At 42.8% G+C, this 71,804-nt stretch overlaps 3 protein-coding genes across 4 annotated transcripts; 1 reads left to right on the top strand and 2 right to left on the bottom strand.

Moving 5' to 3' along the window:
* Positions 1-20,885: 20,885 nt before the first annotated feature.
* On the bottom strand, positions 20,886-24,937 carry LOC120021453 (isotocin-neurophysin IT 1). The gene is made up of 4 exons (XM_038965229.1): positions 24,923-24,937; positions 24,583-24,710; positions 21,419-21,623; positions 20,886-21,041 (listed from the first exon to the last, which is right to left on the bottom strand). Coding segments are annotated over exons 1-4 (480 nt in total). The 5' UTR covers positions 24,924-24,937; the 3' UTR covers positions 20,886-20,895.
* A 4,227-nt stretch (positions 24,938-29,164) lies between these two features.
* LOC120021452 (ATP-dependent RNA helicase DQX1-like) lies at positions 29,165-61,650 on the top strand. 2 transcript variants are annotated; one of them, XM_038965227.1, is made up of 12 exons: positions 29,165-29,531; positions 46,105-46,478; positions 46,811-47,004; positions 47,332-47,773; positions 50,790-51,098; positions 54,723-54,822; positions 54,948-55,106; positions 55,676-55,867; positions 56,042-56,167; positions 56,297-56,487; positions 56,774-56,964; positions 60,560-61,650. In XM_038965227.1, exons 2-12 carry the CDS (start codon positions 46,161-46,163, stop codon positions 60,774-60,776), a joined length of 2,439 nt encoding a protein of 812 aa, XP_038821155.1. In that variant the 5' UTR covers positions 29,165-29,531; positions 46,105-46,160; the 3' UTR covers positions 60,777-61,650. The 2 variants fall into 2 exon arrangements, with proteins under 2 accessions (XP_038821155.1, XP_038821156.1); XM_038965228.1 differs by lacking the exon at positions 29,165-29,531 and adding an exon at positions 34,584-34,635.
* Positions 61,651-64,059: 2,409 nt separating this feature from the next.
* On the bottom strand, positions 64,060-70,016 carry LOC120021713 (endothelial differentiation-related factor 1 homolog). Its single transcript, XM_038965558.1, has 5 exons — positions 69,723-70,016; positions 69,222-69,273; positions 68,916-69,076; positions 64,793-64,886; positions 64,060-64,636 (listed from the first exon to the last, which is right to left on the bottom strand). The coding sequence occupies exons 1-5, from the start codon at positions 69,798-69,800 to the stop codon at positions 64,575-64,577; spliced, it is 447 nt and encodes a 148-aa protein (XP_038821486.1). The 5' UTR covers positions 69,801-70,016; the 3' UTR covers positions 64,060-64,574.
* Between the last annotated feature and the right edge of the window lie 1,788 nt (positions 70,017-71,804).

Here is a 71,804-nt window from a genome sequence, read left to right as displayed (position 1 = left end):
CTTGATCGTGGAATTGAACAGTTAACGCCATTGGACGGATTGGAGGCAGAGATTGCATGCACGGAGGATTACAAAGAGCGAGTTATCATGCTGAAGAGCCGTGCACAACGAGTGATAAAGAAAAACCAGGATCTCAATCCACTACCAGCACGGGTGAGTGACGCTAACGCCAACAGATCACAGAGACAATCAGTAAGGCTACCAAAGTTGATTATTGAGACATTCTACGGAGATGTCAGTATGTGGCAGGAGTTTTGGAGCCAGTATGAGACCGCTATTCACAACAATGATTCACTGTGTAATAAAGAGAAGTTTACCTATCTGAAAACATATCTCACTGGACCAGCTGCAAAGGCAGTAGCAGGACTGATGTTAACAGACAGTAACTATGATGATGCAATCGCTCTACTCAAGAGCAGATTTGGAAGGAAAGATCTTGTGATTAGTGCTCATATGTCAAAGCTGTTGAATCTCACCCCTGTGAAGAAATCCTCTGATCTAAATGCATTGAGGCAGCTATATGATGAATGTGAAATTCAGATTAGGAGCTTGGAATCACTGGGTGTAGTGTCAGAAACCTATGGAAGCCTACTATGCCCAATCTTACTGCAGATGATTCCAGAGGACATAGCTCTTGACTATAGTCGTCAGAGGGGAGTAGATGATGAATGGAAAGTGTCTGAGATTGTCAGTTTCCTACAGAAGGAGGTTCAGAGCAGGGAGAGAGCGCTACAAATGACAAGATCATGCAACCAACAGAAAGAGAGCAAACCATGGAACAAGTCATGCTTCTCCAATGAAATGAAAACAAAAAGACCCAACATGCCCTCTGCTGCAGCACTGCATACAGCCAGCCAGAAGGAACAAAACTGTCTATTCTGTGACAGTGCAGACCACAAATCAGAAAACTGCCCTGACCACAATATTGCTGCACGCAAAGAGAAACTAAAGAAAATGGGAAGATGCTTTGTATGTTTAGGACAGAGACACATAGCAAAATTCTGTAAAGTCAAAGATGTGTCATGTGCAACATGTGGAAGCAGACATCACATTGCTGTGTGTACCGGTAAGAGGAGTGAGGTGCAACCCCCTACTGTTTCTGCAGATGCTGTTGTTTCCTCAGTTATTCCCCATTCAGTGAAGATGAAACCAGATGGACAGAACACTGTGTTGCTACAAACGGCAAAGGCATGGGTAGAAGGCCCATCGGGCAGGAAGATAGCTCGTTGCTTACTAGATGGAGGCAGTCAGAGAAGCTTCATACATGAAAACCTTGTGAAGGGCTTGAAGCTACCAGTAATCAGACAAGAGGCACTCACTCTTCACACGTGTGGCTCCTCTGCCCCAGCAACATCCCAACGCAACACAGTGAAAGTCATCTTGGAGAATGTCTGGGACAAACAGCAGAGAATAGAGATAGAGGCAATTGAAACCCCACAAGTGTGCACAGCTGTGATGAAGGTTCCTGGTGAACAGATTCGACATGAGCTCAATAGAAAAGGACTGCAGCTCGCAGACTTTCCAGGAGATGACAATGATCCTGAACTCTCTGTCCTGATAGGAGCAGACTACTACTGGCAGATAGTATCAGGCAGAGTGGAGCGACTGACGGAGACGCTGGTTGCTTTAGAGAGCACCTTTGGATGGTCGGTGCAGGGACCCGTGTTCATGTCAAGTGTCGCCGAGGCAACTTGCATGTTCATCCCACTTGATGAAGACACACTAGTCTCCAAACAACTGCATACATTCTGGGAGCTTGAGTCTCTGGGTATTATAAGCGAGAAAACACAGAACCCAGAGGAAACTGAGGCTCTACAGAGGTTCGAGGAAACAACCACCTTCAAAGATGGTCGATACCACGTGGAGTTGCCATGGAAACGAGAAATGCCAGAACTCAAAGACAACTATAGAATCGCCAAGAAACGGTTTGAAGGTCTGAAGAAAAGACTGAAGAAGGATGTGACGTTGTACAGCAGATACAATGAAGTGGTAGAGGACTACTTACAACAGGATATGGCAGAGGACGTGCCCAAGGACAACGCATCAAGTGCAGACAACGTAAAATACTACTTACCTCACCATGCAGTACTCCGAGAAGATAAGGTGACAACAAAACTGAGAGTGGTGTTTGATGCCTCGTCCCATGAAGATGGCTGTCCATCCCTCAATGACTGTCTACTCACAGGACCGAACCTGAATCCGGATCTGCTCAGCGTTCTGATAAAGTTCAGACTACATGAGATCGCATTCATGGCAGACATCAAGAAAGCTTTCCTGCAGATATCCCTAGCAGAGAGAGACAGAGACGCCGTGAGATTTCTATGGCTCACAGGCCCACCAAGGGGAGAAAATGAAGAGGAGCTGCGTGTGCTGAGGATGAAAAGAGTGGTATTTGGAGCTTCCCCAAGTCCAATTTTGCTGGCAGCTACAATCAGGAAGCACCTGAAACAATATGAAACAGAACAACCAGAAGTTGTAGAGATACTGAGAGAGTCACTCTATGTAGATGATTTCATTGCAAGTTCACGCAATGTTGAAGAGGCTTACCTTGTGACAACAACTGCAAAGCGAATGTTGTCGATTGCAGGCATGGACCTCTGCAAGTGGATGACCAACTCTCCTGAATTAAAAACAAAATGGGAGGAGAGTACGACAACTGACCACCCGTTGACGCTAGAAACACAAGGATTAGTGCTGAAGGTTTTAGGTTTAGTATGGAGACCGGAAACGGATGACTTTGTGTTTGATCTCAGGCCGCTACTGAGCATTCTAAAGCAAAAGGAAAACACAAAGAGAAGTGTTCTACAGTCGACTGCACGTATCTTCGACCCTCTTGGTTTCTTAACTCCCTTCACCATCAGGATCAAGTGCATGTTCCAGGAAATGTGGGAGAGGGGACTCAGCTGGGACGAAGAATTACCACCTGATCTGACACGAGAATGGCAACAGTGGTGTTCAGAACTAACCCAGTTACACCAGCTCACCATACCAAGGTGGTACAGAACAGACATGCGGCCACAGAATAGCCACACTCTGAAACTACACGTGTTCTGTGATGCAAGTGAAAGGGCTTACAGTGCAGTAGCTTACTTGCAAGGTGAATCCCAAGACAGGGAAACAACAAGTCTAGTCGCATCCAAGTCCAGGGTAGCCCCACTCAAGAAAATGACGCTGCCACGCCTGGAGCTCATGGGAGCTGTGATTGGAGCGAGACTCGCAAACAACTTGATGACCACACTGAAATTGGAAGAAAAACAGATCCAAATGTGGACAGACTCGATGATCGTGCTGCATTGGATTTGCAGCTCAGCTCAGAAATGGAAACAGTTTGTTGCGAACAGAGTGACGGAGATCCAGTCCTTGACCAATCCAGAGTCATGGTCACATATTGAAGGGAAAACTAATCCAGCTGACCTCCCTACAAGAGGACAAACTGTTCGAAACTTGACACAGAGCGAGCTATGGTGGAATGGACCCAGAATTCTGATATCACCCAATCAGTCCGAAGAGACTGATGATAACAAGGTTCCGGAAGAGGTGAATATAGAACTCAAGTCCAGCTGCCAGGTTACTGTACAACTCGCAGCAAACAGCACAGCAATCACTGAACCTGTGTTGGAGCTTGAAAGGTACAGCAAACTGAAAAGAGTGTTCAGAGTCACCGCCTGGATAAAGAGATTCATAGCCAATGCTCATACAACCATAAAGATACAAGGTGAACTGACTGCTGACGAACTGTTCGATGCAGAAAAGTACTGGATTAAGGTAACACAACAACAGAGTTTTGGACAGGAGATCAAACTACTGAAGGCAGGAAAAAGCCTAAACAATGACTGTAAAATCAGAGAACTGAAACCGTTCCTGGACGAACACGAACTACTCAGTGTAGGAGGAAGACTGCAACAGTCCAGCTTCACATTCAGAGAGCAGCACCCATGGGTTCTGCCCAACAAGTACAGATACTCAGACAATGCAAAAACGTTCAAGAGAGCTGACCAGGACTTGAAAGAGCTGTGGAAGGCAATCGAAGAGCCCCAACTCTTGGCTTTTTTCTCAGAAAGGGGCATCACCTGGAGGTTCATCGCCGAGCGAGCAGCCTGGTGGGGCGGATTCTGGGAAAGACTTGTCAGGTCAGTGAAAACATGCCTGCGAAAGGTTCTTGGGAGAGCTTCACTCAACTTTGAAGAGATGTGCACAGTCCTGACAGAGGTTGAAGCAATTCTAAATTCTAGGCCTCTGACCTTCGTGCACAATGAAGTGGATGAACCACAACCCCTGACCCCAGCACACTTCCTGGTGGGTAAACGACTAACCTCTTTGCCTCCAAAGCCATTTCCAGCTGACACTCAGCACCCAACGCTAAACAAGGAGGACATGACACGCAGATGGAAGTACAGGCAGAGACTTGTGACCAGCTTCTGGAACAGTTGGCGAAGAGACTACTTGCTGGATCTAAAGTCAGCACACCGCTGTGATACACCACAGCCCACCCCACTGAAAGCGGGTGACGTTGTACTCATAGGAGAAGATAACACACCCAGACAAACCTGGAAACTAGGAAAGATTGAGGAACTGTTTCCAGGCCGAGATGGCCTAGTTAGATCATGTTCAGTTCGTACTGCTTCAGGGACTTTGTTGAGGAGACCTATTCAGTTGATATACTGCCTAGAGATCTAGATGAACACAGTTGTTCATCGGGGGGGGAGGATGTTGTAACTTTAATGTGTTACAGAGTTAATGTTTAAGTTAATTCATTGAGCTGTATCTAAAGATATTTCTTTACAGTTATTTACATATGTAATTGTATTGGTTAGTATTGAATTACGCTTTTGACTGCAAGTTCCAGAATGCCTTGCGACAGGAAGTAGAGAGTGAACGCGCTAGTTAAGTGCAATTAACAGGTGATTATTTGGCCACTTTACGCTAGCATCTTACTGGCATTGCTCTGTAGAATCTAAAATTGTTAAATGTAACGTGATCAAGAATTATTACTAAAAGAAGCTTTCATATCAAACCCGACGTCCCGAGTCATTACTTTGAAGATAGTTATTCTATAACGACTGATATATAGCTAACTAAATGGCTCCACGGACTGAGTTGACCTTGTATCTTTATTGACCTTTTATTTCAATATTGCACTGTCTATGCACAATCACAGGGCCCTACACACACAAACACTCCATCATTTGCTCAATCACACATAATATGTACATACATTTACATTTAAGTCATTTAGCAGACGCTCTTATCCAGAGCGACTTACAAATTGGTGCATTCACCTTATGATATCCACACATGGTATTGCATTTTTTTAATTTTTTTTATTCAACTAGGCAAGTCAGTTAAGAACAAATTCTTATTTTCAATGACGGCCTAGGAACAGTGGGTTAACTGCCTGTTCAGGGGCAGAACGACAGATTTGTACCTTGTCAGCTCGGGGATTTGAACTTGCAACCTTTCGGTTACTAGTCCAACGCTCTAACCACTAGGCTACCCTGCCGCCCCGTACATTTAGATTGACTCTACAAACCCGCACACCCACTCACATGCAAACTGCTACTACTCTGTTTATCTTATATCCTGTTGCCTAGTTCCTTTACCGCATACATATCTACCTCCATCACTCCAGTATCCCTGCACAAGTAAATATGGTATTGGATCTGACTTTTTAAATATTTCCTGTATATAGTATGCTTACTTACTTACTTTGTGTATTTCATATTCTTATTTCTTGTGCTTTTTTCTGGTAATACATTTGTGACGGCCCCTCCCTGCTCTGTCTGCTGGGTTTTGCTGTGCTTACCCCCTGCAGGAGATTGGTGGGTGGAGTAGGAGAGGTGGGCGGAGCTGGGAGGGTCGTCAGTGCTGATGGGGCACACCTGTGAAAGCTCAGCTGTGGCATAAAGCCACTGTTTACCCATTCAGCAAGAGATTCCTCTCTCTATGCATGCCTTTGTTTGTTTTGGCAGTTGACACTTAATTTCCTGACCTTCATGCCTCATCTATTGTTGTGTTTACTTTATTTATGGAATAAATCAATTTTGTTATTCCTTTACTCAGTGTGTGGTTTCCCATTGTTTGTTACAATCTTGAGCCAGGTTGTAACACAATGTTATTGATTATTCCATTGTTGGGTTTTGAGTTAGCAAGAAAGGCATTTCACTGTACCTGTTACATGTGCCATTGAAATTTGAACAGCTCTCATGCTTGCCCTGCTCCGGAACTACAGCGCAGGCGAAGTAGTCCCAGTAAATCCGGAACTAGCAAGATGGTGGCAGCCACGGATCAGTGTATGTGACCGTGAGTAAATTATGTTGAAAACAACGGTCGCCCATTTGAGGCTGTCTGTAGTTCTTATTACAGCTCAGTTATCGGCGCACTGCTTCAAAGTTGGCTGCTTAGCCATTGCGAAGCATGACTCAGAGCTCCAGTATCAAACATAACATAATACTGACGGCTATAAAATTAAACAGTCGCACACTAGAAATAATCTCCCACCAACGTTTCGCCACCACAGTGCCCTTTTCAGGGTCTTCAGCAAATTGCCTCTTTCAGCAACAACAATAAATAATTTGCTTCTCAGTTGTGTTAGGATTTATGTTTATGCACTATAGCCTGTTAGCATATTGTTTGAAGATGAATATTGTTTTGTTACACACAAACAATACAGATGGGTAGGTGTGTAAGGACTGACCAACACAGGCCATAAAAGCTGTGGTCAGTCTGGAGAGGGGAGGGGTGCATCACTCTAGGCCAACCAGGGTGGTTGGGAGACTGTTCAGTACCATATTAGGAATTGTGTGAGTGAAGAATCAAGGGGAGACACAAGACGGAGCTAATCTACCCAGCAACCAGATGTGGACAAAGGGCCAGCAAAGGCGGGGCAAAGTCTAAACCGCGCCCAGCCTCTACTGTGATAGGTCAACAGACGCGTTGGAACCACGTCATCACGGTATAAGAACAGCTGTTTACGTACTTCCTGCCAGTTCCCTGTTTACCCTGCGCGGTGATACAGCGAACCCGTATATACGAAAATTGCATTTGCCATTCATTGTTTGCGGTAATTAAACATAATTAAAGAAAGTTAGTAGACCTTGCTTTTTATTTATCCTGACACCGGATGTGTTACACGCAGCGTTCACAGTTGCCTAATATAATATTAGATGCGTCTTTAAACTCTGTAATCAATGTCACATTTGATTGATTTTACTTGAAGGAAAAAGTAGCTACACTTTGAAATGGCAGTGATATGTGAATGCCTCAATGACGCCGTTACACAATAGGTAAAGCATAACACTGAGAATTTTGGACCAACCTTTACTTGGCGCTACTTCCTCAATTCCCGACTTGGAAGACAACACCTTTTTCTAAATTTCAATTTCTAGTTGCAGGGGATTCATTTGAAATTAGAAAATGCTTTGTTGTTAAAGGCTAGAAAGCATGGGTTTTTACTCAAAGTACCAACACAGTGTGATAAAAGACTTATTAACGATCTGGTTACCTACAAACATAGTTACGTTTTGGGTTTTTTACATATTTGTTCACTTATTTCCGGATATCTTCTAAACTACCCACAATGCACTATTTCTCAACCTCATTTGGAGAATTTACCCTGCCTTACGGTACTTTCAAGACAGCTGGTGCCGTGTTCAAAACAACTGGGAAATCTCTGACTTCCGACTTCAGTGCATTCAAGACACGAAATCGGTGAACTTCAGGTCGGAAAGTCAGAGTTCTAGAAAGATGCCCGAGTCCCCGACTTGGAATTTCGAGTTGGATGACCTTTCAAAACGATTTTTCCCTGTCGGAGCTCGTTTTTTTCCCAGGGTTTCCAGTTATCTTGAACGCACTTTGTAGGAAGTCTCAGAGTTCCACGTTGTTTTGAACGCGGCATTAGCTAGCTTGAGCTGGCTAACATTAGCCACTAGCCATGCAGACAGAGTGTTGGCGGTCGTGAGCTACAATCGACCAATCACGAGGAGGTGTGATGTAGGGCGGCCTTTCCCCCCCCCTTTTTTTCCCAGGGGGTGGATCAGCTTTAATATTATGGATAGATTGTTGCTTCCATCAATGTAATTGTCTGCATCATTTCCAATCCCCCATATATTTTTGGGGGTAAATATATATCTATATACATACAAATACAGACATACATACATATACACACTTTTTTTTGAATATACCTTTATTATTCCCCACGAACCCTACCACCCCTCCCCCAATTGGAGTAAACTAATAAACAATAACACTTAGGCTTCTACCTTCAGTTTATACATATTATACACATTTTACAGACACAATCTATTTTACAATAGTTATATTTTGTTTGTTTTTAGTCCTTCCTCTATTTCTGATGTCCATCCAGTTTGATTTCTATTTGTAACTCTGCTATTTCACAACATTTCTGAACCTATATACATTTTACAGACCCCGTATGTTTTACATTGGTTATCTTGTTGTTATTAGTCCCACCCTTCAGCTCCATTCAACCCCTCCCATCTATCTCTTAACACCATCCATTTTGGATTTCTATTTGCCATATATTTTTCAACTGTGCTGTGATGCTTCACAAAAGTACTGAACTTTTCAATTCTCATAGCTTCTACAGATTGTAACTGAAAGATAAACATTTTTGCTAAAATAATTATTATATTATTGATCGATTGACTATGACTTTTCAAATCACCCAATATTGCTATCTGCAGTGTTAGTTCTAGGTAAATGTTGCAATTCTTCAGCCATTCCTGGACCTGTGACCAAAAACGAGCTACATATGGACAGTACCAAAATAAAGGAGGGCGGCCTTAATCGACGTCCATGACATCCACGCTCAAGTGCAGAAAGGCAGATTTTTCCCCATTGATGCGTATACTAATTCAGATACATATGTTACATGTGGTTACATTTAGGCTACCTACCCTTTAAATAAAATACATTTTTTAATCCATTTAGTAATCATAAAATGTGTACGCTGCCTTCTTGTCTATTTCAAATCTTCTCTCATTGATTGAGACAGGTGGGTGTCCATTTAACCCAACCCCTCTGAATCAGAGAGGTGGGGGTGGCTGCCTTCATCCACGTCATCAGCACCCAGGGAGCAGTTATTGTTGGTTGTTAACTGCCTTACTCCAGGACAGCATGGCAGATTTTTCCACCATGGTGCGTATACTAATACAAATCCATATGTTACATGTGGTTACGTTTATGCTACCTACCCTTTAGTGCTTCAATATGTAACTTTTTGGGCGACCCCCCCAGCAAATTCACATAGAAATATCAGTTATAGATCTGTCATTGAAGGCAAGTCTAAGAATCGGTAAATCGGTTCTATGTGCACTATTTCTATGCTTCCCGTTCAGTTTACTTTTTGCGTCTTTTACTTTTGTAAAATCAGCTGAAAATACAATATTTTTGGTTATGGAAAATATATTTTACAGCGGTTTAGATGGTACAATGATTCTCTACACTATACTTGTTTATTTAGTCACAAAATGAAATTTGGCGAACTATTAGAATTTTAGCAACCAGGAAATGCCGGAGTGATTTCTGCATAGTGCATCTTTAAATTAAATGAATGTTTTATCCATTTAGTAATCCAACAATATGTACGCCGCCATATTGTCTATTTGAAATATTCTCTCATTGATTGAGACAGGTGGCTGTACACCCCAAAGTGCCGCATGACACTCACCTGTCTCCGTCAATGAGAAGATTTGAAATTAACAACATGGTGGCGTACACATTTTTGGATTAATTCATGGAGAGAAACAAGACATGGAAGTTTAGAAGACGTGTTGACTTCCAAGTCAGGAATTGAGAAAGTATCGCCAAGTAAAGGTTGGTCGTAAATTCTCTGTGCTATGCTACACTACCTATTGTGTAACGGCTGTATGGAAGTATTCACATATCACCGCCGTTTCAAAGTGTAGCTAAGGAAGAATATTATTATTGCACATGCAATAGCTTAGTAGGCTACAATTTATTCATGGCACACAGCCTACAGGGAGCAACATTTTATCAAGTTCAGTGTCAAGCATGATACATTTTTTAAAACCACTCTTATTCATGTTATGAATTTATAGTTATATTTTAAAATATGCCTAGATTACCTTTTGCCTAATGTCGTTGTGTCAACTTGTCCCTCAACGTTCTATGCAGTTTTTGCATTGACCAGTAGGTGACGCTCTCAAGTAGATATTTGGAAATGTTAGGCACCCCAAAGATTGTCTTTTATATTGACAAGATATTCGAGTGACAGCTCTAACAATGGAAATGCATCTCTTTAAAGATGATGGAAGGCAGTCGGGAGGAGGCAAGATCAGGTGGGACCATTCTAGACAATAAGAGGGCAGCTATCTGTGTGAAAAACTGGCCATAGAGATAGAGGACTCATCTTTGTATCTGTGCCATTTATAGTGTGTAACAGCATCTCCATGTTAAAGTAGTACATTTTCTTATTTTTTGGGGGCTGATTTTGCCCAACTCAAAGCTATCCCCGCCCAGTTGAATACTTTAAAATAGTGGAAGCCCTCAATGGCCATGCTAAAACGTGTTATATCCATAATGAGTCCTCTATATATCTCTATGACAACAGGCACAACTCCAAAAAAGTATTTTTTGCGTAAATTGCTGAAATGCCACTTGAGTACACGTATATCAGTGCATTCGTAACAAACTAACTAGTACGAAACTTCTATTCGATCAAATAAGCATCATGTAGAAATTCATTTTTTTTGTTAACCAAATTCAACACTTTCTCATTGACCTCCAAACAAAAATTCCTTATTTATTTTATTTTATTTCACCTTTATCAAACCAGGTAGGCCAGTTGAGAACAAGTTCTCATTTACAACTGCGACCTGGCCAAGATAAAGCAAAGCACTACGACAAAAAACAACAACACAGAGTTAAAAGTGGGATAAACAAAAGTACTGTACAGTCAATAACACAATGAAAAAATCTATACACAGTGTGTGCAAATGGAGTAAAGAGGTAAGGCAATACATAGCCCATAGTAGCGAAGTAATTACAATTTAGCAAATTAACCATGGCGTGATAGATGAGCAGATGATGATATGCAAGTAGAAATACTGGTGTGCAAAAGAGCAACAAAAAAAGTAAATAAAAACAATATGGGGATGAGGTAGGTAGTCGGATGGGCTATTTACAGATGGGCTGTGTACAGCTGCAGCGATAAGTAAGCTGCTCAGATAGCTGATGCTTAAAGTTAGTGAGGGAGATATAAGTCTCCAGCTTCAGCTATTTTTTTTTTTTTGCAATTCGTTCCAGTCATTGGCAGCAGAGAACTGGAAGGAAAGGCGGCCAAAGGAGGTGTTGGCTTTGGGGATGACCAGTGAGATATACCTGCTGGAGCGCGTGTTGTTATGGTGACCAGTGAGCTGAGATAAGGCGGAGCTTTACCTAGCAAAGACTTATAGATGACCTGGAGCCAGTGGGTTTGGCGACGAATATGTAGCTGACGAGAGCATACAGGTCGCAGTGGTGGGTGGTATATGGGGCTTTGGTGACAAAACGGATGGCACTGTGATAAACTGCATCCAGTTTTCTGAGTAGAGTGTTGGAGGCTATTTTGTAAATGATATCGCCGAAGTCGAGGATTGGTAGGATAGTCAGTTTTACGAGGGAATGTTTGGCAGCATGAGTGAAGGAGGCTTTGTTGCAAAATAGGAAGCTGATTCTAGATTGAATTTTGGATTGGAGATGCTTAATATGAGTCTGGAAGGACTGTTTACAGTCTAGCCAGACACCTAGGTATTTGTAGTTGTCCACATATTCTAAGTCAGAACCGTCCAGAGTAGTGATGCTAGTCGGGCGGGAGGGTGCGGGCAGCGATCGGTTGAAGAGCATGCATTTAGTTTTACTAGCGTTTAAGAGCAGTTGGAGGCCACGGAGGAGTGTTGTATGGCGTTGAAGCTCGTTTGGAGGTTTGTTAGCATAGTGTCCAAAGAACGGCCAGATGTATACAGAATGGTGTCGTCTGCATAGAGGTGGATTGAGGAATCACCCGCAGCAAGAGCGACATCGTTGATATATACAGAGAAAAGAGTCGGCCCGAGAATTGAACCCTGTGGCACCCCCATAGAGACTGCCAGAGGTCCGCACAACATGCCCTCAGAGTTCAGTGTGTCAAATCGATCTGAGAAGTAGTTGGTGAACCAGGCGAGGCAGTCATTTGAGAAACCAAGGCTGTTGAGTCTGCCGATAAGAATACGGTGATTGACAGAGTTGAAAGCCTTGGCCAGGTCGATGAAGACGGCTTCACAGTACTGTCTTTTATTGATGGCGGTTATGATATCGTTTAGTACCTTGAGCGTGGCTGAGGTGCACCCGTGACCAGCTCGGAAACCAGATTGCACAGCGGAGAAGGTACGGTGGGATTCTAAATGGTCAGTGATCTGTTTGTTAACTTGGCTTTCGAGGACTTTAGAAAGGCAGGGCAGGATGGATATAGGTCTGTAACAGTTTGGGTCTAGAGTGTCACCCCCTTTGAAGAGGGGGATGACCGCGGCAGCTTTCCAATCTTTAGGAATCTCGGACGATACAAAAGAGAGATTGAATAGACTGGTAATAGGGGTTGAAACATTGGTGGCGGATCATTTTAGAAAGAGAGGGTCCAGATTGTCTAGCCCAGCTGATTTGTATGGGTCCAGGTTTTGCAGCTCTTTCAGAACATCTGCTGTCTGGATTTGGGTGAAGGAGAAGGGGAGGCTTGGGTAAGTAGCTGTAGGGGGTGCGGAGCTGTTGGCCGGGGTTGGGGTAGCCAGAAGGAAAGCATGGCCAGCCGTAGAGAAATGGTTATTGAAATTCTCTTATCTTGGATTTATCGGTGGTGACAGTGTTTTCTAGTGCAGTGGGCAGCTGGGAGGAGGTGCTCTTATTCTCCATGGACTTTACAGTGTCCCAAACATTTTGGGAGTTAGAGGTACAGGATGCAAATTTCTGTTTGAAAAAGCTAGCCTTTGCTTTCCTGACTGACTGCGTGTATTGGTTCCTGACTTCCCTGAAAAGTTGCATATCGCGGGGACTATTCGATGCTAGTGCAGATTTTGGGGCGGAGGAAAACATCTTGCTTTGACTCTTCCTCTTTGGGCACCCCATTGGCCATAGGTGAACCACTCTTTCACACCACTTCGAAATACAAAAAATACCTCTTTACTTCGAACTCCAGTGTTGCCAATAGACTAAATGCGATAGTCAGTGGCATTGAATTTACCAGAATTTCTATCAAACAAATAGGATATAAATGTGTTTTTTGCAACAGTAACTTATTGTAAGCTTACTGTTATTTTTTTTATCATGCTACGTATTAATATTGTCATAACCCATAATGAAAAACATAAACATGAACACGTTTTTGCAACTGCTTACTGTTGCATTATAATATTGTTATTACATTATAGTCCAATTAAAATTATTAAATTAAAGGATTACATTTATTTTATCATCAATTAGCCTATACCCAAGTTCAAACCAAAATGTTACTTCTGCTTTTAACCCAAGGCTGAAGGCAGGGTTGTGTGTGCTAGAGCTCTTCCACTTTGACCTTGGCCTTCAAGGACCTGGCCATGACCTGCACCTTGCGCTGCCTTGACTACTTCCTTGGCAAAGAAAGCTGACGCGTCATAGTCGTGGGTGAGAAGGGGCACTTTGGGCAGCATTTGGTGTGTTTACGTGTTTAGTTACATTCATGGCCTGTCTATTACGCTTACAGTGCCTTCAGAAAGTATTCACAACCCTTGACTTTTTCTACATTTTGTTGTGTTACAAGGTTGGATTAAAATGGATTTAGTTTTAATTTTTCGGTCAAAGATCTACACAAAATACTCTAATGTGAAAGTGGACGAAAAGTTCTAATATTTTATTTTAAAAATCATGAAGAAATAAAACACTAATATATCTTGATTACATAAGTATTCAACCTCCCTGAGTCAATACCTGCTAGAATCACCTTTGGTAGCGATTACAGCTGTGTCTTTTTGGTTACGTCTCTTAGAGTAACTGGATTGTACAATATTTGCACATTTATAATTTTTTTAATTCTTCAAGCTCTGTCAAGTTGGTTGTTGATCATTGCTAGACAGCCATTTTAAAGTATTGCCATAGATTTTCAAATCAAGTCAATTGTAACTAGGCCACTCGGGAACATTCAATGTCGTCTTTTTAAGCAACTCCGGTGTGTATTTGGCCTTGTGTTTTAGATTATTGTCCTGCTGAAAGTAGTCCTTCCTGATGACAAGATGCAGTCACCACCATACTTGAAAATATGAATAGTGGTACTCCGTGATGTGTTGGATTTGCCCCAAACATAACACTATTCAGGACATAAAGTTAATTTATTTTCCACATTTCTTGCAGTTTTACTTTAGTGCCTTACTGCAAACAGGATGTGCAAAACTGAAAGCGTGAACCAACGCATTTAACCATGGGAAGGTGACTGGGAATATGGTCGAACACACACAGTGTAGTTATTTCCTCCATAAGGCAGTCAAACAGGTAAAATGTCAGTAGAGAGAAAGTGGAGTCGCAATTCAAAGGCTCAGACACGAGGCGTATGTGGCAGGGTCTACAGACAATCACAGATTACAAAGGGAAAACCAGCCTCGTCGTGGATTGCTCCCGGACAAGCTGAACACAATCTTTGCTGCTTTGAGGATAACACAGTGCCACCGACTCGGCCCGCTCCCAAGGTTTGTGGGCTCTCGTTCTACGTGGCCGACATGAGTAAGACATTTTCAGCGTGTTAATCCTTGCAAGGCTGCCGGCCCAGATGGCATCCCTAGCCGCATCCTCAGAGCATAAGTAGACCAGCTGGCTGGAGTGTTTACAGACATATTCAATCTCTCCCTATCCCCACTTGTTTCAAGATGTCCACCATTGTTGCTGTACCCAAGGAAGCAAAGGTAACTGAACTAAATGACTATCGCCCCGTAGCACTCACTTCTGTCATCATGAAGTGCTTTGAGAGGCTAGTTAAGGATCATATCACGTCTACCTTACCTGACACCCTAGACCCACATCAATTTGCATACCGCCCCAATAGATCCACAGATGATGCAATTGCCATCACACTGCACACTGCCCTATCCCATCTGGACAAGAGGAATAACTTATGTAAGGCTGCTGTTCATTCACTGTAGCTCAGCCTTCAACGCCATAGTACCCTCCAAGCTCATCTTAAGCTCGGGCCCTGGGTCTGAACCCCAGCCTGTGCAACTGGGTCTTGGACTTCCTGACGGGCTGCCCCCAGGTGGTGAAGGTAGGAAACCACACTTCCACTTCGCTGATCCTTAACACAGGGGCCCCACAAGGGTACGTCCTCAGCCCCCTCCTGTACTCCCTGTTCACCCATGACTGCGTGGCCATGCACGCCTCCAACTCAATCATCAAGTTTTCAGACGACACAACAGTAGTAGGCCTGATTACCAACAATGACAAGACTGCCAGGGCCCTCACCTCCTCCATGTAGGCTGAGTGGTGCCAGTTAAATAACCTCTCCCTCAGTGTCAACAAAATGAAGGAGCTGATCGTGGACTTCAGGAAACAACAGAGTGAGCCCGCCTCTATCCACATCGACAGGACCGCAGTGGAGAAGGTGGAAAGCTTCAAGTTCCTCGGCGTACACATCAATGGCAATCTGAAATGGTCCACCCACACAGACAGTGTGGTGAAGAAGGCACAACAGCGCCTCTTCAACCTCAGGGGGCTGAGGAAATTCGGATTGTCCCATAAGACCCTCACAAACTTTTACAGATGCACAATTGAGAGCATCTTGTCGGGCTGTATCACCGCCTGGTACGGCAAAAGCACCGCCCGCAACCGCAGGGCTCTCCAGAGGGTGGTGCGGTCTGCCCAATGCATCACAGAAGGCACACTGCCTGCCCTCCTGGACACCTACAGCACCTGATGTCAGCACTTATTTGTCTTACAACTGCATTGCTGGTTAAGGGCTTGTAAGTATGCATTTCACTGTAAGGTCTACACCTGTTGTATTCGGCACATGTGACAAATGCAATTTGATTTGATGTCACAGGAAGGCCAAAAAGATCATCAAGGACATCAACCATCCGAACCACGGCCTGTTCACCCCGTTACCATCCAGAAGGCGAGGTCAGTACAGGTGCATCAAAGCTGGGACAGAGAGAGAGAAAAACAGCTTCTATCTCAAGGCAATCAGACTGTTAAATAGCCTGCTGATGCATATACATAGACATGGAATCACTGGTTACTTTATTAATAGAACATTAGTCACTTTAATAATATTTATATACTGCTTTACTAATTTCATATGTATATACTGTATTTTATTCTACTGTATTTTAGTCAATGTCACTCCGACATTGCTCCTCCTAATATTTATATATTTCTTAATTCCATTCTTTTACTTTTAGATTTGTGTGTATTGTTGTTACTTGTTAGATATTACTGCATTGTTGGAGCTAGGAACACAAGCATTTCGCGACACCCGCAATAACATCTGCTAAATATGTGTATGTGACCAATAAGATTTTATTTGATGTTTTGGAATATTTGTATTCTGTACATGCTTCCTTCTTATCACTCTGTCATTTAGGTTAGTATTGTGGAGTAACTACAATGTTGTAGATCCATCCTCAGTCTTCTCCAATCACAGCCATTAAAGTCTGTAACTGTTTTAAAGTGACCATTGGCCTCATAGTGAAATCTCTGTTTCCTTCCTCCCCGGCAACTGAGTTAGAAAGGACGCCTGTATCTTTGTAGTGACTGAGTGTATTGATACACCATCCAAAGTGTAATTAATAACTTCACCATGCTCAAAAGGATGTTCAATGTCAGCTTTTGGTTTTACACATCTACCAATAGTTGCCTTTCTTTGCAAGGCATTGCAAAACCTCCCTGGACTTTGTGGTTGAATCTAGAGTAAAGTGATTGAAATTCACTGCTCAACTGAGGGACCTTACAATTATCTGTATGTGTGAGGTACAGAGATGAGGTAGGCATTAAAAAATCATGTTAAACGTTATTATTGTACACAGTGAATCCATGCAACTTATTATGTGACTTGTTTACTCCTGAACTTATTTAGGCTTGCCACAACAAAGGGGTTGAATTCTTATTGACTCAAGACATTTCAGCTTATCATTTTTAATGAATTTGTAAAAATGTCTAAAAACATAATTCCACGTTGACATTATCGGGTATTGTGTGTAGGCTCAATAAAAAATGAAAATAAATAATTACAAAAATGAGTGGCGACTTTTCCATGGCAACTAATGTCATGCAGACCTTGGCCCAGGCTATAGACATTCAGGTGCTATGCATGATGGCTCGCCACTTTGTTTAAGGTTTAAGAAGTGTGTGTATGCCGTGGCTAACACTGTGCTCTCTCCCCAGCACCCCTATAAAATGGAGCGTGTTTTCTGGCTGCTATCTGGTAGAGATGGAGCCCTGGTAAAGGGCATATGGGAGGAGTTTCTGCACTCTCACAGACACACTCTGCCTGAAGCTCTCAACAAACACATAGATAGGTGCCCATTACCATTGGTTGTTTAATGCACAATACAGCAGTATATTGACACATCAAGTGGTTTGTGATGATGTGAATTGAGGCTCAGTTGGTAGAGCGTGACACTTGCAATGCTAGGTTTGTGGGTTTGATTCCCATGGGGGACCAGTACAAACATTTTGAAAATGTATCCACTCACTACTCATGCATCTACTAAACTGTTTTGTACAGATAATTATCAGACTCCAGTTACAAATGCTGGTAAACACTCCAATAGATTTTGTTGAATTTTTTCACAAAAGTAGTGCACTGGGCCTTTACTAGTTCTGTATTAGTGGACCAATATAGACGTCTTCAGCACAAGCACATTTTTTTTCTGCATCCCCACCTCCGGTAACAAAATCACAGCACCCCCAAACTACTTTCCGCAGCTATGGCATTGCAGTTCAGCCACTCTAAAAAGAAAAGGTTCCTTGAGTATCCTTTAGGGGTTCTTCAAATTGAAAATGTGGGGGAACCCCTATAAGTTATTCGAAGAACCCTTTAAAAGGGTTCTTCAAAGAACCCCTTTTGATGGATCCTCAGAACCTTTTGAAGAACCTTTTGGGGTTCATTTTTGAACTATCCCCCCTCCCCTAATTATTATTATTATTATTATGCATAACAATAACAACAACAACACATTTTAGTTCTCAGTGTTTATTATGATTTTAGTGGCAAAGCAGAATAAATTTTTTAAATATGAGGTAAAGTCCAAGCAGAGCCCCAAGTCCAATGGGTATATCCTCTGGCGTGTTGATGTTAATGTGTTGATGTTCTCTGTATCCATAGCCAAAATGATTTTGCAGTGCATGGTGATCTAACAGGTTTCCTGTTTTATTCATCAGAGGTGGAGGGAGGGTGAAGTCTGTGAATCCAAAAAATATTAATTATACAGATGATTAACAAAACGTGCACAGGACAGAATTCATACCTTGGTTTTTGAGGTGAATGTGAATGAAAAAATAATGTTTTGATAATGGTTTTCATAAACATATCTTGTCCATAATGTAGAGGCCTATGAGATATTCATTGAAGAGGTCAGGGAGGAGGATGGTTAATGTGATCAGCATAACATACCAATTGACATACCAATTGACATACATACAATTGCAGATACAGACACAAAAGTGAGCAGTTCAGTCATCTGCACCCAATACAGCTAGCCTTTAACATATTCTTATAGCCTACATAGTCTTACCTCTTTGTTGGTTGATATCCATTGAATTGTGTCCATTTTCTGTTTTAGAAAGATTGGCACAAAAATTTAAATACAGATGGTATCATCATAAAACAATATCAATTTAGTTCATGCAAAGGACAAACCTTACCTTAAATTGAGTAAATCTTTACATTTTTCAGTTAAGTGCCTGCACCTGCTGTCTTATCAAACTTTGAGGATCTTAGAAGAATCCTTGTTGAACCCCTAATTGTTAGAGTGTGGTTTGTGTCATGCTCCTGGCACCTACTACCATACCCTGTTCGAGGGCACTTTAAATATTTTGTTTTGCACATTCATCCTCTGAATGGCACACATAGACAATCCATGTCACTATGGTCTCAAAGCTTAAAAATCATTCTTTAACCTGTCTCCTCCCCTTCATCTACACTGATTGAAGTGGATTTAACATCAATAAGGGATCATAGCTTTCAACTGGATTTACCTGGTCAGTCTATGTCATGGAAAGGTGTTCATAATGTTTTGTACACTCAGTGTATGTTACAGTATGATTGTTTATTGTATATATTTTATCTGAATTTAGATGAAATTGTATGAATGTCAATGAAATGTGAAATCCTTTTGCAATCGAACCTCTGCAGTTTATTGCCTGACTATTAATGTTGACTATAAAAGGTGTGGAGGCAATTGTCAAAGACCGAGGCCTGTACTCTGGAGCAGGATCTATTTGGAGGTGGAGGGTCCGTCATGGTCTGGGGCGGTGTGTCACAACATCATTGGACTGAGCTTTTTGTCATTGCAGGCAATCTCAACGCTGTGCGTTACAGGGAAGACATCCTCCTCCCTCATGTGGTACCCTTCCTGCAGGCTCATCCTGACATGACCCTCCAGCATGACAATGTCACCAGCCATACTGCTTGTTCTGTGCGTGATTTCCTGCAAGACAGGTATGTCAGTGTTCTGCCATGGCCAGCGAAGAGCCCGGATCTCAATCCCATTGAGCACGTCTGGAACCTGTTGGATCGGAGGGTGAGGGCTAGGGCCATTCCTCACAGAAATGTCTGGGAACTTGCAGGTGACTTGGTGGAAGAGTGGGGTAACATCTCACAGCAAGAACGGGCAAATCTGGTGCAGTCCATGAGGAGGAGATGCACTGCAGTACTTAATGCAGCTGGTGGTCACACCAGATACTGACTGTTACTTTTGATTTTGACCCCCCCTTTGTTCAGGGACACATTATTCAATTTCTGTTAGTCACTTGTCTGTGAAACTTGTTCAGTTTGTCTCAGTTGTTGAATCTTGTTATGTTCATACAAATATTTACAGATGTTAAGTTTGCTGAAAATAAACGCAGTTGACAGTGAGAGGACGTTTCTTTTTTTGCTGAGTTTATGTTGTGATCCTCCCACTACAACAAGGGAAACCATGCAGTTTATTAGGCTACAGATTAAATAAATGATGATGAACTTCACAGGGTGGTGAATGTGCAATGTGATGAACTTGATGCACCTTTACAATAAATATTGAGGGTCTTATTCTGGTGACATGATCGATGCTTGGCTGCTGTTTGACAAATTAAAAATATATTGCTCTTTTCCATGATAATCTCATATTGTAGGTAGTCTACCCACACTGTATCTGTGAGCTGTTGGCTAGAGCTCATGTGCCAAGACCAGAGTGGGCTCTTTTGCAATATTACACAACAGTTTTTGAAACAAAACCATCAGTAGTTGAAAATGCGATGGAAACCCATTTAACTTGTTTTTTTAATTCGGCACATAGGAGTTTGTCGAAGGTTATTTTTGTGTGCACTACGTCATCACGCACAGCCTTTTATCCACAAAAAGTTTGCTTGATGGAAAAATCTCTGGTGGGAAAATAGGCAAATTGTTTTATGCAGATTTTAGAATATTCACATAAAAATTGGTCACAAATTGGATGGAAACCTAGCTCTTGACTATCCTGACAGTTGTTTTTGTACAGTAAGCTTTATTTGACTCTTGAAGCACAAGCGATTACACAAACAGTTACAAGCAAAACTAATCCTTTACATCTATGTCTGTCTTCTGTACAAAATCTATGTACATAGGTATGCCTCTGACATTGAGATGTGACAGATTTTTTACACTGTCTTTCAACTCAGGACTGCCCCTGAATACCTGTAGAGGCTGTTTTATTGGTGGACTCTGTGGGGAGGGGTGTGGCTAATCATGTTCAGAAGCTTCATCAGCAGATCATGGCCATGGCTACTGCTCACTGATTGGCTTATGTATTCGGCTTCATCCTCCTCAGTACAGGATTGGTCAATACTACAACCCTCTAAAAGAGAAAAGACCAAAATAGACAATTTGTCACACAACTGTCATATCAAACTGAATCTGTATGAACTCACTCAATACATGTAAATAGTACATTATTACCATTGGCTAATGGCTACACAACACCACATTTATTCCTAAACTCTTAAGTGATCGTGGAGCAAATTGTTTGGTTGCTGACAATGACAAAGTATTCAATACCACAAGAGCTTGGCACATGATATTAACAATTAAATAGTCTATTTAAATTGCCACAACCAGCAATCCATAGAAAACAAACCCTACTGCATACAATGCGTTTTGCTCCTTTGCAGAATCATTCAGTGTGAACGGAAACATTTGCTATACATGAAAATAGGAGTATAGTCTTTGTCTTACCCACGTCACAGCAGATCCCCGGTGCAGCACAACGTCCCTCCTCAGAGCCACACACTCTTCCTCCGGCCTCACAGGGGGAGGGCAGGTAGTTCTCTTCCACGCAGCCAGCTGCCTCGGGGGAGCCCACGTAACAGCCCATCCCCTCCCCGCAGCAGATATTGGGGCCAAAGCAGCGACCCCTGTCCCCGGGGCCACACAACATGCACTGGAAAGATAATATGAAACAGAAAGTTATAGTTATATTGTTATTATAGATACAAGTTATATATTTATAGAACATTTTGTTTTTTCATAACAGTACAATACAATATACAGTATTGATAAACAAATACATTCTAAACCAGTTATAATTGTAAAAGATAAAAATGCAAAAGCGTTAATTAGAAACAATTCAATTAATTACAATTTTAAAAGCTTCTATGAAAATGTAAATAAATCCAAATAAAAGAACAGTTGGATGGATCTTATAGCTTTCCTAGACGCAACAACTATGAAGCAACTATCAGCAGACAAAAAAGAACCAAGAATAGATGGCTTTCCCATAGAATTATATTAAATATTTTGGGGTAAAGTTGCCCTACTATTTACACAAATGAAAACACACTTCACTCACTTCAGTACTTCCTAGTTCAATATCAAACAGTTATTTCAGTTATAGTAAAACCAGAAAACTCTCTGTAGTGTCCCATGCTGATTATAGACTCATAAGGTTAATAAATTGTGACAATAAAATTATACCAAAGCTTATAAGCAATAGGATGGCATAAGTCTTACAGACTTGATAATCAAACAGGGTTTATAAAAAAAACTCAAACAAATACAAGAACATGTTTCAGTTTAATACCATATGCAAAAAAAAAGAAAAAGATATAGATTTATCAATAATGGCTGTTGATGCCAAAAAGGCTTTCGACCGTCTTGAATGGCCTTTTCTATTCAAAACTTTTACATTTAATACAAATATTGTATAAATGTCTTAAATAAAAAATATACACAAATAACGCATTATCTGATGAAATTGCTTTAGAAAGAGGCACAAGACAGGGATGCCCCCTCTCCCCCCTCATGTTTGCACTGGCAATTGAACCGCATGCAGAAAGAATTAGACAGGACCCAGTTAACGTAACAGGTATCAGTATTGGTAAACATGAATATAAACTAAACTTATTTGCAGATGATCTCCTGATATACCTGACCAATATTGAAAACTCAATGCCCCCTTTGCTAAAAAATATTTTTCAGAATACTCAAATGTCAGGTTATAAAATTAATGTGGAAATGTTTTAATAATGCCAAGAAAAATAACAACTCACGATCTACAGCAATGCTTTAAGTGGACCACAGAAAATATTAAATACTTTGTTTGCTTAATAAGTGACAACAAACAACACATATATAAAGATAACTTATTGTGTTACTTTTTAAATGTTTTACTTTAGTTTATTTGGTAAATATTTTCTTAACTCTATTTCTTGAACTGCATTGTTGGTTAAGGGCTTGTAAGCACTTCGCGGTAAGGTAACCTGTTGTATTTGGCGCATGTGACAAATAGAATTTGATTTGAGCTTTATTCCATTATGAAAGCAACAATATGAAAGCAGATCTAATTAAATTGAATAATTTTCCCATAAATCTCACAGGTAGAATAAACCTCTTAGAATGGAATGGCTGACAAAGTTTTGAATTTATTTTCGGTAATTCCAATTACCCCACTGAAGACATTCTTTATAAAGGTATACTCGGTCATAACAGACTTCATATGGGCAAATAAAATTCATAGAATAAACAGTTTTACATCTTCCTAAGTCTGAGGGTGGTTTTAACCTTTCGGACTTGAAATTATATAAACTCACTACCCAAGGCTTTTACTTGCGACTTTAATTTAAATGCACTAAAGAGGAACAATGGATATATATGGAAGATGTGCATGCTCATCCGCAGAATATTTTTTACGTGTCTATTTTCAAAGGATAAAACTTAGAACATTAAGAACTTCATAGTGAAGAACACGAACAATATGGATGAAAATGAAAAGTATTCTACAAGAACCAATATCACTCCCTAAAAACACAACCTTATGGAACAATCCTTGGATAGTTTTTCAGAATTCACCGATAATTTGGTCCACATGGAAAACTAAAGGCATAGAAACCGTGAATGACTTGGTAACAGGAAATACATTTATTTCCATGACAGAATTAAAAAGTAATTTTGGACTGACCAATGTAGATAGTTTCAAATACATGCAACTTAAAAGTTACATATCACAAAATGTTGATTTTAAATATTTTGGACATCAGCGCAACGTTGAGGGAATCGTATTTGAGTCCAACAAGAATGTTCATATGATCGGGAAGATATACAGAACCTTGCAGAGAGCATATCCAACTGACAATCTCTTAGAAAACCAAGACAAAAATGTATGCTTAATCCAGTATAAACGTATGTATAGAATGTATTATACAAGAGACAAAATTCTCAATTCTACAGCACAACGGCAGAGTCATGTCTCAAGTGCAAAACTAATAATGACTCAATAATCCATGCTTTCTGGGAATGCTATAAAGTCTGGAAGTTGTGGACGGAGCTAGAAAGTTGTCTGTCAGAAGTATTACAATGTAAACATACTTTTAATCTGTCTGTCTGCATATTTCAAGCCATGGTATATGGGGTGTAGTGAGATACCCAATGGGCTGAACGATTCTCTTCTCATCACTCAATTTTAAAAAACGTATACTAAAAACTTGAAAGTCAATCAATCCGCCATCATTGACACAATGGATTTTTTTTAATGATTTATTATTTAAATGTTGAAATAGCCTAGACGACCGAGAGAAAAAACGAATTGGTACAATTTAAGGCCAAGTGGCAAACAATAATGCAGGCACTAGTGAGCATGCAGATCTGGGCAAATGAGAGTCATTATTTGTGTGTCTGTAAGTTGTTGTTCATATGCATAAGAGTGTTTTTGGAGTCTAAAGAAAAGGGGGGAAAAAGAGGGGGATATACAGTATTGACATGCAATAACCTTTGATTTGAACGTGCAATCTCAACCCTTCAAAGCTAAGATGCAAGCCTATATGCAGCCACGAATCCAACTCTATAACAGACACACAGTAACAATAGACAATAACAAAGAGGAACTGCTGAGAATTACTTGGTACCTTTCTGGATGGGAAAGCTAGTGCTGATCTCTTGCCTCCTATGGGGCAGTTGGAGATGTAGCAGGCAGTGCATAAAGTAAGCAGGAACAGCAGACAGAGGGCGGACACTGAGGTGCCAAACATAGCCACTGAGAAAGAAGGAAAAATGTATTTAAGTTTGTCTAAGTTGCTGCTACTTGTCTCAGGATAGAGATACAATGGTAAGATCAATCATAGACAGTCTATTGCTGCAATAATTCTTGCAAAGTCTGTTACAGAAACATGTTTTTTAAAGATAAAGTCGTTTTAAGATTGTCAGAGAAAATACAAACACTGTATGAGATACAGAAGACACACTTACTGTGTTGAGGTTGAGGCTTTGGTGAGGATGATCTGCGAATTTGTCGATGATTGATGGTTGATCTTGGTAAAGGTTGATTGTCTTTGTTCGTGTTGCTTGCCATGAAAAGGTACCCTTTTATACCTCTTGCTCTGTCTCTTAGGCTGTGACATGGCCTCAAAACCACCAATTAAGTCCAATCAAGACGTTATTCCACAGGTACTAATTGTGTGACTTGATTAGTAAAGGGAATGGACATTGAGATGGACAAGAAAAGGGCATATCAGGCGTGACCATGCATAAGAGATATGGGGGGTCTGGTTAGTCTTACTTTACACTGATATGAGTTTCCATAGTTCTACGCAGTGTTGTGTTTGAGACCGGAGCAAATCGAGTCGACTGAAGAAGGGGGGGGCGAGACCGAGTCAAGACTGAGGACCGAGAAATAGTGAGTCCAATTCAAGACCATGATTGTAATTTTGTCAAATCACCACCATAATAATTCAAAATGTCCAGTATTTCTGTGTTCATATTTCAGAACAACATATGAATTCTTTAGACATTCAGAATGGTGACAAAATGCATGCTGAGGGAAAACAGAGCCACTATACAAAGTATTACTAACCCAAACACAGTGGAGAACAATGAGGGCCCTCTACGCCTCTAAGGATTAATAAAATAATAACAATAATAATTGTTTATGGACTTTTTGTGTTTTACAAAAAGTGCACTCTCCTATTACTGTTGCTGTCAGTATTACTGTTGCTGTCCTGACGAAGTTGTCACACACTAAAGGCCTAGGTCCAATAGGTTCGCCACTGCGCAAACTTCTATAATAGATATAAAGACTGTTCAGGAATTAAGGTATCAAGAAAGGAGTGTATATATTTGACCTGGCGAAGCAGTTTTATGCACTTAATAAATGGAAGCTGATAATTCTGAGTTTTTTCTCCACTGGTCTCCGGAAGAAATTACGAGTCCGAGACCAAGTCAAGACCGAGTACAAATGTATCTGACACCCAGACAAGACCGAGACACTCATAATATGGTCTTGAGACCGGTCTCGAGTACTACAACACTGGTTCTACAGTACGTTATGTTTATAAATGTTATGGGATGAACAACAAGGGTAGGAGGGAAGGGGGGATGAAAAGGGTAAAACAGGAGGGAGCTATGACTTCAGAGTTGATTTGTTTGTCAAATCAAATCAAATTATATTTGTCGCATACACATATTTAGCAGATGTTATTGTGGGTGTAGCGAAATGCCTGTGTTCCTAGCTCCAACAGTGCAGTAGTATCTAACAATTCACAACGATACACACAAATCTAAAAGTAAAAGAATGGAATTAAGAAATATATAAACATTAGGACGAGCAATGTCGGAGTGACATAGAATAGAGTACAGTATATACATATGAAATGAGTAAAGCAGTATGTAAACATTATTAAAGTGACCAGTGGTCCATTATTAAAGTGGCCAGTGATTCCATGTCTATGTATATAGTATGTGTGTAGTATGAATATAGGGCAGCAGCCTCTAAGGTGCAGGGTTGAGTAACCGGGTGGTAGCAGGCTAGTGATGGCTATTTAACTGTCTGATGGCCTTGAGATAGAAGCTGTTTTTCAGTATCTCGTCCCAGCTTTGATGCACCTGCACTGACCTCGCCTTCTGGATGGTAGCGTTGTGAACAGGCTGTGGCACGGGTGATTGATGTCCTTGATGATCTTTTTGGCCTTCCTGTGACATCGGGTGCTGTTAGTGTCCTGGAGGGCAGGCAGTGTGCCCCTGGTGATGCGTTTGGTAGACCGCACCACCCTCTGGAGAGTCCTGTGGTTGCGGGCAGTGCAGTTGCCGTACCAGGCGGTGATACAGCCCGACAGGAAGCTCTCAATTTTGCATTTGTAAACGTTTGTGAGGGTCTTAGGGGCCAAGCTGAGTTTCTTCAGCCTCCTGAGGTTGAAGAGGCGCTGTTGCGCCTTCTTCACCACACTTTCTGTGTGGGTGGACCATTTCAGATTGTCAGTGATGTGTTCGCAGAGGAACATGAAGCTTTTCACCTTCTCCGCTGTGGTCCTGTTGATGTGGATAGGAGCGTGCTCCCTCTGCTGGACCAGGGTTCGAGTCATGGCCGGGGTTGCCCCCTAATTCTCCACAATATGCCACGGACCATGAAGAATCCTTTATTTATTAAATTAACACATTCATTTAAAAAAAATTACGTTACAATCTATTATTGTGTGTGTGTGTGTGTTTGTATGTATGACTTTACTCAGCCTGTATTGGCTATGTAACAACTAATGTAATAAGAGGAAAAGAGAACTTCAGATAAATAGAGAAATGGCTCAAGGGATGATTAAAAGGTTCTCATTGTCCTTATTAATAACAAGAGCACGGTTGGCCTTGACCTGACCATGTGTTAATCATGTATTTCTCATTATGTTTTAACCTGGACAGATCCTATGAATTTAACTCAAGTCATTATCTGGACATTGTTAGGCCTATTTCCACCCCAACTTAATTTTTCTAATTAGGCCTACACCAATTATTACTCAGTCCATATAATGGAAAAACATCAATTGACGTCAAAGCCCTACATGATAATGCAAAAAAAATGACATTGAGAAAAAATTATATTTGTGTGGAGAGGCATATTTTGAAAGGCCTTTAGTGGCCATATTTGAATGCATCTAATAATTATAGCTGATATCTGAATTTGTGCAAAAATTATTATAACGACATCAACTAGTGACATCCTCAAGAGGTTTGGTCCTCTTGGCATAAAGGTGTTGGCTTGACAGTAGCTGGACCAGGGTTCGAGTCACGGCCGGGGTTGCCCCCTAATTCTCCACAATATGCCATGGACTAAAAATAATAATGTATTTATTAAATTAACACATTCATACATTTTTTAAATGTTACAATCTAATAGTGTATAAAATATCTTAAAGATGCACTATGCAGAGATTGACTAAATAAATAAGTGTAGTGTAGAGAATCATTGTACCATCTAAACCACTGTAAAATATATTTTCCATAACCAAAAATATTGTATTTTTAGCTGTTTAAAGCTTGTGTACAAAACCTCAAGTAAAAGAGGCAAACATGAAATTTAAGAACAGGAAGCATAGAAATAAGAACACATAGAAAAGATCTACCACTTCTTAGACTTGCTTTAATTGACTGACAAATCTATAACTCACTCATTTCCATGTGAATTTGGTCGGGTCGCCCAAAAAGTTACATATTTTATCTTTAAGGGTACATTTGAGATTTGGCTTGGCAAAATATTTCTGACCACTGACAAAGAGCCAGCTCATCCTCCGTTGAATGTTGACTCCACCTGTGCACAGTGAGTTGGCGAAACATGGCCAGTATGATGTAATTAATCCCTGATATCAGGAAACGCCCATTGATACCTGGCCCTGGTGTTATGAGACTGATGGTTTCTCGACAGAGATGATTTGTTTACATAGTAGGTTAGGATAACTGATGTTGCATGTTAGATGAATTAGAGAAGGGGATACATAGTCAGTTGCACAACTGAATGCATTCCACCAAAATGTGTCTTCCGCATTTAACCCAAATCCTCTGAATCGACATCTAGGGAGCAGTTGTTGTTGGGGGTTAACTGCCTTGCTCAAGGGTAGAACAGCAGAATTTTCCACCCACGGTTTGGGGATTCGAACCAGCGACCTTTCAGTTACTGGCCCAACACTCTTAACCGCTAGGCTAGGTGAATTAGCGTGTCAGGTTAGGAGACTGAGGTTAGGGTTAAATTTAGCTACAATGCTACAGTTGTCAACAACTGTTGTCCCCAACGCAAAAGAAACTGCCATTGAATTCTTACACTGCTCGATCGAAGACAGTACAGTATGAAGATAGCCTAAAACTGCTTCTACAATAGAAATCCTCGATCACACTTGTATGCGATGTCATGGCGACGTTACGCAGCTAAGCTCATGCGTAAAAACACGTAATCGGGTCTAACGGTAGTCTCGCGCCAAACTACGCATGTGCAAGCCGTCAACTCAACGGCATTCCTTGTCACTTTCACGAGGTTGAAGTAATAACAAGCTCAAATACTTAACACATTGACTCGAATTTAGGTTGTGACTTTAGATTTCGAGAAAATTCACAACTAAGGAATACCCTTTCACTTCTCTCATTGACTTCTCAAACCGCAAATGGTCTGTTTGGTCTGTTTCTCAAGCGTTCCCGGAAGTCTTGGGATGTTGCGCCTCTGGGTTTAGAAACTCTGTGGCTCTATGTTCACAACATACTTCAGAAACTAACGTCTGTGGGCGTGGCGAGCGTTTGACCGGAGCAAGGAGTTTGCTTAGCCAGGCAAGCGATTCGATAGATCAACAGTCGACGACGAGCTCTATTTTATTAATTAATGTCAACGGTTACGGAGAAACCAGAGGCCGAGAAGAACCGAAGAGAAAATCTGTGAATAGTTGCAAAAAAATGAAACATTGTATCCGCATATTGTCTCTTCCAAGAAATGTGTGTGCAACAACAGTGAGCAGTAGAACGTTTCACTGACAGCGCAGCGGGTTATATTGTTTTGCTGGATATCCCGCGCCTTGGTGGGGATTTTAGGAGACTCCAGAGAAATGTGTCGGAGGTAAGATGCCAATGACATTTGTCTACGTGGTTGTTTTCGTCTCTCCCAGTGGTCTTCATTATATTTCCCTCCTATCGTGCGTGTGTGACTGTCAGCTGACACGTAGTTCCTGGCAGGTCGATATAGGCCTACTGGACTCGAGGTGGGCAGGAAATGAGGTATATAAGGAAAGAAGAGAACGAAGGCAGGGGGAGTTATTGTAGTTATTGTGGGTTGACTGGTACAGGTGTCGTCATCCGTAGTTTCTCATGACCAAAAACAGTATAAAGATCAGTCTTATATATTGTCATGGCCATACAGTTGTGATGCATTTGAACATAATGCCAAATCGGCTACGTGCCAATATTACAATGATTTTGTTTGCATGATAGTAAATAATAGATGTAAAAAAAAATAAAAAATAAAATAGGACTAGTCATTGTTTGCTAACGTTATAACATGGTTACAACACGTGATGTCATGCATCCAGTGCTCTTTCTTATTGTCTACTGTAAACTCCAAACTGACATTAGACCCCTCCCACGTGATTCCCACATGATGTTGAACATCACCAACCCCCCCTATCTTTCCCCATGGATGGACTCACCTTATGAGATGAGGTCTAATGTTTTCCCCATAGCCAATATAATCACTGTGTATGCTTTGTTTTTGTATGCAGGCCTATGTCAGTGTGCTCATTAAACATAGGCAAGTGCCAAACAGGCGAGTTGCAGGTAACCATGGATCAGAAGATACCTTTGGTCATGTAGTGTATGTGGACACCTGCTCATCCAACATCTCATTCCAAAATCATGGGCATTGATATGGAGTTGATCCCCCTTCGCTGCTATAACAGCCTTCACTCTTCTGGGAAGGCTTTCCACTAGATGTTGGAACATTGCTGCGGGGGCTTGCTTCCATTCAGCCACCAGAGCATTAGTGAGGTTGGGTACTGATGTTAGGCGATTAGGCCTGGCTTGCATTCGGCGTTCCAATTCATCCAAAAGGTGTTTGTTGGGTTTGAGGTCAGGGCTCTGTGCAGGCCAGTCAAGTTCTTCCACACCGATCTCGACAAACGATTTCTGTATGGACCTCGCTTTATGCACGCGGGCATTGTCATGCTGAAACAGGAAAGGGCCTTACCCAAACTGTTGCCACAAAGTTGGAAGCACAGAATCGTCTAGAATGTCATTGTATGCTGTAGCGTTAAGATTTTTCTTCACTGGAACTAAGGGGCCTAGCCCGACCCATGAATAACAGCCCCAGACCATTATTCCTCCTCCACTAAACTTTACAGTTGGCACTATGCATTGGGGCAGGTAGCGTTCTCCTGGCATCCACCAAACCCAGATTAGTCCGTCGGACTGCCAGATGGTGAATCTGGCGCCGACAGACATGGCAGCTCTGCTTCTAGCATCTAACCAACTTAGCATTATTGTTATTATATAAAACTCTGGGAAGAAGAAAGGTTGAGGTGTATGTTTCATGATTAACTACTCATGGTGTGATTGTGATAACATACAGGAACTCAATTCCTTTTGTTCACCCGACCTAGAATACTTCATAATCAAATGTAGACCGTATTACCTCCCAATAGAATTCTCTTCAGTTATAGTCACAGCCGTGTATATTCCCCCTCAAGCCGATACCACAATGGCCCTCAAGGAACTACTCTGGACTTTGTGCAATCTGGAAACCACATATCCCGAGGCTGCATTTATTCTAGCTGGTGACAAAGCAAATTTGAGGGAAATACTACCAAAGTTCTATTAACTTCTACTTCCTCAGAAACCCGGGTCCGGGAGCACCCCCCACCACCCCCACCAGTAAAAAAGCTGACTAGCATAGCTAGCATAGCGTCACAAGTAAATAGTAGCATCTAAATATCATTAAATCACAAGTCCAAGACACCAGATGAAAGATACACATCTTGGTAATCAAGCCATCATTTCTGATTTTTAAAATGTTTTACAGGGAAGACACAATATGTAAATCTATTAGCTAACCACGTTAGCAAAAGACACTTTTTTTTTTACTCCACCAGTTTTTGACTCCATCACTAGCTATCACAAATTCGACCAAATAAAGATATAAATAGCCACTAACCAAGAAACAACCTCATCAGACGACAGTCTGATAACATATTTATTGTATAGCATAGGTTTTGTTAGAAAAATGTGCATATTTCAGGTATAAATCATAGTTTACCATTGCAGCCACCATCACAACTCGACTAGAATAACTACAGAGAGCAACGTGTATTACCTAATTACTCATCATAAAACATTTCTTAAAAATACACAGCGTACAGCAATAGAAAAACACAGATCTTGCGAATCCAGACAATATTTCAGATTTTCTAAGTGTTTTACAGCGAAAACACAATAAATCGTTATATTAGCATACCACAAGTGCAATCATTACCCCAGCATTGATTCAAGGCAAAAAGAGCGATAACGTTATCACCACCAAAATATATTAATTTTTTCACTAACCTTCTCAGAATTCTTCAGATGACAGTCCTGTAACATCATATTACACAATCCATATAGAGTTTGATCGAAAATGTGCATATTTAGCGTCACAAATCGTGCTTATACAATGGAAATACTGTCCAACTACTCAAGCAATCTGCCCGGCGCCATCTTGGAAAGACACCTATTTTTATCGAAAACTATTCATAAACTTGACTAAAAAAATACAAGTTGGACAGCAATTGAAAGACAAATTAGTTCTTAATGCAATCGCTGAATTACATTTTTAAAATTATCCTTACTGCGCAATACAGGGTGCGCTAAAGCGAAGCTACCCAAAATTTAATGGCGGCTTATGCGTTTAACATTTTTCAACAGAACAACGATTTATCAGCATAAATAGTTCTTACTATTAGCTGAGCTTCCATCAGAATCTTGGGCAAGGTGTCCTTTCCCCGGTCTAATCGTCTTTTGGTCGAAAGATGTCCTCTTGTCCTGTCGAAATGGCCACTAACGTTCGGCATGTACTGGAAAAGTGTCCAACTCTTGAAAGTGCGTCACAAAGAAATGCCAGAAAATCGCAATAAACGGATATAAATTGCTATAAATCGGTTTAAATTAACTACCTTATGATGTCTTTAACACCTATAACGAATAAAAACATGACCGGGGATATAGAAGTGGCTAAACCAAAGCTTGGAAGGAGGCCAGTCCGACGTCCACTCTGCGTCGAGCGCACGGCTGAAAAGAAAGGCACATCCGCTCCAGGGTCTAATATAAGGTCCCAGATTGCGCAATCGACTCCATTCAAATTGTCACCACTTACTGACATCTAGAGGAAGGCGTAGGCAGTGTTTGTAGCCCCACAGCGTTCACAGGGACTTATAAACTGACCTGGGAACAGAGGCCGAGATTTCTGAAATCTCACTCCCTGGCAGGAAAAGTGCTGCAGAATGAGTTCTGTTTCACTCAGAGACATAATTCAAACGGTTTTAGAAACTAGAGAGTGTTTTCTATCCAATAGAAATAATAATATGCATATTGTACGAGCAAGAATTGAGTACGAGGCAGTTTAATTTGGAAACGTCAAGAAAAAAATAGTGCTAACAGCTCCCCCTATTGACAAAAGGTTAACACATTGCCTGTAGTACTCGCACTTCAAAAACTCTTGACCTCTGTTACTCTCCCTTCCGTGAAGGCTACAAGACCCTCCCCCGCCCTCCCTTTGGCAAATAAGATCACGACTCCATTCTGCTCATTCCTTCCTGTAGGCAGAAACGCAAACAGGAAGTACCCTTGCTAAGGTCTATTCAATGCTGGTCTGACCAATCGGAATCCATGCATCAAGATTGTTTTGACTGGGACTGGGATATGTTCCGGCTTGCTTCTGAGAATAACATTGACGTTTACACTGACACGGTGACTGAGTTCATCAGGAAGTGTATACGGTAGTTGTTCCCACTGTGACCATTAAAACCTACCCAAACCAAAAACTGTGGATAGATGGCAGCATTCGCACAAAACTGAAAGCGCGAACCACCACATTTAACCATGGTAAGATGACTGGGAATATGGTTGAATAACAACAGTGTAGTTATGCCCTCCGTAAGGCAATCAAAAAGGCAAAACGTCAGTACAGTGACAAAGTGGAGTCGCAATTCAATGGCTTAGACACGAGACTCCAGACAATCACGGATTACCAGCCACGTCGGGAAAACCAGCCACATCGCGGACACTGACGTCTTGCTCCCCGACAAGCTAAACACCTTCTTCACTCGCATTGAGGATAGCACAGTGCCACCGACGCGGCCCATTACCGAGGACTGTGGGCTCTCGTTCTTATTGGCCAACGTGAGTAAGACGTTTAAGCATGTTAACCCTCGCAAGGCTGCCGGCCCAGACGGTCTCCCTAACCGTGTCCTCATAGCATGTGCAGACCAGCTGGCTTGAGTGTTTACGGACATATTCAATCTCTCCCTATCCCAGTCTGCTGTCCCCACATGCTTCAAGATGTCCACCATTGTTCCTGTACCCAAGAAAGCAAAGGTAACCAAGTCACGGCCTGTTCTCCCCGCTATCATTCAGAAGGCGAGGTCAGTACAGGTGCATCAAAGCAATACCCCATAATGACAAATCAAAAATATGTTTTTATATATTTTTTGCAAGTTTATTACAAATAAAAAACTGAAACCCTTTACTCAGTACTTTGTTGAAGCACCTTTGGCAGCAATTACAGCCTAGAGTCTTCTTGGGTATGACGCTACAAGCTTGGCACACCTGTATTTGGAGAGTTTCTCTCAATCTTCTCTGCAGATCCTCTCAAGCTCTGTCAGGTCGGATGGGGAGTGTTGCTGCACAGCTATTTTCAGGTCTTCCCAGAGATGTTTGATTGGGTTCATGTTTGGGCTCTGGCTGGGCCACTCAAGGACATTCAGAGATTTGTCCCGAAGCTATTCCTGAATTGTCTTTGTGTGCTTAGGGTCGTTGTCCTGTTGGAAGGTGGACCTTCTCCCCAGTGTGAGGTCCTGAGCGCTCTGGAGCAGGTTTTCATCAAGGATCTCTCTGTACTTTGCTCCATTCATCTTTCCCTCGATCCTGACTGGTGCCAAGTTTCCTCCAGACGTGATGCAATCTTGGTTTCATCAGACCAGGTAATCTTGTTTCTCATGGTCTAAGAGTCCTTTAGGTGCCTTTGGCAAACTCCAAGCCGGCTATCATGTGCCTTTTACTGAGGAGTGGCTTCCATCTGGCCACTCTAACATAAAGGCCTGTTTGGTGGAGTGCTGCAGAGATGGTTGACCTTCTGGAAGGTTCTCCCATCTCGATAGAGGAACTCTAGAGCTCTATCACAGTGTCCATCGGGTTCTTGGTCACCTCCCTGACCAAGGCCCTTCTCCCCCGATTGCTCAGTTTGGCCGGGCGGCCAGCTCTAGGAAGAGTCTTTGTGATTCCAAACTTCTTCCATTTAAGAATGAATGACGCCATTGTGTTCTTGGGGACCGTCAATGCTGCAGACATTTTTTGGTACCCTTCACCAGATCTGTGCCTCGACACTATCCTATCTCGGAGCTTTAAAGGACAAATCCTTTGACCTCATGACTTGGTTTTTGCTCTGACATGCAGTGTCAACTGTGGGACCTTATATAGACAGGTGTGTGCCTTTCTAAATCATGTCACCTCAATTGAATTTACCACAGGTGGACTCTAATCAAGTTGTAGAAACATCTCAAGGATGATCAATGGAAACAGGATGCACAATAGCTCAATATCGAGTCTCATAGCAAAGGGTCTGAATACTTATGTAAATAACGTATATCTGTTTTGCATTTGTTATATATTAGCAAACATTTAAAAATATATATTTTTTCGCATCCCCAAGGCACTGTACATAGTCATGGAATCACTGGTCACTTTAATAAAGGATAAGCAGTTCATTCACTCGGACAAAATAAGCTAGTAGGTCCCAATAAGAATTCAAAAACACAACCATTAGGCTAAGCATTACCCAATTGAAACTAGTACTTCCCATTGCAAAAAACGTAACTTCTTGCTATTGTACAGTGGCCTGATGGCCTTCAAGAAGGCAGAAGTTTCCATAAATATTTGTAAAAATGGTCCCACTCATTTCAAGTCAATATCACTCCAAAATGTTGCAATTGTACAGTTGAATGGCAGATGCCTTCATTCAAGCGTCTGATGGCCTAGCCAATGGCTGACTTAGCTAGGTAGATTTATCTCCTCATAGACCACCAAAGAAAAATCCTGATTGGATATTATTTTGGTTTTCGGTGTCAACCCTTTCATTTTCTAACAAAAACTGAAGAGATTAAATCAGAACATCATTGAAAATAATTATTAATATTTGTTATTTTATAAATCCTTAGCCCTCATTGTTCCCTACTGTGTTTGGGTTAGTCATCATTTATGACTAACTAATCATCCTGCCGTCTTCTTTCCAAGATGGCGTAGCAGTGGGGATGACCCGTCCCTTGTATATATTGTTTTTCTTCAGATATATTTTGTATATATTTGTATTATTTTTTTAAATCTAATTTTCCATCTACGGACTGAACATACTCTCCTGCAACCCGCCTCACCCAATGTGGTATGGATCTGCTATTTTTACTCTTTTGAACCAGAACCCCCTTCAGAAGCTAGCGAGCTAACTAGCTACCAGCTAGTAGTCAGTTAGCCACTGCTAGCGGTCATCACCGTTAACGCGGACTGCCAGCCTCAGCCCGGGCAACTCCTGCCAGCCTGCACAGCGCGATATCTACCCAGAGCATATCGGACTGCTTTTCTCTACCACATCTTCGGATTCCTACCGCAAGCTCTGAACCTTTACTCCGGATCATCACAGCTAGCTAGCTGCTATCTGAGTGGCTACTCCTGTCTAACGTCTCTGTCCCGAAGCAAGCACCAGTTAGCCTGGAGCTAGCCTCGAACTAGGCCCATCTCCCGGCTAGCCGAAGAGATTCCATCAAGCAATCCCTAGGCTTCAATTACCTCTTTTGCCAATTGGCCTGGACCCTTTGCTGCCGACACGGAGCCCCGCCGATCCATCATGACTGGTCTACCGACGTAACCGTCCGAGGGAGTTTCTGTCCCGAAGCAAACACCGGTTAGCCTGGAGCTAGCCTGGAGCTAGGCCCTTCTCCCTTGCTAGCTGAAGAATTCCATCAGATAATTCCTGGGCTTCAATACCTCTTCTGCCAATTGGCCTGGACCCTTTGCTAAAGACACGGAGCCCTGCCGATCCATCACGACTGGTCTGCCGACGTAACCGTCCAAGGGGGTTTCAACAGACTCTCCCGTTGGGATGTTCCCCTGAGGCCCATATGCTAGCCTGCTGCTAGCCCCAGCCTGCTAACTGTCTGAATCGCCGTGCCTCCAGCTCGCCTAGCTAGTCACTGGACCCTATGATCACTCGGCTACACATGGCTCTCCCTCATGTCAATATGCCTTGTCTATTGCTGTTTTGGTTAGTAATTTTTGTCTTATTTCACTGTAGAGCCTCCAGTCCTGCTCAATATGCCTTAGCTAGCCCTTATGTTCCACCCCCCACACATGCGGTGACCGCACTTGGCTTAAATGGTGCCTCTAGAGACAAAACCTCTCTCATCGTCACTCAATGCCTAGGCTTACCTCCACTGTACTCACATTCTACCTTACCATTGTCTGTACATTATGCCTTGAATCTATTCTTCCGCGCCCAGAAACCTGCTCCTTTTACTCTCTGTTCCGAACGCACTAGACAACCAGTTCTTTTAGCCTTTAGCTGTACTCTTATCCTACTCCTCCTTTGTTCCTCTGGTGATGTGGAGGTTAACCCAGGCCATGCAGCCCCCAGCATCACTCCCATTCCCCAGGCGCTCTCATTTGTTGACTTCTGTAATCGTAAAAACATTGGTTTCATGCATGTTAACATTAGAAGCCTCCTCTCTAAGTTTATTTTATCCACTGCTTTAGCACACTCCGCCAACCCGGATGTCCTAGCCGTGTCTGAATCCTGGCTTAGGAACGCCACCAGTTGCAATCTACTGCAGAGATAGTCTGCAGAGTTCTTTCATACTATCCAGGTCTGTGCCCAAACAATTCAAGCTTCTACTTTTAAAAATCTACCTTTCCAGAAACAAGTCTCTCACCGTTGCCGCTTGTTATAGACCCCCCTTGGCCCCCAGTTGTGCCCTGGACTCCATATGTGAATTGATCGCTCCCCCATCTATCTTCAGAGTTCATAATGTTAGGTGATCTAAACTGGGACATGCTTAACACCCCGGGTCCTACAATCTAAGCTAGATGCCCTCAATCTCACACAAATCATCAAGGAACCTACCAGGTACAACCCTAAATCCGTAACCATGGGCACCCTCTTAGATATCATCCTGACCAACCTGCCCTCTAAATACACCTCTGCTGTCTTCAACCAGGATCTCAGCGATGACGGCCTCATTGGCTGCGTGCGTATTGGGTCCTCGGTCAAACGACCACCCCTCATCACTGTCAAACGCTCCCTAAAACACTTCAGCGAGCAGGCCTTTCTAATCAACCTGGACTGGGTATCCTAGAAGGATATTGACCTCATCCCATCAGTAGAGGATACCTGGTTGCTCTTCAAAAGTGCTTTCCTCTCCATCTTAAATAAGCATGCCCCATTCAAAAAATGTAGAACTAAGAACAGATACAGCCCTTGGTTCACCCCAGACTTGTCTGCCCTTGACCAGCACAAAAACATCCTGTGGCGTTCTGCATTAGCATCAAATAGCCCCCGCGATATGCAACTTTTCCGGGAAGTCAGGAACCAATATACTCAGTCAGTCAGGAAAGCTAAGGCTAGCTCTTTCAAACAGAAATTTGCTTTCTGTAGCACTAATTCCCAAAAGTTTTGGGACACTGTAAGGTCCATGGAGAATAAGAGCACCTCTTCCCAGCGGCCCACTGCACTGAGGATAGGAAACACTGTCACCACCGATAAATCTACGATAATCAATAATTTCAATAAGCATTTTTCCACGGCTGGCAATGCTTTCCACCTGGCTACCCCTACCCTGGCCAACATCTCAGCACCCCTGCAGCAACTTTTCCAACCCCCCCCCCACCCCTGCTTCTCCTTCACCCAAATCCAGACAGCTGATGTTCTGAAAAAGCTGCAAAATCTGGACCCGTACAAATCAGCTGGGCTAGACAATCTGTACCCTCTCTAAAAGTATTAGTCGAAATTGTTGCAAACCCTATTACTAGCCTCTTCAACCTCTCTTTCGTATCATCTGAGATCCCCAAAGATTGGAAATCTGCCGCGGTCATCCCCCTCTTCAAAAGGGGAGACACTCTAGACCCAAACTGTTATAGACCTATATCCATCCTGCCCTGTCTTTCTAAAGTCTTCGAAAGCCAAGTTAATAAACAGATCACCGACCATTTCGAATCCCACCATACCTTCTCCACTATGCAATCTGGTTTCCGAGCTCGTCATGGGTGCACCTCAGCCATGATCAAGGTCCTAAACAATATCATAACCACCATCGATAAAAGACAGTACTGTGCAGCCATCTTCATCGACCTGGCCAAGGCCTTCAACTCTGTCAATCACCGCATTCTTATCGGCAGACTCAATAGCCTTGGCTCTCGCTTTAGATGGTCTCGAACACAACACTGCTCCTAGACGTTTCCACTTCTCAAATGACTGCCTCGCCTGGTTCACCAACTACTTCTCAGATAGAGTTCAGTGTGTCAAATCGGAGGGCCTGTTGTCCGGACCTCTGGCATTCTCTATGGGGGTGCCACAGGGTTCAATTCTCGGGCCAACTCTTTTCTCTATATATATCAATGATGTCGCTCTTGCTGCTGGTGATTCTCTGATCCACCTCTACGCAGACAACACCATTCTGTATACATCTGGCCCTTCTTTGGACACTGTGTTAACAAACCTCCAAACGAGCTTCAACGCCATACAACACTCTTTCCGTGGCCTCCAACTACTTTTAAATGCTAGTAAAACTAAGTGCATGCTCCTCAACCGATTGCTGCCCGCACCCTCCTGCCCAACTGTCATCCCTACTCTGGACGGTTCTGACCTAGAATTTGTGGACAACTACAAATACCTAGGTGTCTGGTTACACTGTAAACTCTCCTTCCAGACTCACATTAAGCATCTCCAATCCAAAATTAAATCTAGATTCGGCTTCCTATTTCGCAACAAAGTATCCTTCACTCATGCTTCACTCAACCCCCCAACACTCTACTCAGCAAACTGGATGTAGTCTATCACAGTGCCATCCGTTTTATCACCAAAGCCCCATATACTACCCACCACTGCGACCTGTATGCTCTCGTTGGCTGGCCCTCACTACATATCAGTCGCCAAACCCACTGGCTCCAGGTCATCTATAAGTCTTTGCTAAGTAAAGCCCCGCCTACTCTCTGCTCACTGGTTACCATTGCAACGCCCACCCATAGCACACGCTCCAGCAGGTATATTGCACTGGTCATCCCCAAAGCAAACACTTCCTTTGGCCACTTTTCCTTCCAGTTCTCTGCTGCCAATGACTGGAACGAATTGCAAAAAGTCTTATAGGGAGGGAGTCTTATCTCCCTCCCTAACTTTAAGCATCAGCTGTCTTAGCAGCTTACCTATCACTGTACCTGTACACAGCCAATCTGTAAATAGCACACCCGACTACCTCATCCCCATATTATTACTTACCCTCTTGCTCTTTTGCACCCCAGTATCTCTACTTGCACATTCATCATCTGCACATCTATCACTCCAGTATTAATGCTAAATTGTAATTATTTTTGCCTCCTGGGTCTATTTATTGCCTACCTCCCTACTCTTCTACATTTGCACACACTGTACATAGAATTTGTTTCTATTTTTCTTTTCTTTTGTGTCATTGACTGTATGTTTGTTTATTTGTAACTCTGTGTTGTTGTTTCTGTCACATTGCTTTGCTTTATCTTGGCCAGGTCGCAGTTGTAAATGAGAACTTGTTCTCAACTGGCTTACCTGGTTAAATAAAGGTGAAATATGTGTATATATATATATATATATAGTGGGGAGAACAAGTATTTGACACACTGCCAATTTTGCAGGTTTTCCTACTTTCAAAGCATGTAGAGGTCTGTCATTTTTATCAAGGTACACTTCAACTGCGAGAGACGGAATCTAAAACAAAAATCCAGAAAATCACATTGTATGATTTTTAAGTAATTAATTTGCATTTTATTGCATGACATAAGTATTTGATACATCAGAAAAGCAGAACTTAATATTTGGTACAGAAACCTTTGTTTGCAATTACAGAGATCATACGTTTCCTGTAGTTCTTGACCAGGTTTGCACACACTGCAGCAGGGATTTTGGCCCACTCCTCCATACAGACCTTCTCCAGATCCTTCAGGTTTCGGGGCTGTCGCTGGGCAATACGGATTTCAGCTCCCTCCAAAGATTTTCTATTGGGTTCAGGTCTGGAGACTGGCTAGGCCACTCCAGGACCTTGAGATGCTTCTTACGGAGCCACTCCTTAGTTGCCCTGGCTGTGTGTTTCGGGTCGTTGTCATGCTGGAAGACCCAGCCACGACCCATCTTCAATGCTCTTACTGAAGGAAGGAGGTTGTTGGCCAAGATCTCGCGATACATGGCCCCATCCATCCTCCCCTCAATACGGTGCAGTCGTCCTGTCCCCTTTGCAGAAAAGCATCCCCAAAGAATGATGTTTCCACCTCCATGCTTCACGGTTGGGATGGTGTTCTTGGGGTTGTACTCATCCTTCTTCTTCCTCCAAACACGGCGAGTGGAGTTTAGACCAAAAAGCTCTATTTTTGTCTCATCAGACCACATGACCTTCTCCCATTCCTCCTCTGGATCATCCAGATGGTCATTGGCAAACTTCCGACGGGCCTGGACATGCGCTGGCTTGAGCAAGGGGACCTTGCGTGCGCTGCAGGATTTTAATCCATGACGGCGTAGTGTGTTACTAATGGTTTTCTTTGAGACTGTGGTCCCAGCTCTCTTCAGGTCTTTGACCAGGTCCTGCCGTGTAGTTCTGGGCTGATCCCTCACCTTCCTCATGATTATTGATGCCCCACAAAGTGAGATCTTGCATGGAGCCCCAGACCGAGGGTGATTGACCATCATCTTGAACTTCTTCCATTTTCTAATAATTGCGCCAACAGTTGTTGCCTTCTCACCAAGCTGCTTGCCTATTGTCCTGTAGCCCATCCCAGCCTTGTGCAGGTCTACAATTTTATCCCTGATGTCCTTACACAGCTCTCTGGTCTTGGCCATTGTTGAGAGGTTGGAATCTGTTTGATTGAGTGTGTGGACAGGTGTCTTTTATACAGGTAACGAGTTCAAACAGGTGCAGTTAATACAGGTAATGAGTGGAGAACAGGAGGGCATCTTAAAGAAAAACTAACAGGTCTGTGAGAGCCGGAATTCTTACTGGTGTGTAGGTGATCAAATACTTATGTCATGCAATAAAATGCAAATTAATTACTTAAAAATCATACAATGTGATTTTCTGGATTTTAGTTTTAGATTCCGTCTCTCACAGTTGAAGTGTACCTATGATAAAAATGACAGACCTTTACATGCTTTGTAAGTAGGAAAACCTGCAAATTCGGCAGTGTATCAAATACTTGTTCTCCCCACTGTATATAATTATTATTATTTTTTAAATATTATATATTTTTTTAAATGTGTAATGTGGCTCTATTTGCCTTTCAGCATGCATTTTTTCCATCATTCTGAATGTCTAAAATCAAATCAAATCAAATGTATTTATATAGCCCTTCGTACATCAGCTGATATCTCAAAGTGCTGTACAGAAACCCAGCCTAAAAGCCCAAACAGCAAGCAATGCAGGTGTAGAAGCACCATATGTTGTTCTGAAATATGACACAGACATACTGGACATTTTAAACTCTTATTATGGTGGCGATTTGACAAAATTACAATCATGGTCTTGAATTGGACTCGTATTTTTCTGATCTTGGTCTTGACTTGGTCTCGGACCCCTCGTCTCCCTCCCGGTCTCGCTCCCCCCTCAGGTCTTGGTCTTGACTCGGACTCGATTCGCTCCGGTCTTGGTTTTGAATCGGTCTCGCTTTAGATGGTCTCGAACACAACACTGCTCCTAGACGTTTCCACTTCACAATACTTCACTTACACGGAACCCAAACCGGCTGCGCGTGTGCGCCATCGTACGCCATCGTGCATAAATGTACATGCAGGTTAAAATATCAAAACAAACTCTGAACCAATTGTATTAATTTGGGGACAGGTTGAGAAGCATTAATGGCAATTTAGCTAGCTAGCTTGCACTTGCTAGCTAATTTGTCCTTTTTAGCTAGCATGCTGTTGCTAGCTAATTTGTCCTGGGATATAAACATTGAGTTGTTATTTTACCTGAAATGCAGAAGGTCCTCTACTCTGCCAATTAATCCACACATAAAACGGTCAACTGAATCGTTTCTAGTCATCTCTCCTCCTTCCATGCTTTTTCTTCTCTTGACTTTATATTGCGATTGGCAACTTTCATAAATTAGGTGCATTACCGCCACTGACTTCATTCGTCTTTCAGTCACCCACTGGGTATAACCATTGAGGAGATGGCATGTGGGTACCTGCTTCTATAAACCAATGAGGAGATGGGAGAGGCAGAACTTGCAGTGCGATCTGCATCAGAAATAGAACGGAATTATATTTTAGCTCTTGGCAACGCAGGCGCTCGTTGGTGCGCGCGAGCAGTGTGGATGCAATAATTTAATAACATTTCTAAATTTATTTTGCAACGCTCACACACGCGACGCGAGCGGTGTAGTCAGCCTGTTACAGTTGACTGGGGCAACTCTAGCAGAGCAGAAATTTGACAAACTGACTTGTTTGAAAGGTTATGATGGTGCCACATTGAAAGTCACTGAGCTCTTCAGTAAGGCCATTCTACTGCCAATGTTTGTCTATGGAGATTGCATGGCTGTGTGTGTGTCAGTAACCGGTGTGGCTGAAATGGCCAAATCCACTAATTTAAAGGGGTGTCCACATACTTTTGTGTATATAGTGTAGCTAGGCCAAACCTCTTGCCACTTCTGTTTGTTGACATATCAATTGAGGTGTACCCATTACAAAATCTACCCAAGCTCTTATTACCTTATGTAAGAACCGTAGCCTACTTATTTCATGCAGTATATTCATATTGTACCCATCCCATCCATCTTAGAGTCATATCAATTATTTTATCCATCGTTTTAGTTAAGTTACTCTTATACCATTTTTATCAGAGATTTCTTGTGAATGTACAAAGACAGCCTCAGTCTAGAGTGGGTGTTAACCATAAGTGAGTACATGTGTCAGTAAGTGCAAGTCTGTGTATTGCTTAATGTCTACTGTGCAAATGCAGACATTCCAGGAGTGAATGGGATAGCACAGGCCCACAGCTGCTGTACAGAGCTACAGCTGCTCTGTGCTTTCTGACTGAAGCTGTCTGACTTCCTAGGCCTTCAGTGACTACACTAGAAATGATGCACTCTGTATAGCACAACTGTTACTATATACGTATTTAGTCAAGGTTGACATTGCCCTGTGAAAGGTTTGAGGCTTCTTACACTACATTAAACTTTCTCTCTCAGAATCATACATCATATTTTTGAAATAACATATGATATACAATACCAGTCAAGAGTTTGGAAAAACCTACTCATTCAAGTGTTTTTCTTTACATCAAAACTATTAAATAACACATATGGAATCATGCAGTAACCAAAAAAGTGTTAAACACATCAAAATATATTTTATATTTGAGATTCTTCAAAGTAGCCACCCTTTGCCTTGATGACAGCTTTGCACACTTGGCATTCTCTCAACCAGCTTCAGCTGGAATGCTTTTCCAACCATTTTGAATGAGTTCCCCCATATGCTAAGCGCTTGTTGGCTGCTTTTCCTTCACTCTGCGGTTGGGTTGAGGTCGGGTGATTGTAGAGGCCAGGCCATCTGATGCACCACTCCATCACTCTCCTTTCCCCCCCTTTTTTTCTATAGGGGTGGATCAGCTAAATATTGCGGAAAGATTGTTGCTTCCATCAATGTAATTGTCTGCATCATTTCCAATCCCCCATATCTTTTTTTGGTAAATATATATATCCATATACATACACGTACATACCCATACATATACATATGCATACATATATATACATATACATACACATACCTATATAGATATATATATACTTTTTTTTTTTTTTTTAATATACCTTTATTATTCCCCGCAAACCCTATCACCCTTCCCCCAATTGGAGTAAACTAATAAACAATAACACTTAGACTTCTACCATCAGTTTATACATCTTATTCACTCTCCTTCTTGGTCAAATAACCCTCACACAGCCTGGAGGTGTGTTGGGTCATTGTCCTGTTGAAAAACATATGATAGTCCCACTAAACGCAAACCAGATGGGATGGCGTATCACTGCAGAATGCTGTGGTAGCCATGCTGGTTAAGTGTGCCTTGAATTCTAAATAAATCACAGACAGTGTCACCAGCAAAGCACCCCCACACCATCATACCTCCTCCTGCATGCTCCATGGTGGGAACCACACATGAAAGATCATCCGTTCACCTACTCTGCGTCTCACAAAGACACAGCGGTTGGAACCAAATATCTAAAATTTGGACTCATCAGACCAAAGGACAGATTTCCACCGGTCTAATGTCCATTGCTCGGGTTTCTTGGCCCAAACAAGTCTCTTCTTCTTATTGGTGTCCTTTCATAGTGATTTCTTTGCAGCAATTCCACCATGAAGGCCTGATTCACGTAGTCTCCTCTGAACAGTTGATGTTGAGATGTGTCTGTTGAACTCTGTGAAGCATTTCTTTGGGATGCAATCGGAGGTGCAGTTAACTCTAATAAACGTATCCCCTGCAGCAGAGGTAACTCTGGGTATTCCTTTCCTGTGGCAGTCCTCATGAGAGCCAGTTTCATCATAGCGCTTGATGGTTTTTGCGACTGCACTTGAAGAAATGTTCTAAGTTTTTGACACTTTTCTGATTGACTGACCTTCATGTCTTAAAGTAATGATGGACTGTCGTTTCTCTTTGCTTATTTCAGCAGTTCTCGCCATAATATGGACTTGGTCTTTTACCAAATATGGCTATCTTTTGTATACCCCCCTACCTTGTCACAACACAACTGATTGGCTGAAACGCATTAAGAAGGAAAGAAATTCCACAAATTAACTTTTAACAAGGCACCTATTAATTTAAATGTATTCCAGGTGACTACCTCATCAAGCTGGTTGAGGGAATGCCAAGAGTGTGCAAAGCTGTCATCAAGGCAAAGGGTGGCTACTTTGAAGAATCTTAAATATAAAATATATTTTGATTTGTTTAACACTTTTTTTGGTTTATACATGATCTCTCATATGTGTTATTTCTACAATGTAGAAAATAGTAAAAAATATTTAAAAAACCTGGAATGAGTAGGTGTGTTCAAACGTTTGACTGATAGTGTATATTACATTTCCTTCAGTGACAGGGGTCAATCAACTAAGTTGGGTGAAATCTAAAACTTGCTATACAACTTTCAACACAACAGCATCTCTTCTCTGATCCTCTTCCCAGGTAATCTCCAGTCACTCCGTTACCACCCACATCCCCTCTCCCCAACCCACCCTGCGATGATGTCGTCACCCTCCGTGGCCACCCCCTTGACAACGTCCCCCCCCACCCTCCGCCCCCCCTCCGCCCTAGACTCTCTCTCCATGTCCTCTCTACTGTCCGGGGACCTAGAGGATGAGGTGGGGGAGGAGGGCGGCCTGGGGGACCTGGAGGTGAACCCGTATGATGGCTTGCCCTTCTCATCACGCTACTACTCTCTGCTGGAGGAGAGGAAGACGCTTCCCTTGTGGGGCCTCAAGTACCGCCTGCTGGAGCACCTGGAGACACACAGCATGGTGGTGGTCAGTGCCCCCAGTGGCACAGGCAAGAGCACACAGGTAAGAGGCATGCAAAGTACATACAAAACACGCACACAGGTATAGGCACACACATTAGCACTGGTGTTGAAGAGCCAAGAGAAAGCAAAGGTGGGGAAACATGCCAAACATACAGGTAGGATACACACATTCACACTCGTACACACATATGGTTAGGGACCCTCCAAACGTACACAATATTCAGACACTGAAGATAGACAGAAAGACAGATAGCTGTACTAACTCAAGCAACTAAGCACACAGGCTATCACGCTATACACACTGACTTTGTGTGCATATCAGTCTCTCACTTAGTCTCCCTCTTTCTCTCTCCCTCATCCTCTCTCTCCCAGGTGCCCCAGTGGTGTGTGGAGTACGCCCTGTCCCATGAGTTCTCTCAGGGCTTGGTGTGCTGTTCCCAGCCCTATGCTGTGGCTGCAGGGAGTCTGGCCCTCAGGGTGGCTGATGAGATGGACCTGAGTCTGGGCCTGGAGGTGGGCTACTGGGTCCCCCACGACGATGGCTGTACCCCTGATACACTACTTAGGTGAGGAGAGATGTAGACACCCAGGTGTGCATGAACATTGGCGCATGTGTATGTACGCACACATACCACATAGGTGCAAGCTTGGGTACACACACATCGCCCAATCTGATGGCACGTTTCGTACTCATCTTCTTCTAACTCATTTATCCACCCTCCTTTAAGCTCTCCCCGACCTGGGAAAGAATATTGTAGTCCTTGTTTCCTCCTCTCTCTTTCTCTCCCCTGAGGTTTACAATAGTGCAAGACAATAGGATTAAGGGATGGGGTTGTTTCTCTCCCTGATCCCTCTTCCCCCCTCACCCTCTCTCTCCCCCCTCCCTCTCTCAGGTTCGTCAGTGACTCTCTGCTCCTGGGGGAGATGATGTCGGACCCCCTGCTGCGTCAGTATGGGGTGCTGGTGGTGGATGAGGTTCAGGAGCGCACTGTGCCCTCCGACGTCCTTCTGGGCTTGCTGCTGGACGTGTGCTGCCAGCGCCCCGACGACCTCCGCGTGGTCCTCCTCACCGACCCCTCCCTTGCCTCCAGCCTCGCCACCTTCCTGGGTGAGGGAGTTCCGGTTCTAACGCTGGATGAGCCTGTCGTGGATGAGGACCGGCCCGTCAGAGATACACCCGACACAGAGACAAGGAGGAGGCCACCGGTTGTCGTGGAAACGGTGTACAGGGATCCTGGAGGGAGGGAGTCTGCGGCAGCAGCATGTTACATGGTGTTGGATCTCCACCGCAGGGGAGAGGAAGGAGATGTCATGGTCTTTCTCTCCAGTGCCCAGGTAGATGCACACACACACACGTTATACTAAATATATATAGCTAGTCTCATCAACTACTGGGGCAGTTTTTACCCTTATCATATCATTAGACAATAGATGCCCAGTAGTCCTACTGCTGGTACGGAGAAATGGTTCAGAAGGCTCAGTGGGTTACAGAGTTAGTTAGGATTAGTCGGTGCATGCAACAGCAGACTTGTGGTATTATTTTACCGCACGGGCCACACAGTATATGAATATATTATGGGTTAAATGTAAGTCGTTTTGGATAAAAGTGTCTGCTAAATGACCTTCCTTTCTATCCCACCTCTTGTCAGTTTCTGCTAGACTTCCTTCTACATGTAAATCCCTATTGAACTGTGTTGTTTCTTAATGCTGTGTTTTATAACATGCCATCTTCCTTGTCTGTTGTTGCCTCTCACCCTGGGGACAGAGAAACAGGGACACTGTAATCTTAGACTGCTGAATGGCATCAGGGTGGGTCAGGTGTCCTGTTTAACGCATCCAGAATACACATACAGTTGAAGTTGGAAGTTTACATACACTTAGGTTGGAGTCATTAAAACTTGTTTTTCAACCACTCCACAAATTTCTTGTTAACAAACTATAGTTTTGGCAAGTTGGTTAGGACATCTACTTTGTGCATAACACAAGTAATTTTCCCAACATTTGTTTACAGACAGATTATTTCACTTATAATTCACTGTATCACAATTCCAGTGGGTCAGAAGTTTACATACACTAAGTTGACTGTGCCTTTAAAGAGCTTGGAAAATTCCAGAAAATGATGTCATGGCTTTAGAAGCTTCTGATAGGCTAATTGACATAATTTGAGTCAATTGGAGGTGTACCGGTGGATGTATTTCAAGGCCTACCTTCAAACTCAGTGCCTCTTTGCTTGACATCATGGGAAAATCAAAAGAAATAAGCCAAGACCTCAGAAAAAAAATTGTAGACCACCACAAGTCTGGTTCATTCTTGGGAGCAATTTCCAAACGCCTGAGGGTACCACGTTCATCTGTACAAACAATAGTACGCAAGTATAAACACCATGGGACCATGCAGCTGTCATACCATTCAGGAAGGAAACGCGTTCTGTCTCCTAGAGATGAACGTACTTTGTTGCGAAAAGTGCAAATCATTCCCAGAACAACAGCAAAGTACCTTGTGAAGATGCTGACGGAAACAGGTACAAAAGTATGTATATCCACAGTAAAACAAGTCCTATATCGACATAACCTGAAAGGCCGCTCAGCAAGGAAGAAGCCACTGCTCCAAAACCGCCATAAAAAAGCCAGACTACGGTTTGCTACTGCACATGGGGACAAAGATCGTACTTTTTGGAGAAATGTCCTCTGGTTTGATAGAACTGTTTGGCCATAATGACCATCGTTATGTTTGGAGGAAAAAGGGGGCGGCTTGCAAGCCGAAGAACACCATCCCAACCGTGAAGAACAGGGGTGGCAGCATCATGTTGTGGGAGTGCTTTGCTGCAGGAGGGACTGGTGCACTTCACAAATTAGATGGCATCATGAGAAAGGAAAATTATGTGGCTGTATTGAAGCAACATCTCAAGACATCTGTCAAAGCTTGGTCCGAATGGTTCTTCCAAATGGACAATGACCCCAAGCATACTTCCAAAGTTGTGGCAAAATGGCTTAAGAACAACAAAGTCAAGGTATTGGAGTGGCCATCACAAAGCTCTGAACTCAGTCCTATAGAATATTTGTGGGCAGAACTGAAAAGCGTGTGCGAGCAAGGAGGCCTAAAAACCGGACTCAGTTACACCAGCTCTGTCAGGAGGAATGGGCCAAAGTTCACCGAACTAATTGTGGGAAGCTTGTGGAATGCTACCCAAAACATTTGACCCAAGTTAAACAACTTAAAGGCAATGCTACCAAATACTAATTAAGTGTATGTAAACTTCTGACCCACTGGGAATGTGATGAAAGAAATAAAAGCTGAAATAAATCATTCTCTCTACTATTATTCTGACATTTCACATTCTTAAAATAAAGTGGTGATCCTAACTGACCTAAAACAGGGAATTATTACTCGGATTAAATGTCAGGAATTGCGAAAAACTGAGTTTAAATGTATTTGGCTAAGGCGTATGTAAACTTCCGACTTCAACTGTACATGCCGTGCAGAGAGAGAGAGAGCACAGAGCCCCATCATATTCACATCCACTTCTCTCACACACACACTGCCACTATGTCAACATCACCACACCCTAGCTCCTCGCCTAATTCCTGGATATGGTTTCAAATCCTGAGGCAGACCAGGACTTCAGTACAGTAGTTGATGCCAAGGCTGCAAAACACAGAGCTAGCTAGCCAGGAGGACGGATCTGGTTAAGACTCACTGTAAACAAAGTAAACAAGGACACAGATAAGCACTGTCTGTTTAGGGAGAGGGAAACAAAGAGGGAGGGTGCGAGAGGGGGAGAGACATGAGAAAGGAGAACGGGCACAGGGACAGAGGTCCCAATACGCTCAAATAGATAAATGTTTTTACTTTTTAAAACAATGAAAACCCATTGGTCTAGCTAGCTTAAGTAGAAGAAGCCATTACAAAGTATGGAGACTTTACCAGGGCAAGGAGGCAGTGGGTGGGGTAAGGGCAAAGATGAGAAGTTGGTTCCACTCTTCCCCTTTAAATGCCCTCTGTGCCCTATGTGCAATCCCTTTAACTGGTTAGCATAGCTACTCCCACTCAGCTGCCATATGGAGGGAAAAAATGATAGACTTGGAGGGGCAGAGTGGAGAGAGGAAAGAGTGGATGCATTTGGGACAATGTGTACCTTACACACTACATTTCACTGCATGTAGGTAGCATAAATAGCATGTTCTCATTTCATTTAAATTACTCTATCTACTTGTCCACTAATTCACTTTTGTTATGGCTGGACGATTTTTAGAATGCCAGGACTTAACATTTCTCAAGAGATTGACTAAGTGCCCAGGATAGAACAGTATGTATTCTCAAACCTTTCTTCTCTCTCCTCCCTCTCTCTCAGGAGATTGACGAGTGTGGCTCTCTGCTGGAGAAGGAGTCTGTGGCCCTGAGCCCTCAGCTGGGGACCCTCAGAGTTCTGCACCTCCACGCAGGCCTTGGAGGGGCTACCCAGCGCGTCTATGAAGCCGAGCCAGAGGGGCCTTCTGGGGACAAGGAGGGGTCCAATGGGTCTGAAGGACTGGAAGGGCCAGGGATAGGGATGGGGACGGGAGCGAGGCGCAGGGTCATCCTCACAGACACCTTGGGGGAGGCCTCCTTCTCTCTATCTGGAGTCCGCTATGTCATAGACACAGGCATGCAACTTAAGACAGTGAGTACTAATTTATTAGAGATGGGAAGGAGGAGGAGTATGTGTTGCACTATCCTACACAGCTGGCACATATCAAATCAGATTTTATTAGTCACATGTGCCGAATACAGCAGGTGTAGACCTTAGAGTGAAATGCTTACTACGAGCCTCTAACCAGTTTCAGCAGTTTCAAAAATTACGGATAAGAATAAGAGATAAAAGTAAGTAATTAAAGAGCAGCAGTAAAAAATAACAATATAAACAGAGTCGGTACAGAGTCAATATGCGGGGGCACTGGTTAGTTGAGGTAGTATGTACATGTAGGTAGAGTAAATTAAAGTGACTACAGTTGAAGTCGGAAGTTTACATACACCTTAGCCAAATACATTTAAATTCAGTTTTTCACAATTCCTGACATTTAATCTTAGTAAAAATTCCCTGTCTTAGGTCAGTTAGGATCACCACTTTATTTTAAGAATGTGAAATGTCAGAATAATAGTTGAGAGAATGATTTATTTCAGCTTTTATTTCTTTCATCACATTCCCAGTGGGTCAGAAGTTTACATACACTCAATTAGTATTTGGTAGCATTGCCTTAGAATTGTTTAACTTGGGTCAAACGTTTCGGGTAGCCTTCCACAAGCTTCCCACAATTAGTTCGGTGAATTTTGGCCCTTTCCTCCTGACAGAGCTGGTGTAACCGAGTCAGGTTTTTAGGCCTCCTTGCTCACACAAGCTTTTTCAGTTCTGCCCACACATTTTCTATAGGATTGAGGTCAGGGATTTGTGATGGCCATTCCAATACCTTGACTTTGTTGTCCTTAAGCCATTTTGCCACAACTTTGGAAGTGTGCTTGGGGTTATTGTCCATTTGGAAGACCCATTTGCGACCAAGCTTTAACTTCCTGACTGATGTCTTGAGATGTTGCTTCAATATATCCACATCATTTTCCTCCCTCATGATGCCATCTATTTTGTGAAGTGCACCAGTCATTCCTGCAGCAAAGCACCCCCGCAACATGATGCTGCCACTCCCGTGCTTCACGGTTGGGATGGTGTTCTTCGGCTTGCAAGCATCCCCTTTTTTCCTCCAAACATAACTAAGGTCATTATGGCCAAACAGTTCTATTTTTGTTTCATCAGACCAGAGGACATTTCTCCAAAAAGTACGACCTTTGTCCCAATGAGCAGTTGCAAACTGTAGTCTGGCTTTTTTTATGGCGGTTTTGGAGCAGTGGCTTCTTCCTTGCTGAGCGGCCTTTCAGGTTATGTCGATATAGGTCTCGTTTTACTGTGGCGATAGATACTTTTGTACCTGTTTCCACCAGCATCTTCACAAGGTCCTTTGCCTTTGTTCTGGGATTGATTTGCACTTTTTGCACCAAAATACGTTCATTTCTAGGAGACAGAACGCGTCTCCTTCCTGAGCGGTATGACGGCTGCGTGGTCCCATGGTGTTTATTCTTGCGTACTATTGTTTGTACAGATGAACGTGGTACCTTCAGGCGTTTGGAAATTGCTCCCAAGGATGAACCAGACTTGTGGAGGTCTACAATTATTTTTTTTCTGAGGTCTTGGCTGATTTCTTTTGATTTTCCCCTGATGTCAAGCAAAGAGGCACTGAGTTTGAAGGTAGGCCTTGAAATACATCCACAGGTAAACCTCCAATTGAATCAAATGATGTCAATTAGCCTATCAGAAGCTTCTAAAGCCATGACATAATTTTCTGGAATTTTCCAAGCTGTTTAAAGGCACAGTCAACTTAGTGTATGTAAACTTCTGACCCACTGGAATTGTGATACAGGTAAATAATCTGTAAACAATTGTTGGAAAAATTACTTGTGTCATGCACAAAGTAGATGTCCTAACCGACTTGCCAAAACTATAGTTTGTTAACAAGAAACTTGTGGAGTGGTTGAAAAACGACTCCAACCTAAGTGCATGTAAACTTCCGACTTCAACTGAATTCATAGATGACAACAGAGTGGCAGTGGTGTGGGGAGGGCGGAGGGCCCCCCCCCCCCTCCCCACACCACTGGGGGGCAATGCGAGTAGTCTGGGTAGCCATGTTCAGGAGTCTTATGACTTGGCGGTAGAAGCTGTTTAGAAGCCTCTTGGACCGAGACTTGGTGCTCCGGTACCGCTTGCTGTGTGGTAGCAGAGAGAAAATCTATGACTAGGGTGGCTGGAGTCTTTGACAATTTTTAGGGCCTTCCTCTGACACCGCCTGGTATAGAGGTCCTCGATGGCAGGAAGCTTGGCCGCTCGCACTACCCTCTGTAGTGCCTTGCGGTCAGAGGCCGAGCAGTTGCCATACCAGGCCCCTGTGTTGAGGATCAACGTGGCGGATGTGTTGTTGCCTACCCTTACCACCTGGGGGTGGCCCGTCAGTTGCAGAGGGAGGTGTTTAGTCCAAAGGTCCTTAGCTTATTGATGAGCTTTGAGGGCACTATGGTGTTGAACACTAAGCTTTGGTTAATGAATAGCATTCTCACATAGGTGTTCCTTTTGTCCAGGTGGGAAAGGGCAGTGTGGAGTGCAATCGAGACTACATCATCTGTGGATCTGTTGGGGCGGTATGCAAATTGGAGTGGGTCTAGGGTTTCAGGGATGATGGTGTTGATGTGAGCCATGACCAGCCTTTCAAAGCACTTCATGGCTACAGACGCGAGTGCTACGGGTCGGTAGTCATTTAGGCAGGTTACCTTAGTGTTCTTGGGCACAGGCACTATGGTGGTCTGCTTAAAACATGTTGGTATTACAGACTCGGACAGGGAGAGGTTGAAAATGTCAGTGAAGACACTTGCTAGTTGGTATGCGCATGCTCGCAGTACACGTCCTGGTAATCCGTCTGGCCCTGCGGCCTTGTGAATGTTGACCTGTGTAAAGATCTTATTCACATCGGCTGCGGAGAGCGTGATCACACAGTCTTCCTGTACAGCTGGTGCTCTCATGCATGTTTCAGTGTTATTTGCCTCGAAGCGAGCATAGAAGTAGTTTAGCTCATCCGGTAGGCTCGTGTCACTGGGCAGCTCTCGGCTGTGCTTCCCTTTGTAGTCTGTAATGGTTTGCAGGCTCTGCCACATCCGACGAGCGTCAGAGTCGGTGTAGTACGACTCGATCTTAGTCCTGTATTGACGCTTTGCCTGTTTGATGGTACATCAGAGGGCATAGCGGGATTTCTTAGAAGCTTCTGGGTTAGAGTCCCGCTCCTTGAAAGCGGTAGCTCTAGCCTTTAGCTCAGTGCGGATGCTGCCTGTAATCCATGGCTTCTGGTTGGGGTATGTACGTACGTCACTGTGGGGACGACGTCATCGATGCACTTATTGATGAAGCCAATGACAGATGTGGTGTACTCCTCAATGCCAATTCCATAGCAAAACAGTCCTGTAGGTTAGCATCTTCTTCATCTGACCACTTTTTTATTGACCTAGTCACTGGTGCTTCCTGCTTTAATTTTGCTTGTAAGCAGGAATCAGGAGGATGGCATTATGGTCAGATTTGCCATGTGGAGGGCGAGCTTTGTATGAATCTCTGTGTGTGGCCACAATAACCACAATGCTGCATAACCTCAATAGACTTTTGAGGTGCACCCAGTCCCAGTGCCATGCATAACCTCCCACTCTTCCTGCCTCCGTCTCATAGGTTTACAACCCTCAAATTAGAGCAGACTCCCAGGTCCTGCGTCCAATCAGCCGGCAGCAGGCAGACATGCGGACGCAGAGGGTAAACGGTGACCTACCAGGTAGGTTAAGGTCAATCAAATCTGTTGTAAGAAATCATCATGGACAGAAGGGACATACAAAGCTGTTACAGGACAACTATCCTCTCTCTGTGTATTCTTCTGAACCCTCTCTCCTGTTCCTCCAGGTCTGTGTTTACGTCTGTACCCCCAGGCTCTGTATGTGGAGGGCATGGCGGAGACCCGCAGCCCGGGGGTGGTGGAGGAGAACCTCAGCCACCTGGTGCTGCTGCTCAAGAGACTGGACATCGCCGACATGGGCCAGTGCAAGTTCCTGGACAGGCCTGGTAAGGAGGGCCGTGCATCATCTAGCTAGTTCAGCCCTGTTTCCTTTGAATGAATAAAGTGCACCTTGCACCAGACCTGGGTTCAAATACATGTGTATTTGAGTATATGGTATTTAAAATACTTTTTTCTTTGTATTTGACTATTTTCAATTACACTGCACAAAAACAAGTACTTTTATTTCAGTATTTGAATGGTTATTTGTAAAAGTCAAATAGTCTACCAAATTGTATTTTCAAATGTTTATTTCAAATACTATTTTCTAATACCTGGCTTAAATGCATTTAGTATTTTCAAATACTTTCCAAGTGTATTTGCAAATACATTAAAATATTCAACTACTTTTCTTTTCAAATAAAATATATCTGAATACTTACTTTGAATGTATGTAAAAGTAATAGAGATTTTTTTTTAATATATTTGAACCCATTCATGGGATTCATGTAGGATTCATGTTTTTACTAGGTGCCTTCTATTTTGTGTTATCAGGCAAAATATAAGATCTTTCCATATCCGTCATTTTCTTCAATCCTCACTCTCTCTTTAATTCTCTCCTCTCTCCCTCCCTCAGCTCCAGAGGCTCTGATGCAGGCTCTAGAGGACCTGGACTACCTGGCAGCACTGGATGATGATGGGAACCTATCTGAGGTGGGCATCATTATGTCAGAGCTGCCCCTGGAGCCCCCGCTGGCCAAGGCCCTCATCGCTGCCTGCGAGTTTGACTGTGTCAACGAGCTGCTCACCATCGCTGCCATGCTCACAGGTACACACGGCACACACATACACTGTCCAAGGTGCTTATTACTGGCTGTAAAATGAGCCTTTACTAACCCTTTTTACATGCATTACAAAATATTGCTTTGTTTTGTTTCTATAACTTAGATTTACGTTTTTGAACAGTCATTCATTTAAATTCTCCACCTGTGTGTGTTCCCAGCTTCGCCCTGCTTTGTGACCCCCACACCCCAGAGAGAGGAGGCAGCAGCCACTCACAGACGCCCCCTGTTGCACAACGAGGGAGACCACCTCACCCTCATCAACATCTACAACGCCTACATACAGCGTGAGACCATATACCACACACACACACACACTCATGGATCTACACACATAGGCATGGAACAGACATGCATTTCACACAATCTCTACTCCTTGAATATTAATATGTGTGTTTCTCTGATTCATATTTTAGACAATGAGGATGATGCCTGGTGTACTACCAACTTCCTGAACCCCGCCGCATTACGATTGGCTGTGGTGATCAGGGCGGAGCTGCTGGAGGTGATGCAGCGAATAGAGTTGCCCGTCTCGCCTCCTTCCTTTGGTTGCCAAGACAACTGCACTAATATCAAGCGTGCACTCATCTCAGGGTTCTTCCTCAAGGTAAAAGGACTCATCAGTCCACTTCTCCATTTAAGATGTAATTTAGTTTGTTTGTGTCTAACATTTGTTTGTGTCTATAGACCTTAACCTTTCTCTCTATCCTCCCCCTATTTCTTCCTCCTCTCTTTGTCTTTGTTTTACTGTCTGTCAAAATGTTCACATTCTCCTCTCTTTCCATTCTGGTGTCTCTCTCTCTCTGTCTTTTGCCCCCCCGGTCTCTCCTGTTCTTTCTGTATTTGTTTCTCTCGATCTCATCTTCTCCCTTCCCCTCTCCTCTCTTTTTCAGGTGGCTCATGATGTGGACGGCTCAGGTAACTACCTCCTGTTGACTCACCGTCACGTGGCTCACCTCCACCCCTTCTCCTCCTACCTGTGTCGCCGGCCGCGCCTCAACCCCCCCTCCTGGGTGCTGTACCACGAATTCACCATCTCCCACGACAACTGCATCTGCACCGCCTCCGAGGTGCACCCCCACATGTGAGTAACCCTAAAATGTTTTGTGAACTTTTGTTGTTGAGCAAATCCATGTACAGTTGAAGTCGGAAGTTTATATACACTTAGGTTGGAGTCATTAAAACTCGTTTTTCAACCACTCCACAAATTTCTTGTTAACAAACTATAGTTTTGGCAAGTCGGTTAGGACATCTACTTTGTGCATGACACAAGTAATTTTTCCAACAATTGTTTACACACAGATTATTTCACTTATAATTCACTGTATCACAATTCCAGTGGGTCAGAAGTTTACATACAATACACTAAGATGACTGTGCCTTTAAACAGCTTGGAAAATTCCAGAAAATTATGTCATGGCTTTAGAAGCTTCTGTTAGGCTAATTGACATAATTTGAGTCAATTGGAGGTGTACCTGTGGATGTATTTCAAGGCCTACCTTCAAACTCAGTGCCTCTTTGCTTGACATCATGGGAAAATCAAAAGAAATCAGCCAAGACCTCAGAAAAAAAATTGTAGACCTCCACAAGTCTGGTTCATCCTTGGGAGCAATTTCCAAACGCCTGAGGGTACCACGTTCATCTGTACAAACAATAGTATGCAAGTATAAACACCATGGGACCACGCAGCCGTCATACCGCTGAGGAAGGAGACTCGTTCTGTCTCCTTGAGATGAACGTACTTTGGTGTGAAAAGTGCAAATCAATCCCAGAACAACAGCAAGGGACCGTGTGAAGATTCTGGAGGAAACAGGTACAAAATTATATACAGTGGGGCAAAAAAGTATTTAGTCAGCCACCAATTGTGCAAGTTCTCCCACTTAAAAAAATGAGAGAGGCCTGTAATTTTCATCATAGGTACACTTCAACTATGACAGGCAAAATGAGAAAAATAAATCCAGAAAATCACATTGTAGGATTTTTTATGAATTTATTTGCAAATTATGGTGGAAAATAAGTATTTGGTCAATAACAAAAGTTTATCTCAATACTTTGTTATATACCCTTTGTTGGCAATGACAGAGGTCAAACGTTTTCTGTAAGTCTTCACAAGGTTTTCACACACTGTTGCTGGTATTTTGGCCCATTCCTCCATGCAGATCTCCTCTAGAGCAGTGATGTTTTGGGGCTGTTGCTGGGCAACACGGACTTTCAACTCCCTCCAAAGATTTTCTATGGGGTTGAGATCTGGAGACTGGCTAGGCCACTCCAGGACCTTGAAATGCTTCTTACGAAGCCACTCCTTCGTTGCCCGGGCGGTGTGTTTGGGATCATTGTCATGCTGAAAGACCCAGCCACGTTTCATCTTCAATGCCCTTGCTGATGGAAGGAGGTTTTCACTCAAAATCTCACGATACATGGCCCCTTTTCATTCTGTCCTTTACACGGATCAGTCGTCCTAGTCCCTTTGCAGAAAAACAGCCCCAAAGCATGATGTTTCCACCCCCATGCTTCACAGTAGATATGGTGTTCTTTGGATGCAACTCAGCATTCTTTGTCCTCCAAACACGACGAGTTGAGTTTTTACCAAAAAGTTCTATTTTGGTTTCATCTGACCATATGACATTCTCCCAATCTTCTTCTGGATCATCCAAATGCTCTCTAGCAAACTTCAGACGGGCCTGGACATGTACTGGCTTAAGCAGGGGGACACGTCTGGCACTGCAGGATTTGAGTCCCTGGCGGCGTAGTGTGTTACTGATGGTAGGCTTTGTTACTTTGGTCCCAGCTCTCTGCAGGCCATTCACTAGGTCCCCCCGTGTGGTTCTGGGATTTTTGCTCACCGTTCTTGTGATCATTTTGACCCCACGGGGTGAGATCTTGCGTGGAGCCCCAGATCGAGGGAGATTATCAGTGGTCTTGTATGTCTTCCATTTCCTAATAATTGCTCCCAGAAGTTGATTTCTTCAAACCAAGCTGCTTACCTATTGCAGATTCAGTCTTCCCAGCCTGGTGCAGGTCTACAATTTTGTTTCTGGTGTCCTTTGACAGCTGTTTGGTCTTGGCCATAGTGGAGTTTGGATTGTGACTGTTTGAGGTTGTGGACAGGTGTCTTTTATATTGATAACAAGTTCAAACAGGTGCCATTAATACAGGTAACGAGTGGAGGACAGAGGAGCCTCTTAAAGAAGAAGTTACAGGTCTGTGAGAGCCAGAAATCTTGCTTGTTTGTAGGTGACCAAATACTTATTTTCCACCATAATTTGCAAATAAATTCATTAAAAATCCTACAATGTGATTTTCTGGATTTTTTTTTCTCATTTTGTCTGTCATAGTTGAAGTGTACCTATGATGAAAATTACAGGCCTCTCTCATCTTTTTAAGTGGGATAACTTGCACAATTGGTGGCTGACTAAATACTTTTTTGCCCCACTGTATATCCACAGCAAAATGAGTCCTATATCAACATAACCTGAAAGGCCACTCAGCAAGGATGAAGCCACAGTTTGCAACTGCACATAGGGACAAAGATCATACTTTTTGGAGAAATGTCCTCTGGTCTGATGAAACAAAAATGGAACTGTTTGGCCATAATGACCATCGTTCTGTTTGGAGGAAAAAGGGGGGGCTTGCAAGCCGAAGAACACCATCCCAACCATGAAGCACGGGGATGGCAGCATCATGTTGTGGGGGTGCTTTGCTGCAGGAGGGACTGGTGCACTTCACAAAATAGATGAAATCATGAGGGAGGAAAATTATGTGGATGTATTGAAGCAACCTCTCAAGACATCAGTCAGGAGGTTAAATCTTGGTTGCAAATGGGTCTTCCAAATGAACAATGACCCCAAGCATACTTCCAAAGTTGTGGCAAAATGGCTTAAGGACAACAAAGTCAAGGTATTGGAATGGCCATCACAAATCCCTGACCTCAATCCTATAGAAAATGTGTGGGCAGAACTGAAAAAGCTTGTGTGAGCAAGGAGGCCTAAAAACCTGACTCAGTTACACCAGCTCTGTCAGGAGGAAAGGGCCAAAATTCACCGAACTAATTGTGGGAAGCTTGTGGAAGGCTACCCGAAACGTTTGACCCAAGTTAAACAATTTTAAGGCAATGCTACCAAATACTAATTGAGTGTATGTAAACTTCTGACCCACTGGGAATGTGAAAAGCTGAAATAAATCATTCTCTCAACTATTATTCTGACATTTCACATTCTTAAAATAAAGTGGTGATCCTAACTGACCTAAGACAGGGATTTTTACTAAGATTAAATATCAGGAATTGTGAAAAACTGAGTTTAAATGTATTTGGCTAAGGTGTATGTAAACCTCCGACTTCAACTGTAGATAGTGTGTAATGTACACTAACCCTGAACTTCTCTGGGACATCCTCATAGTGGTGTCTTTACTTCCTTTTGGAATACTAGTCCTCTGATAAACAGTAAACTGTACTATCTGTCAGAAGATAGTGGTGCATACCAGGTTGTCTTTTGTGATCAGATCGCACATGATCAGATCGCAAAACGAGAAGCATTAAACTTCTCTGGAACCAGGTCAATATGATATAGCAATCTTCTGAGATGTGCACATGTCATTACTTTGAGGTAAACTAAGCATTTAAGTGCATTACGTTGATAACCTACTTTGGTAACCTTGGCATATTAATGTTTCCTGTGCAGGTTGGTGGAGCTGGCCCCTCTGTACTACCTAGGCAACTTGCCGTCCAGCGAGGGACGGGACCTTCTGATGGAGCTGAGACAGAGTCTGCTGCCCCCAGAGGAGGTACAGGAGAGGGGCCCAGAAGGGGTCTATGACACACGCCACATTGAGGAACACTTAGACAGGACCGGAGATCCACGTAATCAAGACAGTACTGAGCTGTGTGTCATGCAGTGACGGGAATGGTGTGGGCAACCGAAAGCAGAACCAAGGGAGGAGAACCTGAGAGTGAGGACTTGGATGCACTATGCAGGATACTCTCAAGTTTTATCAGGAACACACCATAGATCTATACTGTACTATTGCATGGACAGTTGATGAGGGAGAGTACGTACAGTACACAATCCAGCCATACAACGTTGTATGGAGGCAGTTGTTTCAATCTGAGTGAATAAGGGCTCACCTACAGGTGTTAGTGAAATATTTCTTAAATGAGATTAAATGCATTTTTTGCACATGAAAATGTGTGAGTTAAGGGCAATTTCAGACTGAACCTACAGAGTTCCTATAAAATAAACTGTATACTGGTATGCAAAGTAATATATATTGGGAATTATATATTGCCATGAATGTTGACTATTCTACAAGAGGCCCTGATACTTCACTGAAGAGACAGTCAGCTGTCAATAAGTGGACATGCATTCTTTCAATGATGACTGGTGAGGTATGGCATTGATGCTGTCACTTCCAGGGAATTTGTGTTTTTGACTGTTGTGGCACCAGCACCCATCTCTTCAGTAGAAACTATTGGTTGACCTAGGATCTCTCTGTAGAAGAGCCCAATCATAGAAGCTGACTTGATGTGGACTGGACATGTGATTCGCAGGGCTCAGTTAGGTTTAAACAGGGCGATCTACCATTGTACGTAGCTTTAGAATCCAGTTTTTGTTACTGTTGTTCTTTGTATGCTAGTGGGTTTCCAATGTGTTGAAATAATATTTTGTGTGTAAATCAAGGGTGTCGAGTCAGCCTCCCTCTATCTAATAAATATTTAAAATATATGTTGAACAACAAAATGAAAGGTTTATTTGTTGAATTTCAGCTTGAAATGGTTAACTACTTCATGTTATACATTCAGCCCTTCAATTATTGAGGGACAATCTGTGGTCGGTGAAACATCGCATCCAGGTTTCTCACTCAAGTAGCATGGGGAATTTGGGAAATAAGTTCATTAGGATAGCATAATAAAAGTAGACATTTTGGTTAGTACAATGTGCAATATTTACTGCTGTTCAATGGCTTCCCATACGATGGCATAGTTGATATACCGCTGTTCAATGGCTTATAAATGCCTCATGGCAAAAGAGCTTGCCAGTTTGTAGTCTTAAAAAAATGAAATTAGTTACCACTGGTTTATTCAGCCATTCCTAGGGGGAAATTAATGTAGAAATAATAGGGGTTTTGGATAAACTCAGAAAATAAGGTCTGAGGTTAACAGAGGCTTAAGGAGATCTTATACGTTTTGTTCTATGAGTTACAATTATATATTTTTTTAAATTACGCTGGGCCAATTGTGCACCACCCTATACATTGTTAGTTAAGATGACCTTTATGAATTATGTAGCCTTGATGTGCTTTTTTTCGATTACACAAATGCTCCAAAATTCACAAAATGTGACAGTTGATGAAGATTATCTCAAAGAATAAAATGTATAAGATCTCCATTCATTTTCCCATAGGCTTTGTCCAACGAACCATGACGGAGTTAGTGCCTACAAACAAACGGCATTCGTTTGCTATATATAGCCTACGTCGGTGTAACCGGTGTGAAATGGCTAGCTAGTTAGCGGTGCACGCTAGTAGCATTTCAATCGGTGACATCACTTGCTCTGAGACCTTGAAGTAGTTGATTCCCTTGCTCTGCAAGGACAGCAGCTTTTGTGGAGCGATAGGCAACGATACTTTGAGGTTGAATGGTTCAAGCCCAGGTTGGGGCGAGGGGGTATTCAACTCTTACCAGTGAAGAATGATGGTAGGAGTTATAGGAGGATAGCTCATTGTAATGGCTGGAATGGAATAAATGGAACGCTATCAAACGTGGAAACCACCACCTTCCATTCCAGACATTACAATGAGCCCATCCTCTTATAGCTCCTCCCACCAGCCTCCACTGACTCTTACCATACGAGGTCCAGAGTCTGCTGGTTTTCTGTTCTACCTGATAATTAATTGCACCCACCTCGTGTCCCAGGTCTAAATCAGTCCCTGATTACAGGTGAACAACGAAAAAATGGTCCAGAGTTGAGTTTTAGGGGCCTACTGTCTAGATCCCCATCCCTCGACATTATAGAGTGGCACTGGCAGGGCTGCCGTTTGGCTGAAAACAAATTAAGGACTGGCATTATAAGCCACCTAAGCCAAATGATGCCTGATCAATATTATTTAGCCTTAAGGTAGGCTGTTACCAGGTCACAGAGCAAGATACAATATCGATATTGTCCTTGCTTTTGGCACAACAGGAAATATAACAATGTTAAATTAAACTAATTAAGGTCTAGATTAAAGGGGCAATTAGCAGTTGCTACATTCATTTTTGATCTTAAAAATGAATATGTACCCATTGATTCTTAAAGAATATAACTTATAAATGCCTCATGAGCTTAATTCAACTGTGGTACCCAACAGTTGAGGTTGCTTTGTTATTGTTTCTTCTGCTTATTGCCGCTTTAAGGGCACTATTCAATCCGCATTGCAGAAGTTTAAATTTCAATCATGCTGTAAAGCTAAAGGCAATGTTCCCACTTTAGGAGACTGCGTTCACGTTAAACTGCTTATGTCGGCTTAATTGGAAATGACCTTACACCAAATCTGTAACGCTTCAGTTTTACAGATTGAACAGAGCCCTCAATCAGATTTAGCGTTAACCGGCCATAGCAGACACCAGCATAGTGGATGTTTTGTCGGTGTCTAGGTGGAACTGAGTTGAAACCATCAAATCGGTGAGCAGCTGCTCTTGCGATCATTGTCATGAAGCCACTCCCGCGTTAATGTTCAGAACGAGAAAGTGTAGGCTATATAGAAATGATTACTCAATTAGAAAAATCATGAATCATCCTAATCAAGTTGTAGATTACATCACGTCCCAGTGTTCAAACTTGTAAACAGGACTGCATGGGATTTCTGTTAATGCAACTCCATGCAGCCAATGGCAATGTCCACTTTAGGTATAGTGGGGAGCCACTTGTGACAGTTCTAATGCAGTTCAACCTCTATGCGAGCTACATTTTACATACAACTCATAACTCACCCATACAAATAGTTTAACTTCCCTTTACTTGGCATAGTGCTTTTGTGCAGACAAACTCATAAAAAATATTGGTTGTATCAAATGGGTTGTACATCAATTGTAGAACCTGAGTGGTTTTAATTACTGCTAGTAACAACATAGGACACCAAAATATCTTATTTCAAGGCCTTCTCTAATGTAAAACTGAAGAAAACATTCTAAATAACCATCAGATGACAAGTAGACTGCCAAACTTTATTTTAAAATCAAAACCAAGCTACAGCAGGACATGTTCATATTGTAATGACCTAATATACAATGTGTCTGAAAAGGCAGCAAACAAGCACTTACGAAATGGATAAAGAACATGCTCCGAGAAAAAGTAAAATCGATGCACATGGCCATGGTAAAATTCACCTAGTCCCAAAATAAGTTAATACCAAAGCAGTAGCGAACTAAATAAAAATTACATTTCACAGCACTTTTGGTTTGCAAGTTTTGCAATGCATTCAATTGCTTATAAGAAGTATTTTGTGATGACTTGTCAGTATATGCAGCTTGTAACGTGGTGGATCACCAGGTCCTGTAGCAGGACAGGTGGAGATCAGCCCAGGTAGAGGAGGGGGGGTGGTTGGAGGGGTGAGGGAGGCAGGGTCATAGCGGAGTAGGGAGGTGGGATAATGGTAGGGGACGTGGGGATGAAGGTGGGGTACATGGGGAAGGGGGGGGCTGATTTCGAGGCTTTGTCCTCATTTCTTCTTGGGTTTTGCCTCCAGGGGCAGTCCAATATCTTTCCCACGCAGTTTCAAACCTGTGAACAAAAAAGTTGCGACGTCAGACAAAAAAAGTACCAATGGTAAAATCCAAAGTACAGATGAATAAGGTGGCATACTACTCCGAGACCTGATTAAACATAGGGGTTGATTCGGAAAAATGTCAGCGTGAGTCTTTCCCAGATTCCACTCACCGATTGCTCTCTCAATCTTTCCCATGACCTGATTGTTGGGAATTGCTTTCCCACACTCATAGTCAGCAATGACCTGAGGCTTCTCATTGATTTTCTGAAAGTGAAAGCCAAAAGAGATGTCAGCAAAAATCTGTGACCTAAAAACATTATTCTATTTAGACCTACAGTGCATTCAGAAAGTATTCAGACCCCTTGACTTTTTCCACATTTTGTTACAGCCTTATTCTAAAATTGATTAAATAGTTTTTTCCCTCAATCTACACACAACACCCCATAATGACAAAGCAAAAACAGGTTTAGACATTTTTGCAAATGTATTAAAAATAAAACGGAAACATCACATTTACATAAGTATTCAGACCCTTTACTGAGTACTTTGTTGAACCACCTATGGCAGTGATTACAGCCTCGAGTCTTCTTGGGTATGACGCTACAAGCTTGGCACACCTGTGTTTGGGGAGTTTCTCACATTCTTCTCTATAGATCCTCAAGCTATCAGGTTGGATGGGGAGTGTCGCTGCACAGCTATTTTCAGGTCTCTCCAGAGATGTTCGATAGGGTTCAAGTCCGGGCTCTGGCTGGGCCACTCAAGGACATTCAGAGACTTGTCCCAAAGCCACTCCTGCGTTGTCTTAGCTATGTGCTTAGGGTCGTTGTCCTGTTGGAAGATGAACCTTTGCCCCAGTCGGAGGTCCTGAGTGCTCTGGAGCAGGTTTTCATCAAGGATCTCTGTACTTTGCTCCGTTTATCTTTCCCTTGGTCCTGACTAGTCTCTCAGTCCATGCCGCTGAAAAACATCCCCACAGCATGATGCTGCCACCACCATGCGTTACTGTAGGGATTGTGCCAGGTCTCCTCCAGACGTGACGCTTGGCATTCCAGCCAAAGAGTTCAATCAGACCAGAGAATCTTGTTCTCATGGTCTAAGAGTCCTTTAGGTGTTTTTTGCAACCTCCAAGCCGGTTGTCATGTGCCTTTTACTGAGGAGTGGCTTCCGTCTGGCCACTCTACCATAAAGGCCTGATTAGCGGAGTGCTGCAGAGATGCTTGTCCTTCTGGAAGGTTCTCCCATCTCCACAGAGGAACTCTGGAACTCTGTAAGAGTGACCATCGGGTTCTTGGTCACCTCCCTGACAAAGGCACTTCTTCGCCCGACTGCTCAGTTTGGCCGGGCGGCCAGCTCTAGGAAGAGTCTTGGTGGTTCCAAACTTCTTTAATTGAATAATGCAGGCCACTGTGTTATTGGGGACCTTCAATGCTGCAGAAATGTTTTGGTACCCTTCCCCAGATCTGTGCCTTGACACAATCCTGTCTCGGAACTCTACAGACAATTCCTTCGACCTCTAGGCTTGGTTTTTGCTCTGACATGCACTGTCAACTGTGGTGACTGGTGTGTGCCTTTCCAAATCATGTCCATTTAATTTAAATGAATTTACCACAGGTGGACTTAAGAAACATCTCAAGGACAATCAATGGAAACAGGATGAACCTAAGCTCAATTTCAAGTCTCATAGCAAAGGGTCTGAATACTTAAGTAAATAAGGTATCCGTTTTTTACTTTCAATAAATAAGCTACAATTTCTAGAAACCTGTTTTCACTTTGTCATTATGTGGTGTTGTGTGTAGATTGAGGGGGAAAAATGATTTAATACATTTTAGAATAAGGCTGTAAAGTAACAAAATGTGGAAAAAGGGAAGGGGTCTGAATACTTTCCGAATGCACCGAATGCACAGTCAAACTGTTGAAATGTCAATCATCACATTTCCTGTAGCTCTAACTCCAAAAAGTTTTTGGACACTAAAGTCCATGGAGAACAAGAGCACCTCCTCCCAGCTGCCCACTGCACTGAGGCTAGGTAACAAGGTCTCACTGATAAATCCATGATAATCGACAATTTCAATAAGCATTTCTCAACGGCTGGCCATGCCTTCCTCCCGGCTACTCCAACCCCGACCAACAGCTCCCCCCCCCCCCCCCCGCAGCTACTCGCCCAAGCCTTCCCAGCTTCTCCTTCACCCAAATCCAGACAACAGATGTTCTGAAAGAGCTGCAAAACCTGGACCCATACAAATCAGCTGGGCTAGACAATCTGGACCCTCTCTTTCTAAAACTATCCGCCGCCATTGTTGCAACCCCTATTACCAGCTTGTTCAACCTCTCTTTCGTATCGTCCGAGATCCCTAAAAATTGGAAAGCTGCCGCGGTCATCTCCCTCTTCAAACGGGGTGACACCCTAGACCCAAACTGTTACAGACCTATATCCATCCTGCCCTGCCTATCTAAAGTCTTCGAAAGCCAAATTAATAAACAGATCACTGACCATTTCGAATCCCACCATACCTTCTCCGCTGTGCAATCCGGCTTCCGAGCCGGTCACGGGTGCACCTCAGCCACGCTCAAGGTACTAAACGATATCATAACCGCCATCGATAAAAGACAGTACTGTGCAGCCGTCTTCATCGACCTGGCCAAGGCTTTCGACTCTGTCAATCCCCGTATTCTTATCGGCAGACTCAATAGCCTTGGTTTTTCTAATGACTGCCTTGCCTGGTTCACCAACTACTTTGCAGACAGAGTTCAGTGTGTCAAATCGGAGGGCATGTTGTCCGGACCTCTGGCAGTCTATGGGGGTACCACAGGGTTCAATTCTCGGGCCGACTCTTTTCTCTGTATATATCAATTATGTTTCTCTTGCTGTGGGCGAGTCCCTGATCCACCTCTACGCAGACGACGCCATTCTGTATACTTCTGGCTCTTCCTTGGACACTGTGCTAACTAACCTCCAAACGAGCTTCAATGCCATACAACACTCCTTCCGTGGCCTCCAACTGCTCTTAAACGCCAGTAAAACCAAATGCATGCTTTTCAACCGTTCGCTGCCCGCACCCGCCCGACCGACTAGCATCACCCCCCTGGACGGTTCCGACCTAGAATATGTGGACAACTATAAATACCTAGGTGTCTGGCTAGACTAAACTCTCCTTCCAGACTCATATTAAACATCATTTCACAACAAAGCCTCCTTCACTCACGCCGCCAAACTTACCGTAGTAAAACTGACTATCCTACCGATCCTCGACTTCGGCGATGTCATCTACAAAATAGCTTCCAACACTCTACTCAGCAAACTGGATGCAGTCTATCACAGTGCCATCCGTTTTGTTACCAAATCACCTTATACCACCCACCACTGCGACCTGTATGCTCTAGTCGGCTGGCCCTCGCTACATATTCGTCGCCAGACCCACTGGCTCCAGGTCATCTATAAGTCTATGCTAGGTAAAGCGCCACCTTATCTCAGTTCACGATAACACCCACCCGTAGCACACGTTCCAGCAGGTATATCTCACTGATCATCCCCAAAGCTAACACCTCATTTGGCCGCCTTCCAGTTCTCTGCTGCCAGTGACTGGAACGAATTGCAAAAATCGCTGAAGTTGGAGACTTATTTCCCTCACCAACTTTAAACATCAACTATCTGAGCAGCTAACCGATCGCTGCAGCTGTACATAGTCCATCTGTAAATAGCCCACCCAATCTACCTACCTCATCCCCATACTGTTTTTATTTTATTAACTTTTCTGCTCTTTTGCACACCAGTATCTCTAATTGCACATCTTCATCTGCTCATTTATCACTCCAGTGTTAATCTGCTAAATTGTAATTATTCGCTCCTATGGCCTATTTATTGCCTACCTCCTCATGCCTTTTGCACACACTGTATATAAGACTTTCTTTTTTCAACTGTGTCATTGACTTGTTTGTGTTATTGGCTTGTTTATTGTTTACTCCATGTGTAACTCTGTGTTGTTGTCTGTGTCACACTGCTTTACTTTATCTTGGCCAGGTCGCAGTTGCAAATGAGAACTTGTTCTTAACTAGCCTACCTGGTTAAATAAAGGTGAAATAAAAATACAAATAAAATCACTGAGGCCATCTCTTAAGGTATACATACATTGGAGGCATCTTCAAAGTGTCCTCCCATCCTCATATGTACTGATGTGAAAGTATTGGACATAATTTTCACCTACACTGCGTTTAGATGAGTGTAGATGAGACGAGGAAGCCACAGAAATGCACCAATATCTTAATGTCATATGGGTTTGCGGTAGCATTACTCACAGTGGCTAGGTCTTTCTGGGTGAGGCCCTTGTTCTGGCGGCCCTGCTGGATGACCTTGCCCACCTCCAGGGAGACCCGCTGGTGCTGCAGCTCCTCCGTCTCACGGTCCAGCTTGGCCGTGTTCTTGGTCATCAGGTGCTGCTTGTTCTGCCCTGCAGACCCTGTGGAGACATTAATTGGCATGGTAAGCATAAACAAGCCATAACATAATTTAATTCAGAAATCAATCCTTCATGTCCCAGACTTCCCAGCAGGGGAGTTGGTGGATTGCACCTAGCATGTATTGCTATATATAACAAGGCTTACATTTCTTAGTAGTCTCGAGGTCTTCTCCACGTCTCTGTGCAGCTGTGATAGCCTAGAAAAAACATGGCACATTATTGAAATGTACTCTACATCGTTACATAACACAGGGATATTTAGTTAGCTAATATAGCTGACGAGTAGGCCAGGCCAGGGGGGCTTATCCAACACAGAATCAAAACACAGGCTACGAAAAACGCAGAAAATGTTTGATAAAAGTCCAATTCATCGACGTCAGTCAAATGATTAGACGCCAACCCACATAGTTGCTATTTCTGTCCACGTCGACCGTTTTACCGAGCAGGAAACGCCAGGGAGAGGCGAGGTCACAATCAAATCCCCGGGATTTATTAGCAAGCTTCCCTGCCAGTGACAGTGTGCAGCCTACATGGGCCCAGTGGTATGATTAATTAAATCGCATATTTATTTACAATATATCGAGTTGTTTCTCAGGTTCACATGCTAAGTGGCTAATGCTAGCTGCTCTAGCTAGCAGCTAGCTACCTGCTTAGATTTGGCCTGCGCAGCAGTCGGACCCTTCTTCCTCAAAACCGTCACGGTGTCCCAGTCGCTTTCTGCCATTGTTTCCAGGAATTATTCGATAGCGGTAACGACAATAATTATACAAAAATAAAGCTAACGTTAAATGCCTGGGTATCAAAACGATATCTGCCGACGTAAGGCTACTTCTTTCCTACGCTTGCTTTGACAACAACAACAAACGACGAACTAATAACAAACAGCCACGCTTCTTTCAAATCCAAAGCTTTATTCAAAACAACCTCATAGATATGTCAATCTAGAGCTACAGTGACCTCTGCTGTTTAAAAGGAAGTGCTTGAGAACAAAGGAAATGTCAATGATCTGTTTTTTTTATTGCAGAAACACCTACCTGTATACATACAAGAAGTATACAAAAAGACAATGATACAATATTCAAGGGGTTACAACAAATTACAGATTATACAAAGACCTTAAAATATACACACGTATTGATTGTTTTAACAGCTTTTTCATTAGAAGAATGTAGAATGGTCTTAATGTACTGCTCGAATTCCTTATACAAAACATGGAAGATGTTTTTTTTATTAGTGGATTTACATTTATTAATATTTTCCATTAGCACAATTAGATTTATGAGGTAAAATTGTTTTTCTTAATACTTATTATAGTTAAGGAAACCGAGCAGCACATTCTCACATAACAAACAAAAGTCATCAAGAATATTAACAATGATAAAACTATGAATATCTTGCCATAATTTCTTTACATATAGACAATGCCAAAATAAATGCAAAACTGTTTCTGGATGCTATACACAAAAAAATACAGTTAATGTTAATGTATTTTCTTAGTTTCTTCAAGTAGTGCAGGGTAAAATGTTAGTTTTCCAGTCTTCATAGGTTGATGTTACATGAACGTCAGTAGTTACCGTAACAACAAAGTAATAACCCTAACCTTAACCACAGTGTTTACTTTATGCCTAATGTTAAATTTTGATCATAGAGCACATTTTTGCTTTCATTCATTTTTTACAATATAGCCAAATTTGACTTATTGGCTGGGGTTATTGTGATTACCAGTATTAATTGGTTGATGTTACAAAGTATCCCGTATTCATAATGTAATAGTGGTTGATATTAAGTATCCATACAATGTACTGTAGCAATATAAACATGGGTGGAGGTTGCTGAGGGGAGAATGGCTCATAATAATGATTGTAATGGAGTCAATTGAATGCTATCAACCACATGGAAATCACTTGTTTGATACCATTCCACTGACTCCATTCCAACTATTATTATGAGTAATCCTCCCCTCAGCAGTCTCCACTGGATTGGGAATTCAGAGGTGGAGTGGAGGAGCCTCTATTTGAAGGTGTAGAGTTAGGATTAGGGTTGAGCCATGCCCTGTCATCTGCCGTCTCTCCACACGTTCCTCTTGTCCCATGTCCAGCTAGTCTGGCTGATACAAACTCGAAGTCCTCCTCCAAGTCTGCTGTGTACCACATGGGTCGCATCAGCCAGGCTAATGTCCATCCTAACCCTAACTTCATGTCCACACCCCAACTTCATGTCCACACCCCGGTTCAACCCTAACCCTTGCCTCAACCCTAACCGTAGACTGGTAATACATTGTACTTAGAGCTGTAGCACAAACCAAAACCATAACCCTAGTAATACATTGTACTTAAAGCTATAGAAACAACTAAACCATAACTCTAACCCTAGGCTGGTAATACATGTACAGCTGTAGAGCCAACCATAACCCTAAATTTAACCCTAGACTGGAAATATTGTACTTATAGCTGTAGCACCAACCCCAACCCTAGACTGGTAATACATTATAATCCTAACTTCATGTCCACAACCTGGCTTAACCCTAACACTAGCCATAACCCTAGCTTCATGTCCACACCTTGGATCAAACCTTGGCTATAATAACCCTAAGAGTTTATCATCCTTTTCTCTTTGGACCCATAAGATGCTGGAGCTCGTCTCCCCCTTTGACCCAAGGTGCAGGAGCCTGGCTTCGATTGCTCTGGCTCCATTTCAACAGTGACTATAAAACAGGTAATCAACAATG

This window comes from Salvelinus namaycush, chromosome 26, assembly GCF_016432855.1.
Source record: "Salvelinus namaycush isolate Seneca chromosome 26, SaNama_1.0, whole genome shotgun sequence".
Taxonomy (NCBI): Eukaryota; Metazoa; Chordata; class Actinopteri; order Salmoniformes; family Salmonidae; genus Salvelinus; species Salvelinus namaycush.
The sequence above is the reverse complement of the archived record's forward strand: the minus strand, read 5'-3'. Positions and strand labels throughout refer to the sequence as shown.

Excerpts from the sequence above, each read along its gene's own strand:
- LOC120021453 (XM_038965229.1), bottom strand. Across the intron at positions 21,624-24,582 it reads TAGCTTTCCCATCCAGAAAG|TGCATGTTGTGTGGCCCCGG; the intron begins GTACCAAGTAAT and ends TTATCTTTCCAG. Across the intron at positions 21,042-21,418 it reads GGGGATCTGCTGTGACGTGG|AGGGTTGTAGTATTGACCAA; the intron begins GTAAGACAAAGA and ends TTTCTCTTTTAG.
- LOC120021713 (XM_038965558.1), bottom strand. The coding sequence starts at position 69,800 with ATGGCAGAAAGCGACTGGGACACCGTGACGGTTTTGAGGAAGAAGGGT. Across the intron at positions 69,077-69,221 it reads CCTCGAGACTACTAAGAAAT|GGTCTGCAGGGCAGAACAAG; the intron begins GTAAGCCTTGTT and ends ATGTCTCCACAG. Across the intron at positions 64,637-64,792 it reads AAAGATTGAGAGAGCAATCG|GTTTGAAACTGCGTGGGAAA; the intron begins GTGAGTGGAATC and ends TTTTGTTCACAG.
- LOC120021452 (XM_038965227.1), top strand. The coding sequence starts at position 46,161 with ATGATGTCGTCACCCTCCGTGGCCACCCCCTTGACAACGTCCCCCCCC. Across the intron at positions 54,823-54,947 it reads GGTAAACGGTGACCTACCAG|GTCTGTGTTTACGTCTGTAC; the intron begins GTAGGTTAAGGT and ends CTGTTCCTCCAG. Across the intron at positions 56,488-56,773 it reads TCTCAGGGTTCTTCCTCAAG|GTGGCTCATGATGTGGACGG; the intron begins GTAAAAGGACTC and ends TCTCTTTTTCAG.